Source organism: Hevea brasiliensis, chromosome 7, assembly GCF_030052815.1.
Source record: "Hevea brasiliensis isolate MT/VB/25A 57/8 chromosome 7, ASM3005281v1, whole genome shotgun sequence".
Classification (NCBI taxonomy): domain Eukaryota; kingdom Viridiplantae; phylum Streptophyta; class Magnoliopsida; order Malpighiales; family Euphorbiaceae; genus Hevea; species Hevea brasiliensis.
In genome coordinates, this window is record NC_079499.1 from 55,771,270 (window position 1) to 55,843,358 (window position 72,089).

At 33.3% G+C, this 72,089-nt stretch overlaps 1 long non-coding RNA gene across 1 annotated transcript in view; it reads right to left on the reverse strand.

Annotated features, from left to right (window-relative positions):
- Nucleotides 1-71,121: 71,121 nt before the first annotated feature.
- LOC131181678 (uncharacterized) overlaps nucleotides 71,122-72,089 on the reverse strand; it is an 8,740-nt gene continuing 7,772 nt past the window's right edge. Inside the window, exons 2-3 of the long non-coding RNA XR_009150176.1 lie at nucleotides 71,937-72,000; nucleotides 71,122-71,327 (exon numbers count right to left, since the gene is read on the reverse strand). This is a non-coding gene — a long non-coding RNA (uncharacterized LOC131181678). The remainder of the gene's footprint in view (nucleotides 71,328-71,936; nucleotides 72,001-72,089) is intronic.

The following is a 72,089-nucleotide window of genomic DNA, read 5'->3' on the forward strand; positions in this document are numbered from 1 at the left end:
TGTAAAAGAAGTAAGAAAAGTTTTTAAAATCCCTTGTAGTGTATTTAATGGGTTATCAGTAGACGGAGTTGGTAATTCATTAGGTATACTACGGGATCATGTTATGCCTTACAGAGGGGTAGGGTGTGACAATCTCTCTGTTACAAAATCCCAACTCAAGCTGGAGTCATGGTTTATGTCAAACTCCATTTGCTATGAATATTATGTTCTCTTTTAATTCCAGTTCTTGATAAAGAAGATTTTCTCATCAGAAACTCTTTTCTGATTAAATCTATCTGTCCTGGCTAGGAACTTGAAACATCAAGAACAATTAAATGAACATAGGATTTCATCTCTATTTGCTTAGAAAAACAGATTCCATCTTAATCAACACCTACCTTCATATATAACTAATAGGAGCCAACACATGCCTATATACCCATACACAGTACAAGTATGAAAGCAGTATCAAACTCAAACTACCTATATACAAGATAACTGTGCTATCTCATGTCTAAAGATTATATGCACTGATATGATTTATGACAAAATATTGACAAGAGTAAACTCCATGTGCTTGTCATAAGTGTCACTGGTTCGGCCTACTTATCATTTATAAGTGCCTATCATGTTTATCATATGGCATGAGACTTACCATTCCATCTTATTTATATCTCATATAAATAACTTGGGAACAAACATGAATACAATCTTTTATAATAAGTCATGTCCTTATTATGAAGTATCCTCGATTGTGAACCTATTTATGATACTTTGTATTAGAAATACTGTCACTCATATTCTTAACAACTTAAGAATAGAATTTCTAACAAAATATTAATGGACCTTTTCTATTACACATAAATATCTTATGCAAACAGAAAAGTGGAAATGCCTTTTATTAATAAAAACATGTACAAGATACATAATAAATAATATGCTCTAGGGCATACTACTAACAATCTCCCACTAGCACTAGAGCCATTCATTACATTATCTTTGACCCATCTTCTCAAGATGTCGGTCTAGCCGAGTCTGTGACATAGGCTTAGTGAATGGATCAGCTGGATTTTCAGCTGATGCTATTTTCTTCATGGCTACATCTCCTCGTCCAACTATTTCTCTGATAATGTGGTAGTGCCTTTCTATGTGTTTGGATTTTTGGTGAGACCTTAGTTTCTTAACTCAGATGATCGCTCTCCATTGTTTTCACAAAGGTAGTGGAACCGCCGACTCAATGGAAGGAACTCTGTAAGTTCTGTCACGATCTTCTTTATCCAAACGACTTCCTTTGCAAAGATTCGATGCAAAGAATATACTCAAATTTCGGTAGTGGAATCTGCAGTCGTGCTCTATTTGGAACTCTTCCAACTGACTGCACCTCCATTATAAATGAACACTTATCCAGAGGTAGACTTTTTATCATCGATATCTGATTGGAAATCAGAATCAGTATAACCATCCAATTGCAAGTCTCCACCTCCATAGATCAAGAATAAATCCTTAGTTCTTCTCAAGTACTTAAGGATATTCTTGACAGCTATCCAGTGTTCCAAACCTAGATTGGATTGATACCTGCTAGTTAAACTAACAACATATGTGATATCCGGCCTAGTACACAACATTGCATACATTAAGCTTCCAATAGCCGAAGCATATGAAATTCTGGCCATCTTATCTCTTTCTTCAGGTGTCTTTGGAGACATCTCTTTAGAAAGGTGGATACCATGTCTCACTGGTAATAATCCTCTCTTGGAATCAAGCATGTTAAACCTCTTTAACACCTTTTCTAAGTATAGACTTTGGGATAAACCAATTATTCTTTTCGCTCTATCTCTATAGATGCGAATCCCAAGAATATAGGTTGCCTCCCCTAAGTCTTTCATGGAGAATGTATTTGACAACCATACCTTTACAGTTGTCAACATACCTGTGTCATTACCCATCAACAGTATGTCATCCACATATAAGACAAGAAAAGTGATAGCACTGTCACTAACCTTCTTATTTACACATGGCTCATCCTCATTTTTGATAAAACCAAAGGATTTAATGGCTTCATCAAAATGGATGTTCCAACTCCTCGAAGCTTGCTTCAACCCATAAATGGATCGCTTTAGCTTGCATACCTTGGAACCATCTTGGGATTCAAAACCCCTAGGTTGTTCCATAAAAATGTTTTCTTCAATGTATCCATTGAGAAAAGCTATTTTGACATCCATCTACCAAATCTCATAATCATAGTATACAGCTATTGCTAATAGAATCCTAATTGATTTAAGTATGGCAACAGGAGGGAAAGTCTCTTCATAGTCGATTCCTTGCCTTTGGCGAAACCCTTTCACTACTAGCCTTGCCTTATAGGTCTTTACCTTTCCATCAGAACCAATGTTCTTCTTGAAAACCCATTTGTTCCCTATAGGTACAATACCTTTAGGTGGGTCAACAAGATCCCAAACTTGATTCTTATACATGGAATCAATTTCAAATTTCATAGCATCAATTCATTTTGAAGAGTCTATATCTGATATAGCTTCTTTATAGGTAAGTGGATCATCTCTATGATCTACTTCTTCGTGAGTAGACAACTCTTGTTCTTCTTTATGAAGGAAACCATATCTCACTGGTGGGTGAGATACCTTGGTTGTTCTACGAGGAACAGCTGTAGATGTTTCATCAACGGGTGTAGGTTGATTAGATGGATCTATATCCATCTGATCTGTTGGTTGGTCAGAATTCTCCAATTCTAACTCTATTTGCCTTCCTTTGCCTCCTTCTTGAACAAACTGTTGTTCAAGAAATGTAGCATCTCTACTCATCACAACCTTTTGTGAAGTAGGAAAATAAAAATAATATCCAAAACTATCTTTTGGATATCCAACAAATCGACCTTTTTCTGATCTGGTTTCCAATTTATCAGTGTTCAGCTTTTTGATATAAGCTGGACAACCCCAAATCTTAACATGCTTAAGACTTGGTTTTCTTCCATGCCATATCTCATAAGGTGTGGAAGAAACTGATTTTGATGGAATCCTATTCAGAATATACAAAGCTGATTCTAATGCAAATCCCTAAAAGGAGATTGGCATATCTGTATAGCTCATCATAATACGTACCATATCCAATAGGGTAGGATTTCTCCTTTCAGATACACCATTCAGCTGTGGCATTCCTGGAGGAGTCAGCTAGGAGACAATGCCATGCTCTCTCAAGTATTCATCAAACTCAGTACTCAAATATTCACCTCCACAATCTGATCGAAGAGCTTTAATACTCTTTCCTGTTTGATTTTCTACTTCAGATTTAAATTCTTTGAACTTTTCAAAAGATTCATGTTTATATTTCATCAAATACAAATACCCAAACCTTGATTTATCATCAGTGAAGGTAATAAAGTAATGAAAACTGCTTCTAGCCATTTCCTTAAATGGACCACATACATCACTATGTATTAGCTCCAAAATATTTTCATCCCTTAGCCCTTGTCCAACAAAGGGTGATCTAGTCATTGTGCCCTGAAGGCAAGATTCACAAGTTGGAGTAGACTCAGAGCCCAATGAGGATAGAATCCCCATTTTCTCCAATTCTGCAATCTTATCTTTAGCAATATGACATAGCCTTAAGTGCCAAATATGTTTTGAACTTGAGTTGGTTTTCACCATGGCATTGCATTCATTTAGATTACTTGCGTTTATTTTGTGTTTGTCATTATTATCTAAATAATAAATACCTTTATTCATATAACCTGAACCAACATATTTGTTTCCAAAATAAATATTGCAAACATCATCTGTGAATTGAAATTCATAGTTATTTCTAGTCAAACTAGATATAGAAATGATGTTCTTAAAAGCATCAGGTACATATAAAATATTATCCAAACACAAAACATGTCCAAACATGTAAAAAGATTTAGATCCTATGGCTAAAGCTTCAATAGTTGAACCATTGCCAATCCGGACTCTAACATCTTGAGAATGCAAGCTGCTACTATTTGCTAGTTCCTGCATATCATTAGAAATGTGAGAAATGGCACCAGTATCTAAAATCCAAGCTGTAGATGAGCTATGAGTATCATCAGAATCTAAATAACAAGATATGGACATACCTTTCGAAGGTTTATCCTTCTTGTCCTTCAGAGAAGCAAGATACTCTGGGCAGTTCCTTTTCCAGTGCCCATCCTTCTGTTAGTGGAAACACTTTCCTTTGCCTATATCAGTTTTAGTCTTCCCTTTCTATTTAGCTTTTTTCTTAGAAGGACCAGGAATCTGAGGTTTCTTTTTCTTATTACCCTTCTTCTTGTTGGACTTTCCAGCAGAAGAAAATGCAATCAAAGCTACCTCTTTTCCTTTATTGCCCGGCATATTCTTTTGGGCAATAACCAACATATTGAGTAAACCAACTAAGGTGCATTCCTGTTTAGTCATATGGAAATTTGTCAAAAAATTCCCAAAAGACTCAGGAAGGGACTGAAGGATCAAATCCATCTATAGTTGGAAATCCATGTTGAAGTCAAGATGTTCCAGCTGCTCAATCAGTTTAATCATTTTGTGGACATGATCCCCAACATTCTGTCCCTCAGACATCCTCATGCGGAACAACTGCCTAGATATCTCATACCTAGCATTCCTATTGTGCTCACCATATAACTCTTGTAGGTGAAGGAGGATCTCACTCGCACTTTGCATGTTCTCATGCTGCTTCTGTAACTCATTACTCATGGAAGCAAGCATGTAACACTTAGCTCTCATATCATGCTCCTTCCACTTGTCCAAAGTTTCATGTTCCTCTTGCGTGGCCTCTGGAGGTAAGGGACCAGGAACATTTGAATCTAGAACATATCCTATATGTTCAAGGTTCAGGACAAGTTTCAAATTTCTTAGCCAATCAGAGATATTAGGTCCTGTTAACCTATTGCGATCAAGTATGCTTGCAAGGATATTGGATGGTGGTGGTTGTTCTGTGCTCATTATTATCAGAAAATGAATTGCAAAAAATAATTAGATTAATTAGTAAATGTATCAAGTAATTAACCAAAATGATTATGGTCTTTTAATCAAATTGGTCCTCCCACTAACTTAGCGAATCCTAAACTTCTAAAGTAGAAAACGGAAATCCTAGTTGGATGGATTTCTAGTGGGTGATTGAATTCTTATAATTCTATTGATCATCCTCAGGTACATCCATTATTGGAATTACAATAAACTATAAGTGAGCAACTCCTTGCCCATCACATCTCATGTGAGGTTCAATCCTTTACCTAGCTCCTAATGCTCAAAATCTCAGGTACATCCATTATTGACTTATCTTGCATTAGTTAAGTTGATCCCATTGAGCCAGTAATTATGCAAATAATTTTAATGTCCTCAGGTACATCCAATATTGGCCACTAAACCATTTACATATTTACAACATCTCATGTTTAACAATTATTCTTAAGAAAATCTCTTAAATTAATTGCATCTTATGCAACTATTTAAAATTTCTTAAAATAATTGCCCCAATGGAGGGCCCATGTTATAATTACTTTAATTATAGCATTTTCAACTTAATCATTTGTTTGGAAGATTTTATGGTCATCCTAATTACTATTAAGGTATTACTTTGCACATTATCCATTTAGCATGCATATATCATATAATTGCATACATTCCCATACATCTCATGCATTCATGGATAAGAAGTAAATATGGTATGATCATGGACTTTCTAAGGGATTCAATCCTGAGCCACCAAGAATTGAATCAGGGCATTCCTAGGTGCATTTCATTCATTCATTTTACAAGAGTTGCTGAAGGAGTACATAATCAACACTTGATCTTGAATTCCTCCCACTGGTCCCATCAATGCTCTTGACCTCCTTGAACTTCTTGCAATCCAATATTACATAGTAATCCTTGGCATACCGAGGCGAATTTACAAGAACTTAAATAAATGAAATTACAACCCAAAAATTATTATAAACTTAATAATACATGCCTAAAATAAATTAGTTAATTTACAATCCCAAAGAAACATAAAAGAAATAAATCCAATCATATTGGTCTTTTATAGTCCATGATCATCCATCATGCATATCACAATTTAACAATTAAATAAAACATACATACTTAAATTAAATTGAATATCTCATATTCAACTTAAAAATCCAGATTTGAATATGATTCAAATAAATTTGAAAATTCAGATTTGAGTCTCATTCAAACAAATTTAAAAATTCAGATTTGAATCACATTCAAACAATTTTTAAAAAATCAAATTTGAATCACATTCAAACAATTTTTAAAAATTCAGATCTGAATATTATTCAAACAACTTTAAAAAATAAACAACTTTAAAAATTTAGATTTGAATCACATTCAAATAACTTTTAAAATTCAGATTTGAATCACATTCAAACAATTTTTAAAATTCTGATTTGAATCAAAATTTAATTGTGTGATTAAAATTCTAATTAAAAATTTTAATTAGACATAAGATGAGCTTTTAGATCATACAACAATTGCAAATTAAAAAGCCAAACATTTGCACCACCCATGAAGCCAAACCATGGGCACCATTGATGGTGTTCTTCAAGCATGCCGCCACATCCATTGTAACCAGCAATAGATAAATCATCTCATGATCAAAACACACAATTAAATCATATAATCAATAATCTAAATGGCAAATATAGTGGCTCTGATACCAATTGAAGGAGCGGAAGCGTGAAAAACCATAAGTTTATACCATTGAATTCAAAAATTTTCACCTAGGGTCACATGCATCATGCAAGATTTATTTTTATCTATTTGATTTCAATGATAAACAACATATTAAAACTCTTTTAATATGTTTTTGGATCTGTATTTGCCATTTAAGATTTTAGAATTAATCAGATTAATTTTAGAACCCTAGATTAAATTAAGAACAAACACACCAACCTCTTGATGCACTGCAGTATATTTGCGCCTTTGAGATTCGTCTTCAGGACACCAGATGTTATCCCTCTAGCTTGTCCACACCAAGAACACCTATGCCAGCCCTTGAACAGCTTCTAAAGCTTTTTCTATTATTTAGAAAATCAAGTTCTGCCTTTTAAGAGATTAAAGATGTAAATAGGACACTAGAAACGATTTATAGTATTTTTAATTCAAGAGATTGTTTGCTAATCTCTTGGAATAGATGAGAGATGAAGAGGAAGAGAGAATATGAGTCTCAAGGGTGGCGGCACATAATGGGAGGCAGCAGCTTGTATTTTTATTTTTTCAAAACAACACTTATATAGCTAGGTCACCACTTAAACCATTGCCACATGTCACCCTTTGATTGGTTCTAGGTTTAATTGACCCAATCACATTGTGCCAAGTATCAAACCTATATTTAATCTTAATTTTAATCATCTTACATTATTAAAAGACATTTGGCAAGCTTATGTGTAATTCCATGTGTCACCATCTCATGGTGCCACATGTCACCCTGTGAAATGACCAAAATGCCCCTGTGTCTTAATTTTGAGTTCTTAACTCAAAATAATTATTTCTCTTCTTCTAATCAATTTATATCAAATATAAATTAATTAATTAATCTCTATTAATTAATTTCTCATTAATTAAATTTATATTTAAACACTTTAAATTTAAATTTAACTTATACTTTACATCCAATAATCTAAATTTGGTTTCAAGTCATGCTAGGGACTTTGCAATCTAATTGCAAACCAAACCTATTTAATTAATCAATTAAACTCTTTAATCAATTAATTAAATCATATTTAATTAGGTGATAACTTGTGTATGTGTGTGACTTACTAGGCTCATCACTAATTGGCAATGAGATGTGATATTAACTCTTAATATCATCATAACTCTTTCTTACCATAAATGATTTCTCTAAATCATTTTATGCACCTCATGGACCATGGTTAACACCTAACATAGCATGCCATGGCCACCCAATTAATAATAAAGTTTACCTTAAATGAACCTATAATAATATGTTACTATGCACTGGAATCTCTCTGTTACAAAATCCCAACTCAAGCTGGAGTCATGGTTTATGTCAAACTCCATTTGCAATGAATATTATGTTCTCTTTTAATTCTAGTTCTTGATTAAAAAGATTTTCTCATCAGAAATTCTTTTCTGATTAAATCTATCTGTCCTGGCCAGGAACTTGAAACATCAAGAGCAATTAAATAAACATAGGATTTTATCTCTATTTACTTAGAGGAATAGATTCCATCTTAATCAACACCTACCTCCATATATAACTAGTAGGAGCTAACACATGCCCATATACCCATACACAATACAAGTATGAAAGCAGTATCAAACTCAAACTACCTATATACAAGATGACTATGCTATCTCAGGTCTAAGATTATATACACTGATATGATTTATGACAAAATATTGACAAGAGTAAACTCCATGTGCTTGTCATAAGTGTCACTGGTTCGGCCTACTTATCATTTATAAGTGCCTATCATGTTTTGTCATATGGCATGAGACTCACCATTCCATCTTATTTATATCTCATATAAATAACTTGGGAACAAACATGAATACAATTTTTCTGGATAAGTCATGTCCTTATTATGAAGTATCCTCGATTGTGAACCTATTTATGATACTTTATACTAGAAATACTATCACTCATATTCTTAACAACTTAAAAATAGAATTTCTAACAAAATATCAATGGACCTTTTCTATTACACATAAATATCTTATGTAAACGGAAAAGTGGAAATGCCTTTTATTAATAAAAACATGTATAAGATACATACTAAATGATATGCTCTAGGGCATACTACTAACAAGAAATGCCTCTAACCAAATGAAATTGCTAGCCCAAGTGAGGTCACCAAACTAACCAGAACCATTCTGCCCAGAATTTCTTGGACTAAAGCTCATCCGACCAGTTTTGGCAAAATGGCCATAACTTGGTCTATAAAAATCCAAATGCAATGAAACAAATGGAAAAAGTTTTATAAGACATAGGCCTACAATATTGGTCTTTTAACCAAAACCCAGAACCCAAAAGAATTAGGTCAAATGCTTAAAAGAACTTAATACATCCAAACTTGGAAATTTACCCAATTTCATCTGACCCCGGATTAGTGTTTATAACATATCTTTCACTAGAAAACTCCATTTAGGATGAGCCATACCTTTTCAGAAACCTAAGACACAGGGATCTTACTTTTTTTTAGAAACCTTCCTCAAATTATGAATGTAAGAATCCTAAAAATCCACTTGCAGTCACTGACCCGAACCTAGACCCTGAAGACATAGGATACTGGAGTTTAGGCTAATTAAATTGATATAATAAATTCTACAAAACTTGAAAAATTGTGATTCAAAATTTTGAGTGGCCATAAGACATAAGGAAACAAACTCTATGAAGAGCACTAGACCTAAATGTCACACCCTACCCCTCCGTAAGGCATAATATGATCCCGTAGTATACCTAATGAATTACCAACTTTGTCTACTGATAACCTATTAAATACACAACAAGGGATTTTAAACTCTTCTTACTTCTTTTTATAGTGGTGAGCACTATTGACAGGTGTTAAAATTTTTTTTTTTAACTGAAGTGAAACCAAATAACACATCTAAAGTATTAATAATTTATGTAAAATTTTTTGCAAAGTATCATCTATATTTTGAATAAAACAGTTCTTCAAAAACCTGTAAAAAGCACTTCTAATAAGTTTGTTCAATCCCCAAACTTTAATAAATTTGTTCAAAACAATAAATTTGTCAACATTATCAACCCAGTTCAACAATCAATTTTTCAGTGTTTCCAAAAGCTAAGATAAGATAAATATATCACAATATTTTTACAAGCTAAAATAATTTACAATTTTAGTTTACAACTGCTCAAGACCAAGTACAATATATATATACAGTGCACATACATTACAACAAAAACTAAACAATATGGTATACTCGATATACCCGACGAAATCTCAAAATGTGGTACAAGCAGCCTACTCTACTGCTTTGTCCGTCTGTCTACCTGCGACAACAATGAAAAAGCTATCGCTGAGTAAAATTTACTCAGTGGTGCACAATAACAATTTAAAATGCTGTATATAAAACTTTTATTGATAATTTATAATTCAAACAATTCACAATTTTTCAAAGCTCATATAACACAAATTTGATCAAACAATTGAATAACACAGTGTTGCCAATCAATAACACAATTTGATCAAATAACTGAGTAACACAATTTTGCCAATCACTAACACAATTTGATCAAATAACTGAGTAACACAGTTTTGCCAATCAATAACACAATTTAGGCCATGACACAAATTTTTCTGAAAATACCGTGTGTACATCACACTCACCCCACTAATCAAAATCAATGAGGGAGGAAGCTAGCTAGATAATGAGTACTCATCCACACTCACCTCAGACTGGCAAGTCAAAGAGGGAGGAATATAATTACACTCACCCGATAAATGGAGGAGGAACATAGTAATATTGTCATGCCAAGTGTGAATAAAAACAATTCCAAATCATAATATTTAAATATTTCATACAAATCACAAATTATATTTTATCTCAAAATTTCCATTTGCAAAGTAGGCAAAATTTCCATTTGCAAAGTAGGCAACACAATAATTTTCAAATAATATTCCCAAAGCCAAAACAATAAAAAACTATTCATAACTCATTTCTCCAAACAAATTTTCTAATAAAAGCAGTGAATATAAAAAGTATTGTGCACAGACCTCTGATATATGCCTCTTGGCCTTGACTCAGTGTTCCTTATGCTTCTCGATATCCTTTCCAACTGAAACACACAATTTAAAGTGTTTCAGTACGCAATGAATTTGTTTCTGACAATAAAACCCAATATTTAAATTTTCTTGGTATTATTCCCTTCAATTCATTTCATTAGTCAACCTATAATGTTGACCCTTGATGCACTCTAAGTGAGTCAATTCTAATGTTACCAATATGTCACATTTTATAGCCCCTTTAGTGTTGGTATATGTTACAAATTTTGTTTGCAAGTGTATTGCATTTTATTGCAATTTATTGGATTTCGGTGTACTATTTTGACCTAGCCGGACGACCTAGTTCCCTCTGTTTTCGGGTTTCGGTCCAAACTAAAAACTTGTAGGTCTATGTCTTATTGCACGCGAGGAAAATTTCAGATCATTCTGAGTTGTATAGACCAAGATATGGTCAATTTACCAATGCTGGATAGAATGCACTAAAATGATAAGCTTAGGTCATTTTTAGGTCACTTTTGGTTCGGCCAGTTTTGGTACTTGAACTTGTGCAAGCTATTTGGCTTGGTTCTAGCCATTTCTAGGCTTTGGTGTCTTCATAAGAATTGTAGATATATGTATAAACTATTCATAGTAAAAATTTTAGGTCGTTTGGACCTGTTTTGAGTGAGTTATGGTCAAAACACTAACTACTGCCCAAATGGTCAATTTTCAGGCTTTCAAGTCACTAATCTGGATTTGGTCATTTTTCAAGTTACCTTCTAGGCAGAATTTAGGTAACATTTCTACATGAAAGTTGGCCTATTTGGTGTCTAGTTTCACCTTCCATTGGCTTCATACCAATTGGGTTCACAGTTTGGCACTTATGACCTAATTTAGGTACTGCCATCAATACACAACCTGCACAAAACACTTACACTTCTAATTTTATATTCCTTATTCTCCTCATTACTTCAATATTTAATCAATGGCACTTCCATATATATATATTGTACACAATTTCAGCAAGCATATTGGGTAGAAAACTCAAGTGCTCAATGCACACAATTCACCATTCAAGCTCAACATTCACTTCTACCAAAATTCAACATATCTCAATATCAATATTACACATGCACTTCAATATACTCATACTTCAATATCACTTACACATGCTACCCATAATTTAACACTATCATATTTCATTAATAAACTTCATATTCACACACAAATTCATGATATTATAGGCTGCCAAACATGGCAGTTTAACAAAGCATCAAGGTCCCATTTCAAACCCTTAATTCAAGCACTAACATGCACATAGTTGGACATTAACCTACTACAACTTTTATTTGAGTTAATCAACCTTAATTTCCATCTAATACATACAAGAATAAGTCACTAACCCTGCATTTCCATGGCTGCCAAAATTAAGGTTCACCAATACTCATCATTTCCTCAATTTTTCTTAGCAATTAAACTTACCCAAAGCTCAACATAAGGATTATTGAAGGAAAATGGAAAGATTAAGCACTAACTGAAGGAACGGAAGTGTGAAAAACACAAGTTTATACCATTGAATTCAAAAATTTTCACCTAGGGTCACATGCATCATGCGAGATTTATTTTTATCTATTTGATTTCAATGATAAACAACATATTAAAACTCTTTTAATATGTTTTTGGATCTATATTTGCCATTTAAGATTTTAAAATTAATCAGATTAATTTTAGAACCCTAGATTAAATCAAGAACGATTACACTAACCTCTTGATGCAATCGCAATGTTCGCGCTTTGAGATTCGTCTTCGTGACACGGATATTGTCCCTCTACCTTGTCCACACCAAGAACACCTATGGCAGCCCTTGAACAGCTTCTAAAGCCTTTTCTATTAATTAGAAATTCAAGTTCTGCCTTTTAAAAGATTAGAGATGTAAACAGGACACTAGAAACAATTCATAGTGTTCTTAATTCAAGAGATTGATGGCTAATCTCTTTGAATTGATAAGAGATGAAGAAGAAGAGATAAAAACCCTCAAAGTGGCATGACAAAGGAGTGTGGCTGCTGGTTATATTTTATTTTCTCATAACAACACTTAAATAGCTAGGTTAACACATTAAACCCTTACCACATGTCACCCTTTGATTAGCTCTAGGTTTAAGTGACCCAATCACATTGTGCCAAGTGTCAAACCTATATTTAATCTTGATTTTAATCATCTTACATGATTAAAAAACATTTGGCAAGATTATGTGTTATGCCATGTGTCACCATCTCATGGTGCCACGTGTCACACTGTGAAATGACCAAAATGCCCTTGTGTCTTAATTTTGAGTTCTTAACCCAAAATAATTATTTTCTTCTTCTAATTAATTTATATCAAATATAAATTAATTAATTAATCTCTATTAATTAATTTCTCATTAATTAAATTCATATTTAAACACTTTAAATATAAATTTAACTTATATTATACATCCAATAATCTAGATTTGGTTTCAAGTCATGCTAGGGACTTTGCAATCTAATTGCAAATCAAACCTATTTAATTAATCAATTTAAACTCTTTAATTAATTAATTAAATCATATTTAATTAGGTGATAACTTGTGTATGTGTGTGACTTACTAAGCTCATCACTAATTGGCAATGAGACATGATATCAACTCTTAATATCATCAGAACTCTTTCTTACCATAAATGATTTCTCTAAATCATTTTATGAACCTCATAGACCATGGTTAACCTAGCATAGCATGCCATGGCCACCCAATTAGTAATAAGGTTTACCTTAAATGAACCTATAATCATATGCTACCATGCACTAGAATCTCTCTGTTACAAAATCCCAACTCAAGCTGGAGTCATGGTTTATGTCAAACTCCATTTGCTATGAATATTATGTTCTCTTTTAATTCCAGTTATTGATTAAAAGATTTTTCTCATCAGAAACTCTTTTCTGAATAAATCTATCTGTCCTGGCCAGGAACTTGAAACATCAAGAACAATTAAATGAACATAGGATTTTATCTCTATTTACTTAGAGGAACAGATTCCATCTTGATCAACACCTACCTCCATATATAACTAGTAGGAGCCAACAGATGCCCATATACCCATACACAGTACAAGTATGAAAGCAGTATCAAACTCAAACTACCTATATACAAGATAACTGTGCTATCTCAGGTCTAAAGATTATATGCACTGATATGATTTATGACAAAACATTGACAAGAGTAAACTCCATGTGCTTGTCATAAGTGTCACTGGTTCGGCCTACTTATCAATTATAAGTGCCTATCATGTTTATTATATGGCATGAGACTCACCATTCCATCTTATTTATATCTCATATAAATAACTTGGGAACAAATATGAATACAATCTTTCTGGATAAGTCATGTCCTTATTATGAAGTATACTCGATTGTGAACCTATTTATGATACTTCGTGCTAGAAATATTTTCACTCATATTCTTAACAACTTAAGAATAATATTTCTAACAAAATATCAATGGACCTTTTCTATTACACATAAATATATTATGTAAACGGAAAAGTGGAAATGCCTTTTATTAATAAAAATATGTACAAGATACATACTAAATGATATGCTCTAGGGCATACTACTAACAATCTCCCACTAGCACTAGAGCCATTCATTACAATATCTTAGACCTATCTTCTCAAGATGTCGGTCTAACTGAGTCTGTGATATAGGCTTAGTGAATGGATCAGCTGGATTTTCAGCTGATGCTATTTTCTGCATGGCTACATCGCCTCGCCCAACTATTTCTCTGATAATGTGGTAGCGCCTTTCTATGTGTTTGGATTTTTGTGAGACCTTTGTTCCTTAGCTCAGATGATCGCTCCATTATTGTCACGATGTAATGGAACTGGCGACTCAATGGAAGGAACTACTGTAAGTTCTCACACGAACTTCTTTATCCAAACAGCTTTCTTTTGCAAGATTCGATGCAAAGAATATACTCGACCTCGTAGTGGAATCTGCAATGCGTGCTCGCTTGGAACTCTTCCAACCGATCGCACCTCCATTACAAATGAACACATATCCAGAGGTAGACTTTCTATCATCGATATCCGATTGGAAATCGTAATCGTGATAACCATCCAATTGCAAGTCTCCACCTCCATAAATCAAGAATAAATCCTTAGTTCTTCTTAAGTACTTAAGGATATTCTTGATACCTATCGATGTTCCAAACTGGATTGGATTGATACCGCTAGTCAAACTAACAAAGATATGCGATATCCGCCTAGTACATAACATTGCATACATTAAACTTCCAATAGCAAGCATATGGAATCCTGGCCATCTTATCTCTTTCTTCGTGTGTCTTTGGAGACATCTCTTTAGAAAGGTGGATACCATGTCTCACTGGTAACAATCCTCTCTTGGAATCAAGCATGTTAAACCTCTTTAACACCTTTTCCAAGTATAGACTTTGGGATAAACCAATTATTCTTTTCGCTCTATCTCTATAGATGCGAATCCCAAGAATATAGGTTGCCTCCCCTAAGTCTTTCATGGAGAATGTATTTGACAACCATACCTTTATAGTCGTCAACATACCTGTGTCATTACCCATCAACAATATTTCATCCACATATAAGACAAGGAAAGTGATAGCACTGTCACTAACCTTCTTATATACACATGGCTCATCCTCATTTTTGATAAAACCAAAAGATTTAATGGCTTCATCAAAACGGATGTTCCAACTCCTCGAAGCTTGTTTCAACCCATAAATGGATCGCTTTAGCTTGCATACCTTGGAACCATCTTGGGATTCAAATCCCTTAGGTTGTTCCATGAAAATGTTTTCTTCAATGTATCCATTGAGAAAAGTCGCTTTTGACATCCATCTGCCAAATCTCATAATCATAGTACGCAGCTATTGCTAATAAAATCCTAATTGATTTAAGCATGGCAACAGGCGAGAAAGTCTCCTCATAGTCTATTCCTTGCCTTTGGCGAAACCCTTTCGCTACTAGCCTTGCCTTATAGGTCTCTACCTTTCCATCAGAACCAATTTTCTTCTTGAAAACCCATTTGTTCCCTATAGGTATAATACCTTCAGGTGGGTCAACAAGATCCCAAACTTGATTCTTATACATGGAATCAATCTTGGATTTCATAACATCAATCCATTTTGAAGAGTCTATATCTGATATAGCTTCTTCATAGGCAAGTGGATCATTGCCATGATCTACTTCTTCATGAGTAGACAACTCTTGTTCTTCTTCATGAAGAAAACCATATCTCACTGGTGGGTGAGATACCCTGGTTGTTCTACGAGGAACAGTTGTAGATGTTTCATCAACGGGTATTGGTTGACTAGATGGATCTATATCCATCTGATCTGTTGGTTGGTCAGAATTCTCCAATTCTAACTCTATTTGCCTTCCTTTGCCTCCTTCTTGAACAAACTGTTGTTCAAGAAATGTGGCATCTCTACTTATCACAACCTTTTGTGAAGTAGGCAAATAAAAATAATATCCAAAACTATCTTTTGGATATCCAACAAATCGACCTTTTTCTGATCTGGTCTCCAATTTATCAGTGTTCAGCTTTTTGATATAAGCTGGACAACCCCAAATCTTAACATGCTTAAGACTTGGTTTTCTTCCATGCCATATCTCATAAGGTGTGGAAGAAACTGATTTTGATGGAATCCTATTCAGAATATACAAAGCTGATTCTAATGAAAATCCCCAAAAGGAGATTGGCATATCAGTATAGCTCATCATACTACGTACCATATCCAATAGGGTACGATTTCTCCTTTCAGATACACCATTCAGCTGTGGCGTTCCAGGAGGAGTCAGCTGAGAAACAATGCCATGCTCTCTCAAGTATTCATCAAATTCAATACTCAAATATTCACCTCCACGATCTGATCGAAGAGCTTTAATATTCTTTCCTGTTTGATTTTCTACTTCAGATTTAAATTCTTTGAACTTTTCAAAAGATTCATGTTTGTATTTCATCAAATACAAATACCCAAACCTTGATTTATCATCAGTAAAGGTAATAAAATAATGAAAGCCCCCTCTAGCCATTTCTTTAAACGGACCACATACATCACTATGTATTAGTTCCAAAATATTTTCAGCTCTTAGCTCTTGTCCAACAAAGGGTGATCTAGTCATTTTGCCTTGAAGGCAAGATTCACAAGTTGGAGTAGGCTCAGAGCCCAATGAGGATAGAATCCCCATTTTCTCCAATTTTGCAATCCTATCTTCTCAACATGACATAACCTTAAGTGCCAAATATATTTTGAACTTGAGTTGGTTTTCACCATGGCATTGTATTCTTTTAGATCACTTGCATTCAATTTGTGTTTGTCATTATTATCCAAATAATAAAGACCATCATTCATAAAACCCGAACCAACATATTTATTTCCAAAATAAATATTGCAAACATCATCTGTGAACTGAAATTCATAGCCATTTCTAGTCAAACTAGATATAGAAATGATGTTCTTAAAAGCATCAGGTACATATAAAATATTATCCAAACACAAAACATGTCCAAACATGTAAAAAGATTTAGATCCTATGGCTAAAGCTTCAACAGTTGAGCCATTGCCAATCCGACTCTAATATCTTGAGAACGCAAGTCGCCATCGCTTGCTAGTTCCCGCATATCATTAGAAATGTGAGAACTGCACCAAGATCTAAAACCCAAGTCAGATGAACTATAAGTATCATCGAATCTAAATAACAAGATATGGACATACCTTCCGAAGGTGTATCCTTCTTGTCCTTCAGAGAAGCAAGATACTCAGGCGGTTCCTTTTCCAAAGGCCCATCCTTTGGTAGTGGAAACACTTTCCTTTGCCTCCATCGCCTTTAGTCTTCCTTTTCTGCTTAGCTATTTTCTTGAAGGACCAGAATCGAGGTTTCTTTTTCTTATTGCCCTTCTTCTTGTTGGACTTTCCAGCAGAAGAAGATGCAACCAAAGCTACCTCTTTTCCTTTATTGCCTGGCATATTCTTTTGGGCAATAACCAGCATGTTGAGTAATTCAGCTAAGGTGCATTCCTGTTTAGTCATATGGAAATTTGTCACAAAATTCCCAAAAGACTCAGGAAGGGACTGAAGGATCAAATCCGTCTGTAGTTGGAAATCCATGTTGAAGTCAAGATGTTCCAACTGCTCAATCAGCCGAATCATCTTGTGGACGTGATTCCCAACATTCTGTCCCTCAGACATCCTCATACGGAATAACTGTCTAGATATCTCATACCTAGCATTCCTGCTATGCTCACCATACAACCCTTGTAGGTGAAGGAGGATCTCACTCGCACTCTGCATGTTCTCATGTTGCTTCTGTAACTCATTACTCATGGAAGCAAGCATGTAGCACTTAGCTCTCATATCATGCTCCTTCCACTTGTCCAAAGTTTCATGTTCCTCTTGTGTGGTCTCTGGAGGTAAGGGACCAGGAACATTTGAATCTAGAACATATCCTATATGTTCAAGGTTCAGGACAAGTTTCAAATTTCTTAGCCAATCAGACATATTAGGTCCTGTCAACCTGTTGTGATCAAGTATGCTTGCAAGGATATTGGATGGTGGTGGTTGTTTTGTGCTCATTTTTATCAGAAAATTAACTGCAGAAAATAACCAGATTAATTAGTAAATGTATCATGTAATTAACCAAAATGATTATGGTCTTTTAATTAAATTGGTCCTCCCACTAACTTAGCGAATCCTACACTTCCAAAGTAGAAAACGGAAATCCTAGTTGGATGGATTTCTAGTGGGTGATTGAATTCTTATAATTCTATTGATCATCCTCAGGTACATCCATTATTGGAATTACAATAAACTATAAGTGAGCAACTCCTTGCCCATCACATCTCATGTGAGGTTCAATCCTTTACCTAGCCCCTAATGCTCAAAATCTCAGGTACATCCATTATTGACTTATCTTGCATTAGTTAAGTTGATCCCATTGAGCCAGTAATTATGCAAATAATTTTAATGTCCTTAGGTACATCCAATATTGGCCACCAAACTATTTACATATTTACAACATCTCATGCTTAACAATTATTCTTAAGAAAATCTCTTAAATTAATTGCATCTCATGCAACTATTTAAAATTTCTTAAAATAATTGCCCCAATGGAGGGCTTATGTTATAATTACTTTAATTATAGCATTTCCAACTTAATCATTTGTTTGGAAGATTTTATAGCCATCCTAATTACTATTAAGGTCTCACTTTGCATATTATCCATTTAGCATGCATATATCATATAATTGCATACATTCCCATACATCTCATGCATTAATGGATAAGCAGTAAATATCTTATGATCATGGACTTTTTAAGGGATTCAATTCTGAGCGACCAAGAATTGAATCAGGGCATTCCTAGGTGCATTTCATTCATTCATTTTACAAGAGTTGCTGAAGGAGTACATAATCAACACTTGATATTGAATTCCTCCCACTGGTCCCACCAATGCTCTTGACCTCCTTGAACTTCTTGCAATCCAATATTACATAGTAATTCTTGGCATACCAAGGCGAATTTACAAGAACTTAAATAAATGAAATTACAACCCAAAAATTATTACAAACTTAATAATACATGCCTAAAATAAATTAAAATAAATTAATTAATTTACAATCCCAAAGAAACATAAAAGAAATAAATCCAATCACATTGGTCTTTTATAGTCCATGATCATCCATTATGCATATCACTATTTAACAATTAAATAAAACATACATACTTAAATTAAATTGAATATCTCATATTCAACTTAAAAATCCAGATTTGAATATGATTCAAATAAATTTAAAAATTCAGATTTAAATCTCATTCAAACAAATTTAAAAATTCAGATTTGAATCACATTCAAACAACTTTAAAAATTCAGATTTGAATCACATTCAAACATTTTTTAAAAAATCAGATTTGAATCACATTCAAACATTTTTTAAAAAATCAGATCTGAATTTTATTCAATCAATTTTAAAAAATCAGATTTAAATATGATTTAAACAACTTTAAAAATTCAGATTTGAATCACATTCAAACAACTTTTAAAATTCAGATTTGAATCACATTCAAAAAATTTTTAAAATTCTGATTTGAATCATAATTTAATTGTGTGATAAAAACTACTAATTAAACACTTTATTTAGTCAAAGAATAGGCCTTAGATCATACAACAATTGCAGAATTAAAAGCCAAACCTTAAACCACCCATGGAAGCCAAACCATGCGCACCATTGATGGTGTTTTTTCAAGTATGCCACCAACTTGCTTTGCAACCAGCAATGAACTTTTGATCTCATGATCAAACACACAATTAGATCATATAATCAACAATCTAAATGGCAAATATAGTGGCTCTGATACCAATTGAAGGAACGGAAGCGTGAAAAACACAAGTTTATACCATTGAATTCAAAAATTTTCACCTAGGGTCACATGCATCATGCAAGATTTATTTTTATCTATTTGATTTCAATGATAAACAACATATTAAAACTCTTTTAATATGTTTTTGGATCTGTATTTGCCATTTAAGATTTTAAAATTAATCAGATTAATTTTAGAACCCTAGATTAAATCAAGAACGATTACACTAACCTCTTGATGCAATCGCAAATGTTCTGCGCCTTTGATATTCGTCTTCAGGACACCAGATGTTGTCCCTCTAGCTTGTCCACACCAAGAACACCTATGGCAGCCCTTGGACAGCTTCTAAAGCCTTTTCTATTAATTAGAAATTCAAGTTCTGCCTTTTAAAAGATTAGAGATGTAAACAAGACACTAGAAACAATTCCTAGTGTTCTTAATTCAAGAGATTGATGGCTAATCTCTTTGAATTGATAAGAGATGAAGAAGAAGAGATAAAAACCCTCAAAGTGGCATGACAAAGGAGTGTGGCTGCTGGTTGTATTTTATTTTCTCATAACAACACTTAAATAGCTAGGTTAACACATTAAACCCTTACCACATGTCACCCTTTGATTAGCTCTAGGTTTAAGTGACCCAATCACATTGTGCCAAGTGTCAAACCTATATTTAATCTTGATTTTAATCATCTTACATGATTAAAAAACATTTGGCAAGATTATGTGTTATGCCATGTGTCACCATCTCATGGTGCCACGTGTCACACTGTGAAATGACCAAAATGCCCCTGTGTCTTAATTTTGAGTTCTTAACCCAAAATAATTATTTTCTTCTTCTAATTAATTTATATCAAATATAAATTAATTAATTAATCTCTATTAATTAATTTCTCATTAATTAAATTCATATTTAAACACTTTAAATATAAATTTAACTTATATTATACATCCAATAATCTAGATTTGGTTTCAAGTCATGTTAGGGACTTTGCAATCTAATTGCAAACCAAACCTATTTAATTAATCAATTTAAACTCTTTAATTAATTAATTAAATCATATTTAATTAGGTGATAACTTGTGTATGTGTGTGACTTACTAGGCTCATCACTAATTGGCAATGAGACATGATATCAACTCTTAATATCATCAGAACTCTTTCTTACCATAAATGATTTCTCTAAATCATTTTATGAACCTCATAGACCATGGTTAACACCTAGCATAGCATGCCATGGCCACCCAATTAGTAATAAGGTTTACCTTAAATGAACCTATAATCATATGCTACCATGCACTAGAATCTCTCTGTTACAAAATCCCAACTCAAGCTGGAGTCATGGTTTATGTCAAACTCCATTTGCTATGAATATTATGTTCTCTTTTAATTCCAGTTCTTGATTAAAAGATTTTTCTCATCAGAAACTCTTTTCTGAATAAATCTATCTGTCCTGGCCAGGAACTTGAAACATCAAGAACAATTAAATGAACATAGGATTTTATCTCTATTTACTTAGAGGAACAGATTCCATCTTGATCAACACCTACCTCCATATATAACTAGTAGGAGCCAACAGATGCCCATATACCCATACACAGTATAAGTATGAAAGCAGTATCAAACTCAAACTACCTATATACAAGATAACTGTGCTATCTCAGGTCTAAAGATTATATGCACTGATATGATTTATGACAAAACATTGACAAGAGTAAACTCCATGTGCTTGTCATAAGTGTCACTGGTTCGGCCTACTTATCAATTATAAGTGCCTATCATGTTTATTATATGGCATGAGACTCACCATTCCATCTTATTTATATCTCATATAAATAACTTGGGAACAAACATGAATACAATCTTTCTGGATAAGTCATGTCCTTATTATGAAGTATCCTCGATTGTGAACCTATTTATGATACTTCGTGCTAGAAATATTTTCACTCATATTCTTAACAACTTAAGAATAATATTTCTAACAAAATATCAATGGACATTTTCTATTACACATAAATATATTATGTAAACGGAAAAGTGGAAATGCCTTTTATTAATAAAAATATGTACAAGATACATACTAAATGATATGCTCTAGGGCATACTACTAACACTAACCTCAACTTGAGCTTGACAAATCCTTGAAATTTCCTCTCCTTTTTGCTGCCTATAGGTTGCCCATGGTGTAATGATCATTTTTCATGAAGGAAGCTTGAAGAAATAATGGCTTGATCATGGAGAACTTGAGCTCATTCATGAAACGGCCATGGTGAATTTGGGAGGATTTCATTTCGGCCATGGATGAAAGCTTGAAGAAAATGAGATGGTTTAGTGGAACAATCTGTCCCAATTACTTATATAGGTGGCTCAAGATGAGAGTTAGTGGAGCACTTAGGAATAATTTAATGGTTATTTATTTAAAGTTTCTAATTTTTGTAATTTGGCCACCACACTTTCACTATTTACATAATGTATCTCCTTTTAATTTTTCATGACATTTTCAAAGTGTAATATCATTTATTTTTAATGGACATTTAGGTCAAAAGGCAACTCCGGATGTCAAATGACCACAATGCCCCTATTCGGGTTGCATTCTCGATTTTTCGGTAATACCGAGTTTTGTCGTTTTTTTGATTTCTCGTTTTTCTTTGTACTAATTAATTAATTTTTCTTTGATATTTCTAATGAAATTTATACTTTAATAGATGTTCATTTAAGTCTTAAAAATATTTTCCAGGGTTTTCCACGGTCCAAGGCTAGTCAACGGTCCACGCCACAACTATAACACCCCTATTTGTATAGCCTGGCATATTTCACTATTTCGGTGACCGGTGTCAGTCCGGACAATTAAGGGGATTAGAACCACACTTAAGACAACTAGATAACCTATAAACACAAATAATTAGTAATTGCCAATTAGTTAAGTATAAATAAGAAAAACAGAACATAAGAAGTTAAACGAGCCGAGAGTCACAGCGATGGGTGACCTTCTTGGGAACGACTGCGAAGTCGATTTAAACTCAAATTTTGAATCGTAAAATGTGACGCCATGGTCCTTAGGACCATTACGAACACAGTGGAAAAGAGAAAATCATGAAAAGGAACTATTAAGCCATTCAAATAATTAGGTCAGGGAGCCAGAAGAAATATTGAATTATTTGCAAACCGGGTTGAACCGGCGAGGGGCAATTTGGTCAATTGACCCCGAGAGCTGACTCCTGACCTAACTGTCAAATAAAATCAAAGAAAAGAAAATTTCAGAGTCAGGAACTAAATTAAAGAACTAATAAAAAAATAAAAAAAAGAGAAAAAAATGAAAAGGTGTAGGGAGATGACATCATGCATGACATCATGCATGATGCCATAAATCCTATAATTAAAAATTTATCTAAATTAAATTATGGTCTTCCTAAGACATAAAAGAAAAGAAAAGAAAAGAAAAGAAAAAAAAAATAAAAGTCATCTTCTTTCCCTAAGTGCCGCCCTCACTCTCTCTCCCTCTCCCTCTCCCTCACCCAAAACCTCCATTAAAGCTCATTTTGAGCTTGATCAAATCTCCAATTCCACCATAGAAAGTTAAACCTTCAACACTAAACCTTGATTTCAAGCTTTGATAGAGGACTTGACAACAAAAAAAAAAGAAGAGAGGAAGAAGTTTGAAGGAAAGAAATTCTGCACTAAGGTTAGTAAATTAAATTTGATTTTTTAGTTGAATTAGTTGTGTTTATAGCTTAGTTAACTTAGAAATATGCCTAAAATGAAATAAAAACATTATTGAGGGACCAAGCTAAATTTCGGCCAGCTAGGGTTACTATGCATATGTTTGAGTTTTGATTGAATTTAATATGGTAGGCAAGCTTGTATGGATGTGCTAATGAGATTGGTATGCTTAGATGTGGTTAAATGCAATAATTTAATAAGTTAGGGTTTTATGACACTTAGGGTTAGAGATAAAAATGTGAAAAAATTGGTAAAATATGTCTTGGACCTAGTTTGAAGTGAGAAATGGTCAATGGTGACCAGATGAAGTGTGTTGGAAGTGTTGGAGTTGAACCTAAATTCGGACTCAATGTGGTCATGCTGCTGGCAGCATGACCAAGTTCCCTTTGAGGGACCAAAAATAAAAATTTACAAGTTCAATTGGTATGAGACCAATTGGGAATGAAAATAGACACTAAATGAAACAATTTTCACTTAGGAAGCATGCCCAAAAAGTGACCAAAACCTAGTGAACAAATTGACCAAACTTGGAAAATCTCAGTCTACCCTGTACAAACTGACCAAATGAATAGTGTTTATTCATTTGGCCATAACTTGAGCTAGGCAGGTCTAAATGACCTGAAATTTTACCAGTGGACAGTTAAGGTATAGACGTAAAACTTTCATGAAGAAAATAAACACAAATTAGGCCATTAACCAAGTCATTGGGCCACCCAAAGTTAGTGACCTAAAACTGCCAGAACAAAAATTTGCCCAGAAAACTGGGTTGAATCCAATCCGGTAGCCATGGTTCAAATGGCTATAACTTGAGCTACAAAACTCCAATTGGAGTGATTCAAAAAGGAGAATAAACTTAAGACAATAGGGAACATTTTCTATGAAGAAAGTTTTTCCAAATTCCAACAGTAAGATGACCAATGGAATAGTGCAACCTTAGACACCAAAACTGAAAATTGTCAAAATTTGCCTAAAAGACTTAGAATTTGAATAAACAACCAAAACCAACAAATTTAGTGACCAAAATGTGGTATGTGGGTGAAGTTGGAATTCCCATACCTATTAAGCCTTAGAAAGTCAACAATTTGACTTGAATAGTGTACTGAATAGTAACCCGAAACACAAAAATTTAAAGAACGTCGAGTTTAGCACATTAGAGCTAGGTAAAAGTGAAGTTAAATTTATTTTTGGATTTATGTTAAGTTATGGTACTGAAACACTGTAAAATTGTGTGTTTCAGTTGAAAAGAACACCGGGAAAGAACCCGAGAAATTAAGTCAAGGCCAAGAGGCGACTTGCTTGAGGTTTGTGCACAATGTATAATTTCTGTAAATTATTTTCTGCATATTGTTTTGAATAATTTTAAATGGTGAATTGTGACATTATTTATGATGCTTTGATTTAAATTGTTGAAAGTTAATTGTGTATATTTGAAATGGCAATGTTTAGCAAATTGTTAAGATAAGTTTTGAAACCACAGTGTCATGACCATATATTTGAACACCTCACTAGCATGACTAGTGGGGGTAATCAGTTTCGAATTTTGATTCCTTCTCTGGATGAAGTGTTGAGGTGTGCTAGTAGAAGAGGAATTTGAATGGATATCCATATATTTGAGCTAGCTAGCCTTGTGATGTGATTTCTCCTTAGCCTCTGGCTATTGAGATTATATTTGTTTCGAATGGCATGATATGACTGTGGGTTTTATGAAATGTGTTTTGATATTTGAAATGAAATTGTTTGGAATAAAATCTCATAATTCATGATTTGTGTTTAACTCTCATGTTCAGTTCAATTTTTGAATAAATGTGATTTAAATTATGCATAAAGATTATTTTAGTATGTTGTGCACCACTGAGTCCTAGTACTCAGCGATAGCTATTATTGCTGTTGCAGATATAGAGACTAGAGGAGCAGCAAATTGAGCTGCTGAGGATAGGTGAGCTACTTACCTTGAAGCTAACGGGTATAATTTATACTCTGACTGTAAATATTCATTTTCATGAATGTATTGCATGTAATTGTATGGACATGTAAATTCAGTCTTGAGCAGCTTGTACAAAGCTTATATTAAGTTTGTAATAAATTTTAGTTTGAATTTCTCTCAATGTAAATTTTTGCAGTGATGTATATAAATTATTTTGTCATTAATGAAACTTGAATGGTAGTATTTTATTTTGAATTGAATGAAATTCATTAATGGAAATTTGATGATTGTTGTATATTGAAAATGGTGGATTTAAATTTTTGGAGTTGTTAAATGTGTTGAAATTGATTGAGATGATTGTGAAATTGAAGCAGTGGTTGAGAAAAATTATTGGAAGTATTTTTTTTTAGGTATTTGAAAAACTGTTTTCTCAAAATATAAATGGAACTCTATTAAAATTTTTATAAAATTTACGAAAAAATAAAATGGGCCAAAAATTTTAGCTGATTTTCAACTTTAATTAAATGTTTTAATATCTATTTAGAAACGCTTACCACTTAACAAAAGTAAGAAAATTGTTTTAAAATCCCTTGTAGGGTACTTAATGAGTTATCGGTAGGTGAAGTTCGGTAGTTCATTAGGTATTCTACGGGATCATGTTATGCCTTACAAAGGGGTAAGGTGTGACAGCAACTTCCAGGTGTGGTTACACATCGCTATGGTTTTCGGCTCGTTTAACTTGATTTCATTTCATTGTTATTATTTTTCCTTTGTTTTTCTTGTATTTTTCTTTCTTGTATTTCATTATTTTATGTCTCCTCACTAACATTTAAATGTAGTTCTGGGCATCCTAGCTATCCGGACAGACACTGGTCACCGAAACAGTAGAACGCACTACCGAACATAGGGGTGTTACACTAAATGTGACTGCAACTTGGTTAATAAAATTTGCAAAGTGTAACTACAAAATCTGCCTAGCTAAGGAACCAAAACTAGGAAATGAACCAGTTATGGTTATTTGACCATAACTTGAGCCACAAAACTCCAAATGGAGTGATTCAAAAAAAAGAAATTAAACTAGATACATAAAAGAAACAACTTTTATGAAGAAAGATTAGCCAAATTCTCACTTTAGCATAGACTAATGAAGCAGTAAATATAGGACATAAAAACTGAAAATTTGGAAATACTTTTAAAAGGCTTTGAATTGCAATTGGCAATCAATGCCAACAAATTTAGAACCCAAAATGTGGGATCTTAGTGCAATTGGAATTTACACACCTATTATATATTAAAAGTCAACAATTTGATTGAATAGTAATGTGTGAATAGTAACCTTAAAGACATAAGAAATAATAAAAGAAATTAAAGAAGTCATATGAGTAATGTATAAATATATATTGTAATTGGTGAATTTGAATGACTTAATGAACACCAAAAAAAACCTTGTGAATAGGTAATTGGGACTTATACTCCCAACACCAATGGAATTCATAATATATTAGCAATACAACTTGAAGTATGAAAATGTAATTTACATGAATAGATTGTTGAGTGTATAAATGAGATAAAAGTGTCATTTGGGATTTAGGTTCGCATCAAGAGAGAAAGGAAAGATGTTTTGAATGTGAATGGTACATGAGATCAAATGAATGTGAATTGTAATTAGTATGAATATTATGATGAATACATAAATTACCTAGAAATGTGAATTTGGAAATTATGCTTCCACTATAAACAAAATTAAAATGCTTAAAAAATATAAATGAAAAATATAATGAAATGATGAAACATTTAAACTCTTAATGGAACTAATGTGCCCATGTATTACCTAGACATGTGTGTCCGATTGGATAGATTGGCATGCCAATAGGGTATTGTTTTAGTAGTACTGCGAAAGGCTTTATGCCTGTATCCATGGCTTTATGCTCGCACTCATGGCTTTTATGCTCGATTATGTGTTATCATGGCTTTTTAGCCATTTTGATTGCATACGTGGTTGACGTTTCGCGTCCCATGGTATGACGGCCCAAGGCACCACAGTGTCCAGAGCCAATAACCCGTTATCCAGTTTAGTCAGCCTGTTATAGGTTACTTGGGCAGTGAAATTTGTTAAGAATAATGTGAATTAAATGAATGAATAAGAAAGAAACTAGAATTAGTTTTAAAATTTTATTTACTATGAAATGATCCAAACACCTAGGAAATGTTGAGTGAAAGGATAAAAAGATTAGCAAAATAGATATCATTTAAATAAATAATTACAACTGCATCTTCTAAAATAATATGAATAGAAATGTAATATACTAATATATTTCGTATTTTGTATATCATTACAGTAAATTTAGGAAACAAGCGATTCCAAAGAACAATATAATATGATAAAAGATAATTAATATTAGGAATTCCACATGAAATGAAAATAATTCTTGTTTATGCAAATTAGGTTTTTATTTCCATTTGTATTTTGTATATATTATTTTCTTGTTATATTATTGCACCACTAAGCAGAAATGCTTAGCGCGATGGATTTATTTCCTTCGCGTAGGTACTGAAGGCAAAACTCAGTGGATATTAGACTGGAATTTTTGTAACACTCCTATGTTCGGTAGTTCGTTTTACTGTTCCGGTGACCAATGTCTGTCCAAACAGCTAGGATGCCTGGAATTATACTTAAATATTAGTGAGGAGATATAAAATAATGAAATATAATAGAGGAAAATACAAAAAAATTAAGGAAAAATAAAAGAGAGAAAATGAAACTAAGTTAAATGAGCCGAAAACCGTAGTGATGGGTGACTGCATAAAAATTAATGTCAAAGAAAAATTAATTAATTAGTACAAGGAAAAAGAGAAATCGAGAAACCGACAAAAATCGGTGTTACCGAAAAATCGAGAATGTAACCCGAATAGGGGCATTGTGGTCAATTGACACCCCAAGTTGGCTTTTGACCTAAATGTCCATGAAAATAAAGTGATATTAAATAGTGAAAATCCCATGAAAAATGAAATTGAAAATGGGAAGTATAAATAAGGAAAATTATGGGTAAGATTTGGAATAATTAAAAGTTGGATTAAACTAATATTAATTTTCATTAGTGCTCCACTAACCTCAATCTTTGGACACCTAAAAGGGCACTTGGAACTTCAAAAACTCATCTTTAACCTCACATTGAAAACCAGCCAAACCAAGCTTCTCCCAAACTCTCCCATGGCCGTCCACCATGTAAAGGCTAATCCACCATCTTCAAGCCACCAATTCTTCTAAGTTTCTTCACTAAAGTTGTTCTATACAACTTGGGCAGCACTTAGGGAACAAGAAAGAAGGGTTTTAGTGAAGTTTGGTCAAGCTTCAAAAGAGGTAAGTGGTTGTTTTTATTACTTGTTTCATTAAAATTATAACTAAGGTTGTGGTGAGTTGATTTATGGAAGAAAAGTTGAAGTTTGGTAAGTTAGGGTGCTGCTCCATTTCGACATCCATGGAAGTTCAACATGTTAACTTGTTTTCTTCATGTATTTGGTGATTTGGGGTATTGATTTAAGTGCTTATATGTATAGGAGTGATTTACCATGTATAAAGTTTGATTTGTGAGCTTGAAAAGTTAAAATGGAAAGCTTGATGTATGTGTAATACTTTGGCAGCCTCATGGTGAAGATTGATAATATTTAAGTTCATGAAAAGTTGTTGAGTTATGGTACAAAAAGTGGCAGCACATGTATATGAAATAGTAGTGATAATGTATGTAATTTGGTAGTGTAAATTGTATGTATTGGTTAGGAGTAATATATGGAAAATTGTTTAGAATTGGATATTGTAAATTAGGAGTTATATTTGGTGTATGTAAGCTCATTGTATTCTGCCCAAAGTTGCTATAATGTAAACTATTGAATGAGTATGGTATGGTACAAGTGCAGAATAGTTTGGGAAGTAAAGATATAATTGGTTGAATGTGTATTTGGATTGATGCTTTTAAAATGTGTTAAGGGCAGTATATGTTTTAGGCTATAAATGGAATTGTATAACTCCAATTGGTATGAGGCTAATTGGAGGTGAAACTAGGCATAAAATGTGCCAACTTTCATGAAGAAAGCCTACCTAAATTCTATCCAAAAAGTGATATGAGAATTGACCAAATTCGGATTAGTGACTTTGCAAACCTGAAAATTGACCATTTGGACAGTAGTCAGTGTTTTAGCCATAACTCACTCAAAACAGGTCCAAATGACCTGAAATTTATACCATGGATAGCTTAGACATAGAGATACAACTCTTATTAAGACACCAAAACCCAAAAATGACCATAAGCAAGTCAAAATACTTGCACAAGTTCGGGTATAAAAACTGCTAGAATCGGAAATGACCTAAAAATGACATAAGTTTGCCATTTTAGTGCAATCTATCCAGTAATAGTAAAATGACCATAACTTGGTCTAGTAAACTCCAAATGACCTAAATTTTGCGGCAAAAGTTCACTAAGACATAGACCTACAAGTTTGTAATTCGGACCAGAACCCGGAAATAGAGGGAACTAAGTCATCCGGTTAGGTCAAAACAACATACCGAAATTTGATAGATTGCAATAAAATGCAATACACTTGAAAATGAATTTGGTAACATGTATCAACACTAAAGGACTATAAAATGTGACATATTGATAACATTAAAATTTATTCCCCTAGAGTGCATCAAAGGTCAACATTATAGATTGACTAAGGAAAGCAATAGTATTAAATAAATTAATTATTGAACCTTATTGTTAGAGACAATTTAAATGAGTACTGAAACACTTTAAATTGTGTGTTTCAGTTAGCAAAGACTCAGGGAAGGGGAAGAAAACACTGAGTCAGGGCCAAGAGGTTACTCTTTAGAGGTTTGTGCATAACAGTTATTTCTTTTGATTTTCAATTGAAATAAATTATGACAAATTGTATGGTTATTGCTTAAATTGTGGAAAATTTATTTGAATGATATTTGATGGATACTTATTGCTTGAAAAATATTGAAAATGGTTTGAAATCACAGCTATCATGTATATTTGATTGAATTCCTCGCTAGATTGTCTAGTGGGACGAATTGGCTTTGAATTCCTTCTCTGACTGAAGTGTTGAGGTGTGTGTCAGTTGAGGACGAATAGGATGAGTACTCATATAATTGCTAGCTAGCTATGTTATTCCTCACTAGCCATCAGCTTTTGGGACGAATTGGACTATGGAATCATGATTAAGCTGTGTGTGTGATTTATTGATATTTATTGTGATATTATGAAATGGAGTTTAATTCTTTATGACATTCACTGTCTTTTGAATTTAACTATGATTTTAAGTATCCATAGTTTATATGATTTATGGTTTATGGTTTTAAATTACATTTTCTTAATGTTGTGCACCACTGAGACATTGGCTCAGCGATAGCTTTTTCATTGCTGTCACAGGTACACAGACAGATAAGTAGCAAAGTAGGCTGCTTGTGCTATATTTTGGGATTCTGCCGGGTATATTGAGTATACCACATTTTTGTAATTTTTGTTATAATGTATGTGCACTGTACGTATATATTGTACTTAGTCTTGAGCAGTTGTAAACTAAAGTTGTAATATATTTATTTCTTATCTCAGCTTTTAAACTACTCAGTCCTTTTGTAGTCTATCTTTGGAAATACTGGAAATTGATGTTGAATTGAGTTTAAAAAATGTTGAGAAATTGATTTGTGTTGAACCATACTGGAGTTGGGATTGAATAAATATATTGGAAGTGCTTTTTATAGGTTTTTAAAGAACTGTTTTATTTAAAATACAGATGGCATTCTGCTAAAATTTTTATAGAAATTATGATACTGAGATTTGTTATTTGGTTTCACTTAAGTTAAAAAAAAAAATTTTAACACCTGTCAAAAGTGCTCACCACTGTAAAAAGAAATAAGAAAAGGTTTAAAATCCTTTATAGTGTATTTAATGGGTTATCAGTAGACGAAGTTTGGTAATTCATTAGGTATACTACGGGATCATGTTATGCTTTACAGAGGGGTAGGGTGTGATAATTTTGAAGTCCAGATCTGCAGAAGTGTCAGAAGTGCTTAAGGTAATCATCTCCTCAGCAATGCATGTAGATAGGGCTCACATTAGTCATTTTATGTATTTTGTATAGTAAAAATATTTCTTATGTTGAAATGTAAACTAAGAATTGTAAACTAGAAAATTGTAATTAATATTTACGTGTTGTAAATTAATGGAGATAGAAAATTTTCACATATGAGTTGAGCATGAACAGGAATGTATGGAAACAGACATGAATGAAATTGTATGGATTTGAATACAGAATTGAAATATATAGATGATGCATAAAATAATGAGATTTTTACTTTGAAAAATGTTATTGAAATTTCAAACAGGTGAATAGTTAAACACTTCAAATGATAATAAAATAAGGAAAACTCCATTGATTTCTCATTAGAAAAATAATTGATATTAAAATATAATGAGAATAAAATTATTAAAGGAACAAAGTAAGACAAGATAAGATAAGGTGCTCCGTCACTGAGTGTGACATGCCTTGCTTGGCTACACTGTAGACGGATAAGGGGTGTTATATTTGTTATCTCATCAACTTATAACACTCATAGCATGCCAAATAAACTAAATTTAGGCATACATGCATCATCTAGAGCATAGAAATTTAAACTCTCAATTTCAGAAACTCTAACCCCAAGTTGCTGAAATTTCAAATTCACTTGAATTTACTAGCACTAACCTTAGTTTCTTGCTTTCTTTAACCTCAAATCATCTTTTCCATCAACCAAAACTTGAAGCTCCTTCTTGGTCCCTTCCAGTAGAATTTTTCTGCCTTCCCAAACCTCTAAATTCTTTTGATTTCTTGGTTGGTTTCTTCAAATTAGGGCTCAAGGTCAGTTTTTATTTCAATTTGCTATAAGTATGGTGGTGAAAATTAAGGTTTCAAAGCTTGTATGAAGCTTTAATGGTAAAAGAAAATGAAAGAGAGAGTGATGGTGAAGAGTGCCAACTGGATGGGCAGTAAAGAAGATGAATTTTCTGATTTTTCTTCCTTTTTAATGATATTTATAATATTTAAATATAAAATGGCAAATTGTAAATTATGGGTAATGGCAAACTTGTAATTTAGTTAAACTTTGCAATCATTTCATTTGACTAACTAAATAATCATATTTAATTTTTATAATCTCCATTAATTAAATTAATTTGGCTTTATTAACTTAATAAATTTTATTTTTTTGTCAATGTGGAACCTTTAAATTTTATTTACCAAATTTTGCTCTTACCAAGTTTTTTATTTATCTTTTTTCTTAATACCCAAGAAGTCCTTCATTTCATTTTTCCCTTAACTTTTCATTTACTTATTTGAAGTTATTTCCTTGCATTTTCTTGACTTATTGATGCACAAGTTCCTACAGAAATGGAATAACTACCAGACCCATAGTCACTCATCGCTGTAGGTTTGTACTCATTTAACCAATTTGCACTTCACTTCTTTTATTTTTCTTTAATTTTACTTGATCTTTATTAATCTAATTTATGACTTATCATTCTAGTTTAAGTGTGGTTCCAAATATTCTGGCTGTCTGCACAGACGTTAGTCATCGGAACAGTCGAATGTATGGAACTACCTAAAATGAGGATGTCACAATTCTTCCTATTTTATGAGGATGTCACAATTCTAGGTAGAATTTGGGCAACAATTCTACATAAAAGTTAGCCTATTTTATGTCTAGTTTCACCTCTAATTTGCCTCATACCAATTGAAGTCATAACTTTACACTTATAACCTAATTTATACACTGCCAACAATCACAACCTGCATAAGAGAATTTACACTCCCAATTTGGCAATCCTCCTCCTCCCAATACTTCAATATTCATTCTTGGCACTTCTATATTTATTCAACACAATTCCAGCAAAGTAAATTGGGCAGAATACTTAAATAATATAGGCTCTCATGGCTGCCTAAAATTGGGCAGTCCAATAACTCAACAATTCCATCAATTTTCATCACCAATCAACTCATCTCAAGCTAAATATAAACTTTACTTAAGAAAGGAAGTGAATTGGACCCTTACCTCTTTTTGGAGCTTGCTCAAACCTTAACAATACTCCTTCTTTTTGCTCCCAATATGCTGCCCAAGGTATGAGGATAAAGTTTGATGAAAGAACCTTGAAGATTTCATGGCTTGATCTTGGTGGATGAGAGCTTGAAGCTTTGGCCATCCATGGAGTTTCCCTTTGGAATTGAATTCGGCTTGAAGATGAAATGAAGAAGAAGTGGCTGAAGTGGGATATGCTATTCACTTAATGAATATACAAATCCATAGTGCTCCACTAAGGTGGATTAAATGTTTAATAATCAAAATTTTCCCTTAATTGTAATTATGACCCAAATTCCTCACTATTTACATTTTATGTCAAATTTTTTTATTTTTATGACATTTTCTGTAACATCCTCCCGGTAGCAACTCCGTACATTCTACTGTTCCGGTGACCGGTGTCGGTCCGGATAGCTAGAACGTCCGGAAAAATATTTAAACTAAAGTCAGGAACCATAATTAACTCAAATATTAGTAAGAAAAATTTAGCAAAACTTTTAGAAATAAAATACAACCAAGTCAAATGAGCCGGTGCCCAAGCGATGGGTAACCGGAGGGAAGTTGCGGTTCTCGCAACGAGGAGCCCTAGACCCGGGGGAAAAATTATAAAATAATTTTTGGGACTCCAGAGAAGGGTCATTGAGATTCCTATGGCATTAGAATGCCAAGAAAATATTTAGAAAAATTTTTCAATCGGTACAGACAATTTTAACCCGTTAAGCCAAACGGAGGGCATTTTGGTCATTTCGCCTTCAGAGGTGATTTTTGGCCGACTTGTCCAGTTGAGTAAATAATTATTATGACATAAAATATGAATAAATATTACTAAAAATTAAAGTGAAAATGAGTAGAGAAAAGAAGAAAAGAAAATGAAAGAAAAACCTAAATATGACATCACATGATGTCATTTGGAAGGCTTCCACCAATCACAACCCAACAAGCCAAATTAAAAGAGATAAAAACTAATTAAAAAGAGACAAAATGAAAGACCAAATCTGCACTCCCATCTTCATCCTTGGGCAGCCAAAACGTAGTGAAATAGAGGATAGGGTTTCCACCATAGTTCAAGCTTCCAAGCTTGGAAACCTTGCTTATCTTGCACCAAAAACCCTAGATCCCTTCAATAAAAATTACCCCCACACCTTGTAGGAGTGTTTGGCAGCCAAGAAAAGCCAAGAAAGTGAAGGAATTGCTTGGGAAAATTCTGCTAAAAAAAAAAAGGTTAGTGCTAACTCTTACATTTTTCTTTTTATTCCATGTTAGGAAGTTCAAGTGAATAAGAAATTGTTAAGAAATTGAATAAAACACTTATGTAGGAGTATGTATGAATGGTGGCAGCCAAGAGAGGGTTAGGGTATTGATGGTTTAATTGCAATTAAGTTGGTATATTAATGTCAATTAATGCATATATATGAATTGGAGTTTAATGGAGTTGAATTTTTTGAGTTTGTATGAGAATGAGATTTGATCAATTAGGGTTAGTATGAAAATTGGAGATATTGTGTTTAAATGATTAATGGACATTCTAGTGGTCAATTAGTGACCATTTAAGGCAAGTTAATCATAATTTGAAGTGAGTTAATTCATGGCAAAACTGAAATGGAAGGCTGCCCAATGAGTGCAGCAGGGTGACTGAAATTTCAGTCCACTTGGACTGCCATATCTTTGGCTGTGTTGGTCCAATTGGTGTTTGGCCAATTGGACATGAAACTAGGCTTATAATGGCACATTTTTGCTGAAGAAACCATGCCCAAAAGACCAAAGCAAGAGGACCAAAAGTTGGCCCCAATCCGGACACCCTGCAACAGCACCTGCAGAAATGACCAAATGAACAGTAACTGTTCATTTGGCCATAACTCACTGTAGATATGGTCAATTGACCTGAAATTTTTACAGCAACAAGTTAAGACATAGACAAACAACTTTCATGAAGAAACCTACCCCAAATTATGACCAGAACCAAATCAAATCATTGAGCAAAGTGAAGTTTACTGTACTGAGATTTCCAGAATTTTTATTTGAGCAGTAATGTTTGGATGGCTATAACTCTCTCTAGAAAACTCGGATTTAGGCGATTCTTGAACCGATGGAAACCTAAGGCATGGTAGAACATTTCATATGAAGAAAGTTAGACCAAATTATGAACTTAACTTGGTCAAATTACTGACCAAAGTTGGACCAAAATCTGCCAAAACCCAAAATCTCAGCAGGAACAGTACACGTGAACAGTAAACTTATTTTGGCCATAACTTGAGCTACAAAACTCCAAATGGAGTGATTCAAAAAAAGAAATTCAACTAGACAAAATAAGGAACATTTTCTATGAAGGAAGTTTTGTCAAATTCCAACAGTAAATCGACCAATGAAACAGTGCAACTTCGGAGCACCAAAACCGAAAATTGGCAATTTTGCCAAAATGACCTAAGCTTTGAGAAAGTGACCAAAACCAACAAGTTTTAAATGAAAAATGTAGTATGTTTGAAGTGCCAAAGTCAATGTACATATTTTCTATGCAAAAGTCAACATTTTAGTTGACTAATAAAGTGAATAGTGACATGAAAACTTGAAATAAGCTTGGAAATGGATTTGGTAATTGATTCCAACAAGTTTTAAATGCAAAATGTGGTACATCGGGAGTGTTAAAACCAATGTACCTATTGTCTATGCAAAAGTCAACATTTTTGTTGACCAATGAGGTGAATAGTGACACCAAAACTTGAAATTCAAAATTTGAAATTAGAAATGCATCTAGGGGACTATAAAAAGCAATTGGGAATAAATACTAGTAAATGTAAAACTCAAAATGTGGGATCTTGGTGTAATGAGAATTAATATATCCATTAAGTATAAAAGGTCAACATTTTGGTTGACTAGTATGGTGAATAGTAATCAAAATGATTAGTGAATTAAGATGAAGACCTAGAACCAATTCTAAGCTTAAATGCTTAGAATTGTATGACAAATATGGACTATGAATCCTAGTCAAAATTGTTAAAAAGAAATTTAGGCCATAAATTTGAAATCCATGAAATATTCATGGATTACTTGAAACATGAAAAATAAGTCACCTAATTGATGTGAATAGATAGTTAGGGCATATATGCCCATCACAAATGGAATTCATAAAATATTAGTAACTCAACTTGAAATATAAAATTTGTAATTACATAAGTAGACTCTTGAATGTATAAATGAGAAAGGAAAAATGTTTTGAATACAATGGTACATGTGAACCATTGTTTAGAATTGGGATCAATATGAATAACATAATGAATGGATAAATAAACCATATTAATGTATGAATGAGACATTAGTTCTCATTATTGTAAAGAGGAGAAGTATTTTGAGTACAATGGTATAAAAGGATAATTGATGTGAATTGTGATCATATAAATGATCAAATGAATGTATGAATTATGATTGAAATTTATCATGAAATAATGAAGTCATAAAGCACAATATATTAATATTTTAATGTATCAAATGCCCTAGTATACCTAACAAGATTGGTTTGGATAGTTTGGCATGCCAATAGGGTATTGTTTTAGCAGTACTGCGAAAGGCTTTATGCCTGTATTCATGGCTTTATGCCCGTATTCATGGCTTTTATGCCCGTATGCATGGCTTTTATGCCCGATTATGTGATATCATGGCTTTTTAGCCATACTGACTGCATACATGGTTGACGTTCTGCGTCCCATGGTATGACGGCCCGAGGCACCGCGGTGTCCAGTGCCAATGACCCGTTATCCAGTCCAGTCGTCTAGTATAGGTTACTTGGGCAGTCAATTAAAGTATTATTCAATTCAGGCAGCTAAGTTAAGTTAAGTATAATGAAAATCCAGTACAATTAAATTAAGTATTGAATGAATAGGCAAAAGAGATTAGCAAAAGAAACATAACAAAAATATAAATTGCAGAACCGTACAGACTTGAAATACAATACAGATAGAATAAATTATATACCTGCTAGTATTACTGAAAAGTTATAAACTAAGCACTTCCAAAGAGGAACAAACTAGTATATAAGATCGTTGATAATAGAAATACCATACCAAATTAAATTGACTCACAGTATCTGAATTATCATTTATTTCTTTCTTTACTTGTATATATTATTTCTGGTTATATTATTGCACCACTAAGCAGAAATGCTTAGCGCGATGGAATTGCTTCCTCGCGCAGTCTTGAAAGGTAAAACTAGTAGACTGTCATCGAGATTTTTGGAGTCGGATCTGCAGAAGTGTCAGAAGAGTTCAAGATTGTCACCTCCTCAGCAATGCATGTAGATAGGGCTCATTTTATACATGTTATGTATATTGTTCATTCCTAGCACATTGTAAATTATTTGTATATCTTGTACAAAATAAACTCATGTAATTAACCTATGAATTATGGAAGCTATTCAAAGTAAGTATTTTAGTATGTGAATTGAATTTGAGTATATATTGAAATTGTCTTTGGCAGGTTCAGAAGAACTGTTAGTCCAAATTACAGCCGACACTTTGTCGGATTATCGTTAAAATTTTTGAAATTTCCAATTTAGTTAGATTTTGATAAAAGTAAAAATAGCCTAAATCTTCAATAAAGTTTTTGAATAAATAAATCAAGGACTGTAATGAAATCAGATAAAATAGAGTGCTCCGGCACACTGAATGGCATAACTTGCTCGGCTACACTGTAGTCGGGTAAGGGGTGTTACATTTATTGGTATCAGAGCGCGGTTTAGGCGTTTCTGGACCTAGATAGACTGCATATCATGCATTGCATTCATAAGAGTCGAGGTGACACTATTGCAGATCTGTATTTCTTGTTTATTTTAGGCTAGGGTATGGAATAAGATAGTGAAGAGACAATGAGATAGCGAATGGAAATAAGAAGGAGACTATATTTAAGATGAAAAAGGATGAGTACATAACTGTTTGAGGATAGGATTGAGACTAGGAGAAAGTGAAGTATGATAACATGGAAAGGTGAAGAAATAAGGAGGTAATAGCTCCTTGACTATTTACACCGGATAAATTTCGAGGACGAAATTTAAATAAGAGGGGAAGAGTTGTAACATCCTCCCTGTAGCAACTCCGTACATTCTACTGTTTCGGTGACCGGTGTCGGTCCGGATAGCTAGAACGTCCGGAAAAATATTTAAACTAAAGTCAGGAACCATAATTAACTCAAATATTAGTAAGAAAAATTTAGCAAAAATTTTAGAAATAAAATACAACCAAGTCAAATGAGCCGGTGCCCAAGCGATGGGTAACTGGAGGGAAGTTGCGGTTCTCGCAACGAGGAGCCCTAGACCCGGGGGAAAAATTATAAAATAATTTTTGGGACTCCAGAGAAGGGTCATTGAGATTCCTATGGCATTAGAATGCCAAGAAAATATTTAGAAAAATTTTTCAATCGGTACAGACAATTTTAACCCGTTAAGCCAAACGGAGGGCATTTTGGTCATTTCGCCTTCAGAGGTGATTTTTGGCCGACTTGTCCAGTTGAGTAAATAATTATTATGACATAAAATATGAATAAATATTACTAAAAATTAAAGTGAAAATGAGTAGAGAAAAGAAGAAAAGAAAATGAAAGAAAAACCTAAATATGACATCACATGATGTCATTTGGAAGGCTTCCACCAATCACAACCCAACAAGCCAAATTAAAAGAGATAAAAACTAATTAAAAAGAGACAAAATGAAAGACCAAATCTGCACTCCCATCTTCATCCTTGGGCAGCCAAAACGTAGAGAAAGAGAGGAGAGGGTTTCCACCATAGTTCAAGCTTCCAAGCTTGGAAACCTTGCTTATCTTGCACCAAAAACCCTAGATCCCTTCAATAAAAATTACCCCCACACCTTGTAGGAGTGTTTGGCAGCCAAGAAAAGCCAAGAAAGTGAAGGAATTGCTTGGGAAAATTCTGCTAAAAAAAAAAAGGTTAGTGCTAACTCTTACATTTTTCTTTTTATTCCATGTTAGGAAGTTCAAGTGAATAAGAAATTGTTAAGAAATTGAATAAAACACTTATGTAGGAGTATGTATGAATGGTGGCAGCCAAGAGAGGGTTAGGGTATTGATGGTTTAATTGCAATTAAGTTGGTATATTAATGTCAATTAATGCATATATATGAATTGGAGTTTAATGGAGTTGAATTTTTTGAGTTTGTATGAGAATGAGATTTGATCAATTAGGGTTAGTATGAAAATTGGAGATATTGTGTTTAAATGATTAATGGACATTCTAGTGGTCAATTAGTGACCATTTAAGGCAAGTTAATCATAATTTGAAGTGAGTTAATTCATGGCAAAACTGAAATGGAAGGCTGCCCAATGAGTGCAGCAGGGTGACTGAAATTTCAGTCCACTTGGACTGCCATATCTTTGGCTGTGTTGGTCCAATTGGTGTTTGGCCAATTGGACATGAAACTAGGCTTATAATGGCACATTTTTGCTGAAGAAACCATGCCCAAAAGACCAAAGCAAGAGGACCAAAAGTTGGCCCCAATCCGGACACCCTGCAACAGCACCTGCAGAAATGACCAAATGAACAGTAACTGTTCATTTGGCCATAACTCACTGTAGATATGGTCAATTGACCTGAAATTTTTACAGCAATAAGTTAAGACATAGAAAAACAACTTTCATGAAGAAACCTACCCCAAATTATGACCAGAACCAAATCAAATCATTGAGCAAAGTGAAGTTTACTGTACTGAGATTTCCAGAATTTTTATTTGAGCAGTAATGTTTGGATGGCTATAACTCTCTCTAGAAAACTCGGATTTAGGCGATTCTTGAACCGATGGAAACCTAAGGCATGGTAGAACATTTCATATGAAGAAAGTTAGACCAAATTATGAACTTAACTTGGTCAAATTACTGACCAAAGTTGGACCAAAATCTGCCAAAACCCAAAATCTCAGCAGGAACAGTACACGTGAACAGTAAACTTATTTTGGCCATAACTTGAGCTACAAAACTCCAAATGGAGTGATTCAAAAAAAGAAATTCAACTAGACAAAATAAGGAACATTTTCTATGAAGGAAGTTTTGTCAAATTCCAACAGTAAATCGACCAATGAAACAGTGCAACTTCTGAGCTCCAATACCGAAACTTGGCAATTTTGCCAAAATGACCTAAGCTTTGAGAAAGTGACCAAAACCAACAAGTTTTAAATGAAAAATGTAGTATGTTTGAAGTGCCAAAGTCAATGTACATATTTTCTATGCAAAAGTCAACATTTTAGTTGACTAATGAAGTGAATAGTGACATGAAAACTTGAAATAAGCTTGGAAATGGATTTGGTAATTGATTCCAACAAGTTTTAAATGCAAAATGTGGTACATCGGGAGTGTTAAAACCAATGTACCTATTGTCTATGCAAAAGTCAACATTTTTGTTGACCAATGAGGTGAATAGTGACACCAAAACTTGAAATTCAAAATTTGAAATTAGAAATGCATCTAGGGGACTTTAAATTGCAATTGGGAATTAATACTAGTAAATGTAAAACTCAAAATGTGGGATCTTGGTGTAATTAGAATTAATATATCCATTAAGTATAAAAAGGTCAACATTTTGGTTGACTAGTATGGTGAATAGTAATCAAAATAATTAGTGAATTAAGATGAAGACCTAGAACCAATTCTAAGCTTAAATGCTTAGAATTGTATGACAAATATGGACTATGAATCCTAGTCAAAATTGTTAAAAAGAAATTTAGGCCATAAATTTGAAATCCATGAAATATTCATGGATTACTTGAAACATGAAAAATAAGTCACCTAATTGATGTAAATAGATAGTTAGGGCATATATGCCCATCACAAATGGAATTCATAAAATATTAGTAACTCAACTTGAAATATAAAATTTGTAATTACATAAGTAGACTCTTGAATGTATAAATGAGAAAGGAAAAATGTTTTGAATACAATGGTACATGTGAACCATTGTTTAGAATTGGGATCAATATGAATAACATAATGAATGGATAAATAAACCATATTAATGTATGAATGAGACATTAGTTCTCATTATTGTAAAGAGGAGAAGTATTTTGAGTACAATGGTATAAAAGGATATTTGATGTGAATTGTGATCATATAAATGATCAAATGAATGTATGAATTATGATTGAAATTTATCATGAAATAATGAAGTCATAAAGCACAATATATTAATATTTTAAAGTATCAAATGCCCTAGTACACCTAACAAGATTGGTTTGGATAGTTTGGCATGCCAATAGGGTATTGTTTTAGCAGTACTGCGAAACGCTTTATGCCTGTATTCATAGCTTTATGCCCGTATTCATGGCTTTTATGCCCGTATGCATGGCTTTTATGCCCGATTATGTGATATCATGGCTTTTTAGCCATCTTGATCGCATACATGGTTGGCGTTTGCGTCCCATGGTATGACGGCCGAGGCACCGCGGTGTCCAGTGCCAACGACCCGTTATCCAGTCCAGTCGTCTAGTATAGGTTACTTGGGCAGTCAATTAAAGTATTATTCAATTCAGGCAGCTAAGTTAAGTTAAGTATAATGAAAATCCAGTACAATTAAATTAAGTATTGAATGAATAGGCAAAAGAGATTAGCAAAAGAAACATAACAAAAATATAAATTGCGTAACTGCATGACTTGAAATACAATACAGATAGAATAAATTATATACCTGCTAGTATTACTGAAAAGTTATAAACTAAGCACTTCCAAAGAGGAACAAACTAGTATATAAGATCGTTGATACTAGAAATACCATACCAAATTAAATTGACTCTGAGTATCTGAATTATCATTTATTTCTTTCTTTACTTGTATATATTATTTCTGGTTATATTGTTGCACCACTAAGCAGAAATGCTTAGCGCGATGGAATTGCTTCCTCGCGCAGGTACTGAAGGTAAAACCAGTAGACTGTCGACTGAGATTTTTGGAGTCCAGATCTGCAGAAGTGTCAGAAGAGTTCAAGATTGTCACCTCCTCAGCAATGCATGTAGATAGGGCTCATTTTATACATGTTATGTATATTGTTCATTCCTAGCACATTGTAAATTATTTGTATATCTTGTACAAAATAAACTCATGTAATTAACCTATGAATTATGGAAGCTATTCAAAGTAAGTATTTTAGTATGTGAATTGAATTTGAGTATATATTGAAATTGTCTTTGGCAGGTTCAGAAGAACTGTTAGTCCAAATTACAGCCGACACTTTGTCGGATTATCATTAAAATTTTTGAAATTTCCAATTTAGTTAGATTTTGATAAAAGTAAAAATAGCCTAAATCTTCAATAAAGTTTTTGAATAAATAAATCAAGGACTGTAATGAAATCAGATAAAATAGAGTGCTCCGGCACACTGAATGGCATAACTTGCTCGGCTACACTGTAGTCGGGTAAGGGGTGTTACATTTTCAAAATTTAATACTACTAATTTTTCATGGAAATTTAGGTCAAAAGTCAATTCTAGGTATTAATTGATTAAAATGCCCCTCTTCGGGTTATATTTTGGATTTTTCGATACGACCGATTAATTCCTTGAGCCGCTGATTTCTTTAATTTTTGTTTTCTTTTATATTGACTTACTAATTTTTTTCTTGACATTTTCACTATCAATTTTACCTCCGTAGACCTTTAATTAGGTCCCAAAAATATTTCCTGGGGTTCCCCGTGATCCAGGGCTAGTGAACTGTCTTTGACGTAACTTCCCAGTGTGGTCACCCAGGGCTAGTCAACGATCTTCGACATAACTTTTCGGTGCGGTCACCCATCGCTACAGTTTCGGTTCGTTTAACTTACTTTCATTTCGTCTCTTTTATTTTTTTCTTAATTTTTCTTTTATTTTCTTTTTATTTATTTCATCATTTTATGCCTGTTTATTATAACTGAAGTGTAGTTCCAGACATCCTGACTTGTCCGGATCGACATTAGGTCATCATAGCAGCAGAATATATGGACTACGTAAAATGAGGGCGTTACATTTAGACATGGTGATCTTCATAGAAATTGTTATCCTATGTCTTATGATCATTGAGAAATTTGAATCACAATTTTCAAGTTTTTTAGAATTATTTAGAGCTAATTAACTGACCTGGACTCATGTACCCTGTGCTAATAAGATTTCAGTTCAGATCAGTGACTGCAGGTCAATTTTTAAGGTTCTCACAAGCATAATTTGAAGGAGGTTTCTAAAATAAAGTTGTAGCCCTGTTTCTTAGGTTTTTGGAAAGGTATGGCTCATCCCAATTGGATTTTTCTAGTGGGAGATATGACTAAAATACTGTTATGAGGTCAAATAAAGTTTGGTCAGATTCTAGGTTTTGATATATTGAATTTTTCTAACAATTTGACCTAGTTCTCTTAATTTCTGGGTTTTGGTCAAAAAGCCAATTTTTTAGGTCTATGTCTTATGGACATTTTGCCACTAGTTTTATTATATTTGAGTTCTTGTAGCCCAAGTTATAGCCATTTTGCCAAAATTGGTCTGGTAAGTTTATGTCTAATAGTTTCTGGACAGTCTAATTCTGGACAGTTTTGTGACCCAATTTGGGCCAGCAATTTGGTTTGGTTTTTGGCATTTTTGGATTCAGTGGTCCGCATGAAAATTGTAGCCCTATATCTAAGCTTTCCAATGGTATCAATTCAGGTCATTTGGACCAGTATAGAGGGAGTTATGACCAAATGAATACTTATTATTCATTTGGTCATTTTCTGGGTTTTATGCAGGGTTATCCGAATTTGGGCAGAAATTTGGTCAGGATTTTGATGAAATTTGGGCATGGTGTCTTCATGAAAAATGGGCTATTTTGGGTCTAGTTTCACCTCCAATTGGCCTCATACCATTTGAAGTTACACAATTTCAGTTATGGTTCACTAAACACACTGGACTCATTGAGTCCCAAACCTGCAGAAAATGGCACTCCCAATATTCAATCTCCTCCAACTTCCTTACTTTAATTTGATATTCAAGGCACTTCTAAATATCATTAACACATCTCAACAATCCTACTTGCAAGGTATAATACAAAAGTACCAAAGTTAGGTCAAACCCTAACTCATAATTTCAACCTCATGAAATCTCAATGTAAATCAACTTCTAATGCTTACAAATGCATCAACCAACATTATTAAATCACTTTATATACATTAAAGTCATCAAAGTCCATCACTTACCATGGGAACCAAAAATTCACTCCCCTCACAACTTACCAATTTCTTTTAATTTCTTACAAATTTCACTTCATCTTAACCTTAACTCAAGGATTAATAAAGTGAGAAAGGAAGATTAGGCACTAACCTCTTGGGTGACTTGTTAACTTCCCTTCTACCTCTTCTTATTACTATAAATGGCTTCCTTTTGGAGTGGGGATGATTTTTAGTGAAGGGGACTATGGGTTTTGGTGAGTGAATGAGGAGGAAATTAAGCTTTAAGCTTGAATAAAAATGGTGAGAGAGGACCATGGTTGCCGGCTCAAAGGAGAGAGAAGAAGTGGAGGAAGAAGATGAAGACTTGGGTTGGTGGCTTTTGTCTTCTTATATATATATTTGTGTATTTAAATTTTTTTTAAATTGTCATAAGCATTTTTTTCTTTTCTTTTCTTCTTCTTTTCTCTTCTTCTTCTTTCTTTTCTCATTTTCCACTAATAAATTTATAAATTTTAATTTATGTTAATTATTTTATTCTCTCAAATTTTAATTTGACATTTAGGTCAAAATTCGCCTTTGGGGTGAAATGACCAAAATGCCCTTCGTGGTGCTCATCGAGTTATTATTATTATTATTATTATTATTATTATTATTGTACCAATTAATAAATTCTCTAAATTTGATTGTATTTTCTCTAAATTTTCTTTAACATCTTTAATGTCATTTTTACCTAAATAAACCTTAAATTTGGTCCCAAAATTATTTCCTGTATTTTATTAAATTTTCTTTACATTTATTCCATCAATTTAGGTCTCTTCACTATAGTTTAAATGTAGTTCCAGACATTCTGACTATCCGAATAGATATTAATCGCCAGAACAGTAGAATGTACAGACTACCTACGGCGAGGGCGTTACATATTCCATATCAATATATATACTCATCAACATTCCCAATTTTAATTCCTAATCTCAATCCACAATTCTCAATTTCAAGTCATCAAATTCATTCAAATTTTCATCCATTCATGCTTAATTTATACATAAAATTTTCAACTTTATTAATTACATCATATAAAAATTTAATTACATGGACTAACTTATGCTTATATACAAGACACAAATTAACTAAAATAGCCTAGCAGGTCCTACCAAAATGCACTGCTGGATGAGGAAGTGACACAATGACACACAAGTGCAGATCTGATCTCAACACTCCCAGTCTGCTGACTACTGGGTTTTCTCCTTATCTCCTGTACCTACGCACAGCAAAAAGCAACACGCTAAGCATAATGCTTAGTGGTGCAATAATAATATAAAAATTAGCTAGGTAATAAAAATAATGAATTCATGTCTATATTATCATGAAAAATGCATTTTAATAACTATTTGGATTATACTTATTTTATTAATCCTTTGATTTATTTATTTATTATTTAATTGTCACATCTCATTTAAGTGCCCAAATAACCTATAACAAATTGACTGGACTGGATAAACAGGTAATTTAGCACTGGGTATCAAGTACCTCGTGCCGTCACACAATCAATCATGTAGTGTCTGCCAAGTGTGCAATAGAATGGCTAAAGAGCCATAACATCAATCGGGCATAAAGCCATGTGTATCAGAAAACAACAGAATGGCTAGAAGCCATAAATCATAAAATGACATTAGAAGCCATAAATCATAGAATGGCATAGAGCCATAAGCAGTACTGCAAATCAGAACCCTATTGGCATGCCAACCTATCTAAACCAATCATAAAACTAGGCATACATAGGCACCTTAGTACCTTAAGCATTGTTCTTTACATTATGTTATTACATTTACTATTCATTACACTATTCATGCTAAATCTTGATCATGCCATTCATAATGGGAATACAAGCCCCAAATTCATATTCATCCCACATTTTAGTTCATTAAGCTATTGACATTAATTGCCAACCATAATTTAAGTCATTTTTAAGAGAAGCCATAAATCACAAAATGACATTAGAAGCCATAAATCACAGAATGACATAAAACCATAAGCAGTACTGCAAATCAGAACCCTATTGGTATGCCAACCTATCTAAACCAATCATAAAACTAGGCATACATGGGCACCTTAGTACCTTAAGCATTGTTCTTTACATTATGTTATTACATTTACTATTCATTGCACTATTCATGCTAAATCTTGATCATGCCATTCATAATGGGAATACAAGCCTTAAATTCATATTCATCCCACATTTTAGTTCATTAAGCTATTGACATTAATTGCCAACCATAATTTAAGTCAATTTTAAGAGTATTTCAAAAATTTCAGAATTTGTAACTTAAGTTCACTATTACATTTGGCCAATCTACTGGGGAAATTTGACCTCACTTCTTCATTAAAGTTATTCCTTAATGTGTGAACTTTAATTCCATTTTTGAATCACTTAATTTCAAGTTTTGTAGATATGGTCAATTTACCAATTCTGGTTCACTGACCCTTTTGCTATTCCAGAACCTGACAGATTCTGGAACCTCATTTTGTCCAGTCTCTTGAGCAAGCTACAATCATAATTTGGCCTAATGTTCTTCATATGAGTTGTTCACCTATGTGTCTTGGTCACATAGGTCTAAGAATCATAATTTTTCAAGTTAAGTAGGGTGAGTTATAGCAATTTAACTGACCTAAACTCATAAACCCTACACCTGCAGGATCTCAGATTTAGATCAGTGTTTTACATTTAATATTTAGGTTTCCACCTAAATTTTCTATTCCATATTTGGGTATCTTACACCCAGAATTTGTGTAAGGTCTCTGAATCAAAGTTATAGGCCTAGGTTTTAGGTTTCCAGAATAGTTTGGATCATCTCAATTGGAGTTATATATTGTAAGTTATGCCATTTTTAGTACACAGATATCACAGGGTATTTTTGCTGGAATTGCAGGAATTCCAGATTCAGCTACTCTACTTTGATGTAGCAATTTAATCAAGTTGCTTAAGGATTTTGGTAAGGGTCAAAACATCAAAGTTTCAGATATGGATTTCATCTTTAATTTGGCACTGATTTCACAATAATTGGAGTTATAGAACTCAAGTTATGGTCAATTGAACACTCTGGCTACAAACTATCTATAATCTATCTAATTGTACATCCTTCCATCCAATCGATGGTTTTGTTATCTCATCAGCTTATAACACTCATAGCATGCCAAATAAACTAAGTCAACTTATAACACTCATAACATGCCAAATAAACTAAATTTAGGCATACATGCATCATCTAGAGCATAGAAATTTAAACCCCTAATTTCAGAAACCCTAACCCCAAGTTGCTGAAATTTCAAATTCACTTGGATTTACTAGCACTAACCTTAGTTTATTGCTTCCCTTAACCTCAAATCACCTTTTTTATCAACCAAAACTTGAATCTCCTTCTTGGTCCCTTTTAGCAGAATTTTTCTACCTTCCCAAACCTCTAAATTCTTTTGATTTCTTGGTTGGTTTCTTCAAATTAAGGCTCAAGGTCAGTTTTTATTTCAATTTGCTATAAGTATGGTGGTGGAAATTAGGGTTTCAAAGCTTGTATAAAGCTTTAATGGTGAAAGAAAATGAAAGAGAGAGTGATGGTGAAGAGTGCAGGCTAGATGGGTTGTAAAGAAAATGATTTTTCTGATTTTTCTTCCTTTTTAATGATATTTATAATATTTATAAAATGGCAAAGTTGTAAATTATGGGTAATGGCAAAATTGTAATTTAGTTAAACTTTATAATCATTTAATTTGACTAACTAAATAATCATATTTAATTGTTATAATCTCCATTAATTAAATTAATTTAGCTTTATTAACTTAATAAATTTCATTTTTTTTTGTCAATGTGGAACCTTTAAATTTCATTTACCAAATTTTGCTCTTATCGGATTTTTGGTTTATCTTTTTCCTTAATACCCGAGAAATCCTTCATTTCATTTTTCCCTTAGCTTTTCATTTACTTATTTGAACTTATTTCTTTGCACTTTCTTGACTTATTTATGCAGAAGTTCCTACAGGAATGGAATAACTACCAGACCCTTATAGGTTTCTACTCATTTAACCCATTTGCACTTCACTTCTTTTATTTTTCTTTAATTTTACTTTATCTTTATTAATCCAATTTATGATTCCTCATTCTAGTTTAAGTGTGGTTCTAGATATTCTAACTGTTCGAATAGACGTTAGTCATTAGAATAGTCGAATGTACGAAACTACCTAAAATAAGGATGTCACACTAATTCTGACTCTAAATCAATCAAATTGCTAAGCAAAGTTAGTCCAACAAATCTGCCAGAACCAAACCTGATCTGGAAATCCTGGACAAATGGCCGTCCGACCAGTTTTGGCAAAAATATTATAACTTGGGCTACAAAACTGTAAATACAGTGATTCAAAAATCAAAATTTTCATAAGACCTAGAACTATAACTTTGATGTTCTGGCTAGAACCTAGATCCTAAAAGAACTTAATGAAATTGTTAGGATAAGTCAGGACTTTCCAATCTAAAATTCATGCACTGGAATCACTTTAGCCAATTGACCCCTGGATAGTAATTAGACCATAACTTTCACTAGAAAATTCCAAATGGGATGACCCAAAATGATTTGAAAACCTAAGACTTAGGGCTACAACTTTGGTTTAGAAACCTTACTCAAATTCTGAGATTAAGGATCTCAAATCTGAATTGTAATGCCTGATCTAGAACCTGAAATTATGGAGTTATAGGGTTTATGAGTCTAGGTTCGTTAATTAGCCATAACTCACCCTATACAATCTCAAATTTAGTGATTCTTGAACCTGTGTAACTATGAGACACAAGGGAACAACGCATATGAAGAACCCTAAGCCAAATTATGACTATAATAAGTCTAATCAGCTTGACAAAGTTGAGTTTCAAAATCTGCCTTGTTCTAGAATAGTATTGATCACTGGACCAGTACTTGGTTAATTGACTATAACTAGAGCTACGAAACTCCAAATGGAGTGATTCAAATTGAAAAATAAAACTAACACATAGAGGGACAATTTTCATGAAGAAAACCTCACTAGATTTGTTACACCTTCTTTCTTGTAAGGCATGACATATTCCCGTAGCATATCTAATGAATTACCGAACTACACCTATCAATAATCTATTAAATATACTACAAGGGATTTTAAATAAAACATAACATTTTATTTTACTCTTATATTACAGAAAACTGCATTGTGGTAGTTAAAACTTTAGCAAAACCTAAAATTTATAACCTGTTGAAATCATAAAATAAATTAAGTAAAAGATTTCCTTCAACCCATTTCACAAGCATAATAAATTCAATTATATTTCAAGTAGACATTCATTAGAGGAAATAAACTTATTCTTTCAAAAGGTACATTTTCCATAAGTCTCAAAATAAAGTTTCAATATGTACAACTCAAAATGCTAGAGCAATATAATAATTTTTAATACAAACTACTCAATGTTCGTGGATATACATATAGGTATAAAATACATCAAAAGGAATTATAAGGGTTGTAATGCTCTCACTTTAGATAGTCCGTATATTCTACTGTTCTAGTGACTAATGTCTGTCTGGACAGCTAGAATATCTGGAATCATATTTAAACTAGAGTGAGGAGTCATAAATAAACCAAAAAATGATAAGAAAAATTAAGAAAAAAATTAAGTAATGAAATACACTAAGGTTAAATGAGCCGGTGCTCCGGTGATCGGTGACCTAACGGGAAGCTACTGTGAAGATAGTTAGCGATCCTAAACCCATAGGAAAACCCTGTGAAATAATTTTTGGGACTCCAGTGGAGAGTTATTGAGTGTTTGATGATAAAAGAATGCTAAGAAAATGCTAAGAAAATTTTATCAACCAGTACAGACGATTTTAGCTCAATAAGCAAAACGAAGGGCATTTTGGTCATTTCACTTTTAAAGATTATTTTTAACCAACTTTTCCATTTAAGTAAGTGAGACATATGACATAAAATATGAATAAATATTGATGAAAATTTAATTAAAAATGATTAGAGAAGAGAGAAAAAGAAAATGATTAGCAAATTGATTTAGGGTTTCTGAATTTGGGGATCTGAATTCTTATGATTTAATTGATGTATTTAAGCCTAAATTAACACTATTTGGCATGTTTTTGTTAATATATATTGATGAGATAACAAAACAATTAAAGGTATGTAAGATTGTGCAGTGAGACTGATTCTGGATAGCTTGTGTCCAAAGTGTTCAATTGCCCATAACTTAAACTATGTTGCTCCAATTGGTATAAAGCTAATTGGAGATGAAATTAGACACATAATGCCACATTTTTTATGAAGAAACCCTACCCAAAAAACAAACCTAGAGTGACCTAAAAATTGCCTAAATCTGGGTAACCAACATACTGGACCTGGAAATTGACTATATGAACAGTGTTTGTTCAAATAGTCATAACTTGGCCTATAAAGGTTCAAATGACCTGATTTTTATGGAAATGGAAAGCTTAGACAATTTAGAACAACTTTCATGAAGAACAAAAACCCAAATTCTGACCATAACTAATTCAAATTGCTAGCTAAAATTAGGACACCAAAATTGCCAGAACCCATTTTGCCCAGAAAATCTGGGAATGGATCAGTCCAGCCAGTTATGGTAAAAATATCATAACTTGAGCTAAAAAACTCCAAATAGAGTGATTCAAAAAGGGAATTAAACTAGACACAATAAGGAACATCTTTGATGAAGGAAGTTTAGCCAAATTTTCAATGTAGATTAGTCCAATGAAACAATAAACATTGGCCATGAAATATGAAAATTTAAAATAACTTTCAATGAACTTTGAATTGAGATTGGCAATTAATGCCAATAAGTATAAAATCCAAAATGTGAGATTTTAGTGTAATTAGAACTAACATAACTATTATGTATGAAAAAGTCAATATTTATATATGAATAGTAGGGTGAATAGTAACTATCAAACTTTAAATACAAAGAATTAAACAATTAACCTTGTAACATGCCCTAGTATGTAACACCCCTATATTCGGTAGTGCGTTCTACTACTCCGGTGACCAGTGTCTGTCCGGACATCTATAATGCCTAGAACTATATTTAAATATTAGTAAGGAGACATAGAATAATGAAATACATGAAAAGAAAAGACAAGAAAAACAAAGAAAAAATAATAGCAATGAAATGTAACCAAGTTAAACGAGCAAAAAACCGTAGCGATGGGTGACCGCACCGGAAAGTTGCGGCGAGGATCGTTGACTAGCCCTGGACTGCGGGGAACCCTGGAAAATATTTTTTAGACTTAAATAAACATCTATTGAAGTATAAATGTTATTAGAAATATCAAAGAAAAATTAATTAATTAGTACAAAGAAAAATGAGAAATCGAGAAAATGATAAAACTCGGTGTTACCGAAAAATTGGAAATGCAACCTGAATAGGGACATTGTGGTCAATTGACACCCCGAGTTTCCTTTTGACCTAAATGTCCATTAAAAATAAATGATATTGCACTTAGGAAATGCCATAAAAATTAGAAGTCAATTACATAGAATAAATGAAGGAAATCTAAGGGATGTAATTGAAATTAACTAAAGTTGATTATTATAATGCTTAGGATGATTAGTGGAGCACTATGGGATAAAATAAACCTTTAAGTGGACAGATGTAAAAGCCATTTGGGACAGAAGATGAATTCATCTTCAACCTCTCAAAACAATGGCCGAATGGAACTCCATGGCAACTCCATGGCCGAAACATGAACAACCACCATGCACCTCCATTCAAGCCCTCATTTCACCTCAACTTCTTCATTAAAGCTTGCCTACACAACTTGGTAAAGAGATTGGCAGCAAGAAGGAAGGGTTTTGATGAGTTTTTAACAAGCTTCAAATTAAGTAAGTGCTCATTTCCTCTCCCTTTCTTCATTAGACTTTGAGTGGATGTTGTGGGTAGTTGATTTGTGGAAGAATTTTTGAAGTTTGATGAATTAGTGGAAATGTACATCTTGGCAGCCATGGAACCTCAATAAGAACAGCTTATTCTTGCATGTAAATAGTGGTTTGAATGATGATTTAAATGTTTAATTCTATTGAAGTTGAATTCCATGTGTAAGGTTTGAATTGTAAGCTTGAAAAGTGAAAGTGGAAATTGATGGGTATGTGTAAACTTGTGGTAGCCTTATGAAGAAGATCAAAATGTGTTGTTTCATGATTTGGTTTATGGAATTATATATATTGAATTATGTTGTTATGGATGGTAGCATGTATGTGTGTATAAAGGTTTGAAATTGGACATGTAAATGAGGTGCATTCATATGTTTAATTATTGTAATTGGACTTGGAAAATTCTGGGTTATAGCGTGCATATTGAGAATGGTTATAAGCTATCAAAATGACCAAAAATGTGTTGTTAAATGTGTTAATGGTAAGGTACAAAACATAAATGACATGAAAGAGTTAACTTGGTAAGCATAGGATGTGTAATTGATGAGTGATGAACAATGTGTAATAGGGCAGTGTATGTTTTGGCTTAGAACCTTAAGTGTGTGGCTCCAATTGGTATGAGACCAATTGGAGGTGAAACTTGGCACAAAATGTGCCAACTTTCATGAAGGAAGCTTACCAAAATTCTGCCTAGAAGATGACTTGAAAAATGACCAAATCCGGATTAGGGCTTTAAAAGCCTGAAAATTGACCATTTGGGTAGTAGTTGGTATTTTGGCCATAAATCACTCAAAATAGGTTCAATTGATCTGAAATTTTTACCATGAATATTTAGACATATATCTACAATTCTTATGAAGACACTAACACGCAGAAATGATCATAAGCAAGTCAAATAGCTTGCACAAGTTCGGGTACCAAAACTGGCTGAACCAAAAGTGACCTAAAAATGACCTAAAGTTACCATTTTGGTGTATTTTGTCCAGCATTGGTAAATAGACCATAAATTGGTCTACATAACTCAGAATGACCTGAAATTTTGTCCCGCGTGCAATAAGACATAGACCTACAAGTTTTTAGTTTGGACCAAAACGTGAAAACCGAGGGAACTAGGTCATCCAGCTAGGTCAAATTAGTATACCGAAATCCGGCAAATTACAATAAAATGCAATATACTTGAAAATGAATTTAGTAACATGTTCCAACACTAAAAGGCTATTAAATGTGACATATTGGTAACATTAGAATTGACTCACTTAGAGTGCATTAAGGGTCAATATTATAGGTTGACTAATGAAATGAATTGAAGGGAATAGTACCAAGAAAATTTAAATATTGGATTTCATTGTTAGAAACAAACTCATTGAGTACTGAAACACTTTAAATTGTGTGTTTCAGTTGAAAAGGATATTGAAAAGCATAAAGAACACTGAGTCAGGGCCAAGAGACATATATCAGAGGTTTGTACACAATAGTTATTTCTTTTGAATTTTTCAATTGAAATAAACTATGATTATTTGTATGTTATTGTTTTAAATTGTGTTTTTGCACAATAATTTTGATTTTTTATTTTCTACTTAAAAATTTATTTGAACATTATAGTTTTAAATTGTGTCTGTGCATAATACTTTTTATATTCATTACTTTTACCAGAAAATTTATTTGGAGAATTGAGTTATGAATAATTTTTTATTGTTTTGACTTGGGAATTTTATTTGGAAATTATTGTGTTGCCTACTTTGCAAATGGAAATTTTGAGATAAAATATGATTTGTGGTTTGTATGAAATATTTAAATATTGTGATTTGGAATTGTTTTGATTCACACTTGGCATGATAATATTACTATGTTCCTCCTCCATTTATGGGGTGAGTGTGATTATATTCCTCCCTCTTTGACTTGTCAGTCTGAGGTGAGTGTGGATGATTACTCATTATTTAGCTAGCTTCCTCCCTCATTGATTTCGATTATTGGGGTGAGTGTGTCTTGTCGTGGTGTACAACACGGCATGTGCGGAAAAAATTGTGTCATGGCTTAAATTGTGCTATCAATTGGCAACACTGTGTTATTCAGTTATTTGATCAAATTGTGTTTTTGATTGGCAAAACCGTGTTATTCAGTTATTTGATCAAATTGTGTTATTAATGGGTAAAACTTTGTTATTCAGTTATTTGATCAAATTGTATTATTGATTGGCAAAACTATATTATTCAGTTATTTGATCAAATTTGTGTTATATAAACTTTGTAAATTGTGAAATGGAATTGTGAATTATTTGATTTGTGAATTATCAATAAAAGATTTATATATCCCATTTCAAATTGTTATTGTGAACCACTGAGTAAATTTTACTCAGCGATAGCTTTTTATTGCTGTCGCAGGTAGACAGACTGACAGGGCATCAGACTAGGCTGCTAATGCTATATTGAGAGTTCATCAGGTATATTGAGTATACCATATTTTTGCATTTTGTATTATAATGTATGTTCACTGTATGTATATATTGTTCTTGGTTTTAAGCAGTTGTAAATTAAAATTGTACATTAAAATTGTAAACTAAATTTGTAAATTATTTTGGCTTGTAAATATTGTAATGTATTTCTTTTATCTCGATTTTTGGAAACACTGGGAAATTGGTTGTTGAACTGTGTTGATAATGTTTGAGAAATTTATTGTGTTGAACAAATTGTTGGAGTTTAGGATTGAGGAATTATATATTTGAAGTGATTTTTACAGGTTTTTGAAGAACTGTTTTATTCAAAATATAGATGGCACTCTGCTAAAATTTTTACAGAAATTATTAATAATTTAAATGTGTTATTTGGTTCACTTCAGTTAAAAAGTTTTTAACACCTGTCAATAGTGCTCGCCACTGTAAAAAGAAGTAAGAAAAGTTTTAAAATCCCTTGTAGTGTATTTAATGGGTTATCAGTAGACGAAGTTGGTAATTCATTAGGTATACTACGGGATCATGTTATGCCTTACGGAGGGATAGGATGTGACATGTTTTAGTGGTATCAGAGCTAGTTTTTAAATTATGTTTTCACCTATAATTTGAATATTCTTTCTTCATAGTACAACTGCTTAATGTTATTGTTTGATACACACAGTACATTACATTATAAATTTGCACTAACGGGAGGAAATCTCCTTGTTTTATTTGTTCAGGAGGTCTAAGATCCTCGAATTGAATATGGAAGAGGGTGATCGTTCAGTCGATCAATCGATAGAGGCTGAGGTACAAGGGGATGCCCCAACCCTAGATAATGTCAGTGGATCAGCCGCACCAGCCCCTTCAGTACCGTAGTTCCCTACTCAGTTTATTTAGTAGATGGCTACAATGTTCCAACAGATGGCTGGTAACGTGCCTACTCAAGTCCCACTACAGACACCAGCGATACAACGATAGTCTTCTGCTAGGCAGTATGACAAATTGATGAAATATGGGGCTATTGAGTTCAAGGGGGCAGTATATCCTCTAGAGGAAGAACAGTGGTTAGAGAGAATGGATAGGGTGTTCAAGAAACTGCACTGCACAAAGGAGCTCAGATTTGAATATTCAGTGTCTTTGCTACAGGGGGATGCATATGATTGGTGGAAAACCATGCCCCATAGTCTGGTAGAACCTTCAGTGCTAACATGGAATGATTTTCTATGGGAGTTCAGACAAAAATATGTCCCAGATGCTTATGTAGACCAGAAGCTGCAAGAGTTCCTAAGTCTGAAATAGGGGAGTAGATCGATGGCTGAATATGAAAGGGAATTTTCCCGCCTAAGCCATTATGCAATAAGTCTACTTTCTACCAGTAGGGAGAGATGTAAAAGGTTTGAAACTGGCTTGAAGCCTAGTATTAGATTACAAGTGGTTGGATTCAAACATAACAACTTCTCTGAGCTTATTTCTCAAGCACTAGAATTAGAAAGAATTGAATCTGAAGCGGCCCCTGAGAAAAAGAAATCAGAGAAGACAGAAAAAGAGGGAAAGTCAATAGAACAGAGTTCCAGTGGTCCTACTGGAAAGAGGAAAAACTTTAGGGGACACAACAGAGGTAGTAAGAAGTCCGATAGAGATAGATCTTCTGGATAGAAACCACCTCGATCCAATCAGCAAACTCAACAGAAACCCAAAAATGTGCTGTCATATCGACTTTGTGAAACTTGTGGTAAACCACATAGTGGGTTATGTTATAGAGCCATAAGAGCATGATTTAATTGTGGAAAGATTGGTTATTTTGCTAGGGATTGTATAAATCTACGCCGTTCTGAATCATTTACTACACCAGAGGGATCAACCCAAGTTTTTACCCCAAAGAGTTCACCATCAGTTAATAGAGGCAGAGGTAGAGGTAGGGGTAGTATACCTAGAAGTCAGAGTATTGTGAATCAGCCAGAATAGGGTGGTGCCTCAGCTAGAGTATACGCTATACAATAGAGAGAAGAGGCTGAGACTTTTAACATCGCTGCTGGTACTCTCTAAACTAGTAACTAATATATATATATATATATATATATATATATATATATATATATATATATATATATATATATATATGTATTATTTGACCTGGGGTCTGCATACTTTTATGTTAGTGCCAGTATTGTTTGCCTTCCTACTGTCCCTCGTATAAAAAAAAAATTTGTTATTTACCTAAAAGTAAGTTATAGTAATGGAATTGCTCTAGATGAGGGCAAAGATGTTACAGTTAGTAATTGTCAATGGATATTGTAATCAGAATAAGTTTCGGATATTAGTGAATTTGAAAAGGATAAAATATAGGAAAGTTTGATCCATTAGAATGTATCGTAGTAACTATGCAATGTTCTTAATGTTTGTACTGTAAGCTGCAGATTATAGTACTGACTTGAGATTATTGTATAGAGCTACGTACTACTTGATAGTACACTAAGATGAGAATAGTTGCCAACAGTATCTGTTTTGGTATAGTTATGCCAGGACAGAATTTTATTGTTGGAAATAAGTTTAAAAATCCTACTTAGGGAGTTAAAACTCAAAAATTAGATTATCAAAAGGTTATAGTTTAGTACAAAAGGAAGTAAGTTATAGAATATTAATAGATAAAAAGAGTTGTGAAAGTAGAAATTTGAATAGTTGGTTCAGATGTAACAAAGAAATGTTACGAATGTGAGGAAGACTATTGAGTAGAATGGTCAGAGGACCAATGAGTAGATAAATCATTCTAACATGACCTCAAGGGTCATTCAAGAAGGAGCATGAACCAAAATATTAGACAGCATAATAGTGTAACACTCCTAAGTTCGGTAGTGCGTTCTACTTTCTTATGACCAATGTTGTCTGGACAGCTAAGATGCCTAGAACTACACTTAGATATGAATGAGGAGACATAAAATAATGAAATACAAGAAAAGAAAATACAAGAAAAACAAAGAAAAAATAATAGCAATGAAATGTAACCAAGTTAAACGAGCCGAGAACCCTAGCGATAGGTGATCGCACCGGGAAGTCGCGGCGTGGACCGTTGACTAGCCCTGGACCATGGGGAACCCTGGAAAATATTTTTAGGACTTAAATAAATGTCTATTGAAGTATAAATACCATTAGAAATATCAAAGAAAAATTAATTAATTAGTACAAAGAAAAGTGAGAAATCGAGAAAACGATAAAACCCGGTGTTACAAAAAAATCAGAAATGCAACCCGAACAGGGGCATTGTGATCATTTGACACCTCTAGTTATCTTTTGACCTAAATTTCCATTAAAAATACATGATATTACACTTGGAAAATGTCATGAAAAATTAAATTGGTGGTACTTAATGTAAATAGCAAAAATTGAGAGTTAAATGAGGGAAAATGAAACTTTATAATAAATAAATAATTAACCTTCACATAGTGCTCCAATAACTCACTTAAGTGGACCACTAAAGCTTCATTTGGGCAGAATATACTTCATCTTCCTCACCTCTTAAAGACCAGCTGAAAATGGTGAAGAGGAAAACCTCTATGGCCGCATGGTTTTGAAGCTTCATGCAAGCATGATCCAAGCCTCTTTTCTTGCACTTTCCTTCATTAAAAGTTGTCCATACACCTTGGGCAGTAGATAGGCAGTAAGAAGATCAAGTTTAGTCAAGGTTTTGAAGAGTTTCCAAAGTGGTAAGTAGGTATTTTTGATGCTTGCTTCATTAAAGTTTGTGTGGATGTTATGGATAGTTGGATTGTGGAAAGATTTTTGGAGTTTGATGTTTTAAGGGAGATGTATATTTTTGGCAGCCATGGAAACTCCATAAGAACAGTTTATCCTTGTATGTAAATGATAGATTAAAGTGTTGATGAAGTGTTTATATGTGTAGGAATAAATTGGGTGATGTATACTAAGTATATATGAATGTACACTTGATTTTGGAAGCTTGGAAATTTATTGAGAGAGATGTATGAATCGGCAGCTTGAATTGTGAACCAAAAAATGTTATTTCATGGTTTGGTTTGTGAAATATTATTGTTGAATTATGGTACTTGTTATGGCAGCTTGTGTATGTGTATAAGGGTTTGAGTTTAGACATGTAAATGAGCTAGGTTATGTGATTAAATTGTTGTAATTTGAACTTGGTAAATTTTTTACTATAAGGTGCAAATTGAGTGTGATTATAAGCTGCCAAAATGACCAACAATGTGAACAAAAATATGTTTAGGTTATGGTAAAACCAGAATTGGCTTGAATGTGTAATTTGGTAAGTGTTAAATGTATTCTTTAATGAGTGATGGACAATGTGCAATAGGGCAGTGTGTATTTTGGCTTAGAACCTTAAGAGTGTGGCTCTAATTGGTATGAGACCAATTGAAGGTAAAACTAGGCACAAAAAGTGCCAACTTTCATGAAGGAAGCTTACCAAAATTCTGCTTGGAAGGTAACTTAAAAAATGACCAAATCCGGATTAGTGCATTGAAGGCCTAAAAATTGACCATTTGGGCAGCAGTTAGTATTTTGGCCATAACTTGCTCAAAACAGGTCCAATTGACCTGAAATTTTTACCATGAATAGTTTAGACATATATATACAAGTCTTATGAAGACACCAAAGCCCAAAAATGACCTTAAGCAAGTCAAATAGCTTGCACAAGTTCAGGTCCAAAAACTGGCCGAACTAAAATTGACCTAAAAGTGACCATTTTGATACATTTTGACCAGCAATAGTAAAATGACCATAACTTGGTCTACATAACTCAGAATGACATGAAATTTTGCCCTGCATGCAATAAGACATAGATCTATAAGTTTGTAGTTTTGACTGAAACCTGAAAATCGAGGGAACTAGGTCATTCGGCTAGGTCAAATTAGTATACCGAAATCTGGCAAATTGCAATAAAATGCAATATACATGGAAATGAATTGGTTAACATGTACCAACCCTAAAAGGCTACAAATGTGACATATTGGTAACATTAAAACCTAATTCACCTAGACTGCACCGAGGGTCAACATCTTAGGTTAACTAAGGAAATAATAGAATTCAATAAGTTAATTATTAAGCATTATCGTTAGAGACAGTTTAAATGAGTACTGAAACACTTCAAATTATGTGTTTCAGTTAGCAAAGACTCAGGGAAGGGGAAGGAAACACAGAGTCAGAGCCAAGAGACAGTTATCAGAGGTTTGTGCACAACTAGTTTTTAACTGATTTTGTTCTAAATATTTCATATGATTAAATGACATATTTTTCTTATGTATTATGTTTAACAAGCATTGGATTTAATTCAATGATTTTTGAAATTGTTATAGTATGTATGAATTTAGCTTTGTGAAATAGTATTTTCACAAGTATTAAGCATTACTGTGGATTGAATAAATTATGTTTTGGAAAATTGTGATAGAACATGTTTTGAATTGTGATGGGCAATTTGCATGGAAAAATACAAATTTATGATTTGAATTGTGATGAGCATAAAAATTATTAGATATTGGAATTGACTTTGAATCGAATTGTATTGTGATTAATGCTCACTAAAAGGATTGTGATATTGTTTTATATCTCACTATAGATGCTTGACTAGATTATTACCCGTCTCTCTCATTTGTTGAGAAGACAATGGAGTTAGTTGTTTTTTGATTACCATGGTACGTGCACAGGCTTAGATTCTCCTCTTATTAGAGGTTAGATCTAAGTTTTATGTTATGGCCCTTGCAAAAGATTCATTATTGTGATGTGTACTGTGTACGATGATTCGACCTCCTCAACCATAGGGAGTTAGGATCCGATTCGACCTCCCCGACCATAAGGAGTTAGAATCACCCCGAAGATGGCCCTTGCTGATTAGTCTTGCATAGTTAGTGAGATACAGAATGGTTTTTGAGATACATAATGGTTTTTGAGATACGGAATGGTTTTTGAGATACAGAATGTTTTTGAATAGTAAAGAATTGTGATTTCAATTATGATTTATGTATAATTGATTTTGTTGGAATTACCTTAAATGGTTAGTTATGATTTGATAAATTGAACTTCGTGATCAAAGTCATTTTATACAAATGATTCATATTATTGGCAATGAATATTTTGAGTTTTGGAATTTGATGAATATCCAGATTTCTAAATTATTTGCTGTAATTTTTGTTAAGGTATATTGTACTATGTTTTAAATTATAGTTGTGCACCACTGAGTTCACCACTCAGCGATAGCTCTGTATGCTGTCGTAGGTGAAAAGAGCATAGAGAAATTGAGTAAGCTTCTTTGAAGAGACATTCAGATCAGCTCCAGGTATACCCATATACACGGGTTTTGATGTATGCATTTAATAATATGTATGTAAATTATTTGACCAATTGTATAAAAACTCTTGTAAAATATTTTGGTATGTAATTAAATGTAAATTATTGTAAATGTAAATTTGAGATTTCATTTACTTAAATAGTTTTGTAATATAAATTTTGAGTCTTGCAATCAATGAAATGTTTTTTTATGATGAGATTAGTTTGAAAATGAATTGATTGTTTATTGAGAATTGAATTGTGAATTGAAATGAAGTTATTGGAGTTGTATTTGAGAAAACATATTGGGAGCATTTTCTTTTGCAGGATTGAAGAACTGTTTTCTCAAAATACAGCCGGCGCTTTGTCGAAATTTTGAAAAAAATTTTATAACACCAGATTTTAATCGATGATTTAAATTTTACAAAAATTGTTTTAAAATCCCTTGTAGTATATCTAATGGGTTATTAGTAGGCGAAGTACGGTAATTCATTAGGTGTACTACGGGATCATGTTACATCTTACAGGGGAGTAGGGTGTGACATGTTTTGTGGTATCAGAGCAATGGTTTTAAAGTAAATTTTGAACTATGAATTTCAAATCTTTTTGTCGGTAACTACAACTGCTCAAATGTTTGATACATATAGTACATTTACATCATAAATATGAACTAATGGAGAGGAATCTCCTTGTGTTGGTTGTACAGGAATAGAAAATCCTATGTAAAGATATGGAAGAGAAGAATGAGATAATAGAACAGTCCGTGATGGCAGAAGTACAAGTTGAGGCCCTTGCCCCATAAAGTGTCAAAGGCCCGACTATACCAGTTTTACCGGTACAAATTACTGCACAAATGGCCTAGCAAATGGCCACTTTCTTTCAACAAATGGCTGATACTCTGTCAGCTCAAGCTCAAGCACAAACCCAACCCCCACAAGAAAATTCTAGTAAGAAATTTAAAACTTCAGAACTAGCCTATCGAACGACTACACTTGTAAGGTAACTAGAGTTAGTAACTCGGTTACAATAATGTGAACTACCTGTACCATAGTAATTGCTATAAGCTTAGAGATATCAGTACGACTTATCATCCTTAGACGGATGGACAGTCAAAACAAGTAATTCAGGTAAATTCTGAAACTCATTGAGTTACTATAAATAATGAAATGAAATGATAATAATAACCTGTAAAATGTAATAAGCCCTCGAGAATATACTGAGAACTTGTATCCTTCAATCTGAGGGGAGATGGGACAAATACATCCTATTAACAGAATTTGTAGACAATAATAAGTGTCAAGCTAGCATACAAACGGCACCCTATGAAACACTATAAGGGAACGGATAACTATGGATTTTGTGATGAGACTTCCGAAGACACAGAATGGTCATGATGTAGTATGGGTTATAGTTGATAGACTAACCAAGTTTGCTCACTTTTTGCCAGTCCGGATGGACTATAGCCTGGAGAATTAGCCAGATTGTACATAAATGAGATTATAAGACTGCATGGAGTGCCAGTATCAATTGTATCTGACAGAGATCCTAGGTTCACTTCTAGATTCTGGGGTAGTCTTCAGAGAGCCCTAGGAACTAGATTGAACTTTAGCATGGCATTCCACCCACAGATAGATGGTCAGTCTGAGAGGGTAATTCAGATATTGGAGGATATGCTACGGGCTTGTGTGATTGAGTTTGAAGGTAGTTGGGATACACACTTGCCTTTGATTGAGTTTGCTTATAACAATAGCTACCAATCAAGCATTGGGATGCCTCCATATGAAGCTTTGTATGGCAGGAAGTGCAAAACTCCCCTATGTTGGGATGAAGTAGGTGAAAGAAAGATGATTGGGCCTGAAATTGTTCAGCAGACAAAGGAAAAGATCAGATTGATCAGAGATAGACTCAAGGCTGCATCAGACCGTCAGAAGTCCTATGTTGATCTGAAGAGAAGAGATATTGAGTATGTAATGGGTGATAAGGTATTCCTCAAAGTTTCTCCTTGGAAGAGGATTATGAGATTTGGCAGAAAGGGGAAACTGAGTCCTCGTTTCATCAGACCATATGAAGTTTAGGAGAGAGTGGGTCTTTTGGCATATCGGTTGGCATTACCTCCAGAGTTAGAAAGGATAAATAGTGTCTTTCATGTATCCATGTTAAGGAGGTACAGATCTGACCCATCTCATATGCTATCAATTGAAGAGATTGAGGTAAATCCAGACCTCTCATATGAGGAAGAACCTATAGAAATTCTGGCTTATGAGGTGAAGCAGCTGAGGAATAAACAGATACACTTGGTTAAAGTGCTGTGGAACCATCATTCAGGCCAGGAAGCTACTTGGGAACGTGAAGAGGATATGAGGAGACAGTACCCACGGCTGTTCAGAGACTAAAGCCAGGTAAAATTTTGAGATGAAATTTATTTTAAGGGGGAGAGAATTGTAACACCCCTAAGTTCGGTAGTGCGTTCTACTGTTCCGGTGACCAGTGTTGTTTGGACAGTAGGATGCCTAGAACTACACTTAGATATGAATGAGGAGACATCAAATAATGAAATACAAGAAAAGAAAATACAAGAAAAACAAAGGAAAAATAATAGCAATGAAATGTAACCAAGTTAAACGAGCCGAGAACCCTAGCGATGGGTGACCGCACCGAGAAGTCGTGGCATAGACCGTTGACTAGCCCTGGACCACGGGAACCCTGGAAAATATTTTTAGGACTTAAATAAATGTCTATTAAAGTATAAATACCATTAGAAATATCAAAGAAAAATTAATTAATTAATTAGTATAAAGAAAAGTGAGAAATCGAGAAAACGACAAAATTTGGTGTTACCGAAAAATCGGGAATGCAACCCGAATAAGGGCATTGTGGTCATTTGACACCCCGAGTTGTCTTTTGACCAAAATGTCCATTAAAAATACATGATATTACACTTGGAAAATGTCATAAAAAATTAAATTGGTGGTACCTAATGTAAATAGCAAAAATTGAGTTAAATGAGGGAAAATGAAACTTTATAATAAATAAATAATTAACCTTCACATAGTACTCCACTAACTCACTTAAGTGGACCACTAAAGCTTCATTTGGGCAGAATATACTTCATCTTCCTCACCTCTCAAAGACCAGCCGAAAATGGTGAAGAGGAAAACCTCCATGTCCGCATGGTTTTGAAGTTTCATGCAAGCATGATCCAAGCCTCTTTTCTTGCACTTTCCTTCATTAAAAGTTGTCCATACACCTTGGGCAGCAGATAGGCAGCAAGAAGATCCAGTTTAGTTAAGGTTTTGAAGAGTTTCCAAAGTGGTAAGCAGGTATTTTTTATGCTTGCTTCATTAAAGTTTGTGTGGTTGTTATGGGTAGTTGGATTGTAGAAAGATTTTTGGAGTTTGATGTTTTAAGGGAGATGTATATTTTTGGCAGCCATGGAAACTCCATAAAAACAGTTTATCCTTGTATGTAAATGGTAGATTAAAGTGTTGATGAAGTGTTTATATGTGTAGGAATAAATTGGGTGATGTATACTAAGTATATATGAATGTACACTTGATTTAGGAAGCTTGGAAATTTATGGAGAGCGATGTATGAATGTAACACCCCTAAGTTTGGTAGTGCGTTCTACTATTCCAATGACTAATGTTGTCCGGACAGCTAGGATGCCTAGAACTACACTTAGATATGAGTGAGGAGACATAAAATAATGAAATACAAGAAAAGAAAATACAAGAAAAACGAAGGAAAAATAATAGCAAAGAAATGTAACCAAGTTAAGCGAGCCGAGAACCCTAGCGATGGGTGACCGCACCGGGAAGTCACGGCGTGGACCGTTTACTAGCCCTGGACCGCGGGGAACCCTGGACAATATTTTTAGGATTTAAATAAATGTCTATTGAAGTATAAATACCATTAAAATTATCAAAGAAAAATTAATTAATTAGTACAATGAAAAGTGAGAAATCGAAAAACAGACAAAACCCGGTGTTACCGAATAATCAGGAATGCAACCCGAACAGGGGCATTGTGGTCATTTGACACCCCGAGTTGTCTTTTGACCTAAATTTCCATTAAAAATACATGATATTACACTTGGAAAATATAATGAAAAATTAAATTAGTGGTACCTAATGTAAATAGCAAAAATAGGGAGTTAAATGTGGGAATAAGGAAAGTTAAGGTTAAACTAATATTAAATTAAGCTTAGTGCTCCACTCACCCATCAAAGTGGACCACTAACTCACCATTTGGACAGATCTCATTTTCTTCCTCACCTTGCCAAAGAACCAGCCGAAATGCTCTCAAGGGAAACCACCATTGCCGTCCACCTTGGAGCTCCATGCATGTGACATTCAAGCTCCTTTCTTGGCACTTTCCTTCATTAAAGATTGTCCATACATCTTGGGCAGTAGATAGGCAACAAGAAGACCAAGTTTTGGAGAGATTTTGAAGAGTTTCCAAAGTGGTAAGTTTGTGTTTTTGGGTTATGGCTTCATTAAAGTTAGTAAGAATGTTATGGATACTTGAATTATGGAGAGATTTTTGAGGTTTGATGTTTAAAGGGAGAGGTGTATTTTTGGCAGCCATGGAAACTCCTTAAGGACAGTTTATTCTTGCTTTTAAATGGTAGATTAAAGGGTTGATTATGTGTTTATATGTGTAGGAATAAATTGGGTGATGTATACTAAGTATATTGTGAATGTATACTTGAATTTGGAAGCTTGGACATTAATGGAGTGTGATATATGAATCGGCAGCTTGAATGGTGAACCATAAAAATGTTATTTCATGTTTGGTTTATGGAATATTAATGTTGAATTGTGGTACTTGTTATGGCAGCTTGTGTATATGTATGATGGTGTGAAGTTGGACATGTAAATGAGCTAGGTTAGGTGATTGAATTGTTGTAATTTGAGCTTGAAAAATTCTGTACTATATGGTGCATATTGAGTGTGATTGTAAGATGCCAAAATGACCAACAATATGTTGTGAAATGTATTTAGGTTATGGTACAAACTAGAATTGGCATGAATATGTCATTTGGTAAGTGTTAAAAGTGTTCTTTGATGAGTAATGAATAAAATGCAATAGGGCAGTTTGTGTTATGGGCCTAGAACCTCAAGTGTGTGGCTCCAATTGGTATGAGACCAATTGGAGGTGAAACTAGGCACAAAAAGTGCCAACTTTCATGAAGGAAGCTTACCAAAATTCTGCTTGTAAGGTAACTTGAAAAATGACCAAATCCGGATTAGTGCAATTAAGGCCTGAAAATTGACCATTTGGGCAGCAGTTAGTATTTTGGCCATAACTCACTCAAAACAGGTCCAATTGACCTGAAATTTTAACCATGAATAGCTAAGACATATATCTACAAGTCTTATGAAGACACCAAAGCCCAGAAATGACCATAAGCAAGTCAAAAAGCTTGCACAAGTTCGGGTCCAAAAACTGGCTGAACCTAAAATGACCTAAAATGACCTAAAGTGACCAATTTTGATGCATTTTGACCAGCAATAGTAAAATGACCATAACTTGATCTAGTAAACTCAGAATGATCTGAAATTTTTCCCCGCGTGCAATAAGACATAGATCTACAAGTTTGTAGTTTTCATCGAAACCCGAAAACTGAGGGAACTAGGTCGTCCGGCTAGATCAAACTAGTATCCCGGAATCCATCAGATTATAATAAAATGCAATATACATGGAAATGAATTGGGTAACATGTACCAACCCTAAAAGGCTACAAATGTGACACATTAGTAACATTAAAACCTAATTTACCTAGAATGCATCGAAGGTCAACATATTAGGTTGACGAAGCAAATAATAGAATTCAGTGAATTAATTATCTAGCATTATTGTTAGAGACAGTTTAAATGAGTACTGAAACACTTCAAATTGTGTTTCTCAGTTAGCAAAGACTCAGGGAAAGGGAAGGAAGCACTGAGTCAAGGCCAGGAGACAGTTATCAGAGGTTTGTGCACAATAAACCTTATTTGAGCCTTTTGTCATTAAAAAATTGATTTAGTGTGATTTATGGAAATTTGAAGTTAATTATGAATTGTGTTGCCATCTTATGAATGAAATTATGACTTTGAAAATTTATTGGATTTCTCACGAATCATTTGAATAAAATGTTTGGAATTGATTTTGTGTTCACACTTAGCATGACAGTATCACATTATTCCTCCTCCATTTATGGGGTTGAGATCATTTATTTTCCTCCCTCTCTGGTTTACCAGTTGAGGTTGTAGATCGGATGAGTACTCATTAGCTAGCTAGCCACCTCCCTCATTGATTTTGATTAGTGGGGTTGTAGATTGCTTTGTCGTGGTGTACAACGCGGCATTGATCAAAAATTTGTGTCATGGCTTAAGTTGTGTATGAATTGGCAATACTGTGTTCTTAAATTATTTGACTAAATTGTGTTATTATGAGCTTTGATAATTTATAAAATGGAGTTTAAATTCTTATTGACATTCACTGTCTTTTGAATTTAACCATATTTTGACTATTGAGATTTATTGTGATATTGTGAAATGGAGTTCAAATTCTTTATGACATTCATTGTCTTGAATTTAACTATGGTTTAAGTATCCACTATTTATATGACTTATGATTTGTGATTTAAAGTTGTATTTGGTTAATGTTGTGCACCACTGAGACATTGTCTCAGCGATAGCTTTTCATTGCTGTTGCAGGTAGACAGACGGACAGAGCAGCAGACTAGGCTACTAGGGCAACACTGAGAGATCATCGGGTATATTAAGTATACCACATTTTGCATTTTGTATTGTAATGTATGTTCACTGTATGTATATAGTGTTCTTGGTTTTGAGCAGTTATAATTTAAAATTTTACATTGAAGTTGTAAAAATAAATTATGAGTTATTTTGATTTGTAAAATTTGTACTGTATTTCTTTTATCTCAGTCTTTGAAAAATTATTATGGATTTGAGTTGAGAAACATATTGTGTTGAATTATGTTGGAGTTTGAGATTGAGAAATATATTTGAAATGCTTTTTACAGGTTTTTTTGAAGAACTGTTTTATTCAAAATATAGAGGGCACTCTGCCAAAATTTTTATAGAAATTACTAATAATGCAAATGTGTTAGCTCTTTCACTTAAGTTCAAAAAAGTCTTTAACACCTATAAATAGTGCTCACCACTGTAAAAAGAAGTAAGAAAAGATTTAAAATCCCTTATAGTGTATTTAATAGGTTATCAGTAGACGAAGTTGGTAATTCATTAGGTATACTACGGGATCATGTTATGCCTTACAGAGGGGTAGGGTGTGACAATGAATTGGCAGCTTGAATTGTGAACCAAAATATATTATTTCATGGTTTGGTTTATGGAATATTATTGTTGAATTATGGTACTTGTTATGGCAGCTTGTGTATGTGTATAAGGGTTTGAGTTTGGACATGTAAATGAGCTAGGTTATGTGATTAAATTGTTGTAATTTAAACTTGGTAAATTCTGTACTATAAGGTGCATATTGAGTGTCATTATAAGCTGCCAAAATGACCAACAATGTGAAGTAAAATATGTTTAGGTTATGGTACAAACCAGAATTGGCATGAATGTGTAATTTGGTAAGTGTTAAATGTATCATTTGATGAGTGATGGACAATGTGCAGTAGGGCAGTGTGTATTTTGGCTTAGAACCTTAAGAGTATGGCTAAAATTGGTATGAGGTGAAACTAGGCATAAAAAGTGCCAACTTTCATGAAGGAAGCTTACCAAAATTCTGCTTGGAAGGTAACTTGAAAAATGACCAAATCCGGATTAGTGCATTTAAGGCCTGAAAATTGACCATTTGGGCAGTAGTTAGTGTTTTGGCCATAACTTGCTCAAAACAAGTCCAATTGACCTGAAATTTTTACCATGAATAGCTTAGACATATATCTACAAGTCTTATGAAGACACCAAAGCCCAGAAATGACCTTAATCAAGTCAAATAGCTTGCACAATTTCAGGTCCAAAAACTGGCCGAATCAAAATTGACCTAAAAGTGACCTAAATTGACCATTTTGATACATTTTGACCAGCAATAGTAAAATGACCATAACTTGGTCTACATAACTTAGAATGACCTGAAATTTTGCCCCGCATGCAATAAGACATAGATCTACAAGTTTGTAGTTTTGACCGAAACCCAAAAATCAAGGGAACTAGGTCATCCGGCTAGGTCAAATTAGTATACCGAAATCCGACAAATTGCAATAAAATGCAATATACATGGAAATGAATTGGGTAAATTGTACCAACCCTAAAAGGCTACAAATGTGACATATTGATAACATTAAAACCTAATTCACCTAGACTGCATCGAGGGTCAACATCTTAGGTTGACTAAGAAAATAATAGAATTTAATAAGTTAATTATTAAGCATTATCGTTAGAGACAGTTTAAATGAGTACTGAAACACTTCAAATTGTATGTTTCAGTTAGAAAAGACTTAGGGAAAGGGAAGAAAACACTGAGTCAGAGCCAAGAGACAGTTATCAGAGGTTTGTGCACAACTAGTTTTTAACTGATTTTGTTCTGAATATTTCATATGACTAAATGACATATTTTTCTTATGTATTATGTTTAACAAACATTGGATTTAATTCTATAATTTTTGAAATTGTTATAGTATGTATGAATTTAGCTTTGTGAAAAGCATTGTTGTGGATTGAATAAATTATGTTTTGAAAAATTGTGATAGAACATGTTTTGAATTGTGATGAGCAATTTGCATGGAAAAATACAAATTTATGATTTGAATTGTGATGAGCATAAAAATTATTGGATATTGGAATTGACTTTGAATCGAATTGTATTGTGATTTATGCTCACTAAAAGGATTGTGATATTGTTTTATATCTCACTATAGATGTCACACCTTACCCCTCTATAAGGCATAACATGATCCCGTAGAATACCTAATGAACTACCAAACTTCACCTACTAATAACTCATTAAGTACTCTACAAGGGATTTTAAAACAATTTTCTTACTTTTGTTAAGTGGTGAGCGTTTCCTAATAGGTGTTTAAAACATTTAATTGAAATTAAAAACTAGTTAAAACTTTTGGCCCATTTTATTTTTCCACAAATTTTATAAAAATTTTGACAGAGTTCCGTTTATATTTTGAGAAAATAGTTCTTCAAATATTTGTAAAAAGCGCTTCCAAAAATTTTCTCAACCACTACTTCAATTTCACAATCAATCTCAACAATTTCTCAAATCTCAAATTCATCAGTCAACATTTCTCAATTTCCAAAGTTCAATCATCAGTAAAATGATATCTATCAATCTCATTCAAATTAAAATAAAACATTTCCATTCATTAAAGATAACAAACTATATATATATATATATATATATATATATATATATATATATATATATATATATATACATCATACCAAATTCTACAGTATGAAAATTCCACTAAATTTTATTACAACTTTATACAAATTTTGTACAAACTGCTCAAGACCGATTTACATGTCCGTACATTTATGCGCAATACATACATCAAAATAAATATTTACAGGCAGGGTATAAATTATACCCGATAACTTCAAGCTGATAAATCCTCAATCCTCAGCAGCTTAATCTGCTGCTCCTCTAGTCTCTATATCTGCAACAGCAAAAAAGCTATCGCTGAGTACTAGGACTCAGTGGTGTACAACATACTAAAATAATCTTTATGCAGAACTTAAATCACATTTATTCGAAAATTTGACTGAAAATGAAAAGTAAATACAAATCATGCATTATGAGATTTTAATCCCAAACAATTTCGTTTTAAAGTATCAAATCACATTTCATAAAACCCACAGTTAGATCATGCCATTCGAAACAAATAGAATCTCAATAGCCAGAGGCTAAAGAGAAATCACATCACAAGGCTAGCTAGCTCAAATATATGGATATCCATTCACATCCTCTTCTACTGGAAAACCTCAACACTTCTCCAGAGAAGGAATCAAAATTCGAAACTAATTACCCCCACTAGTCATGCTAGTGAGGTGTTCAAATATATGGTCATGACACTGTAGTTTTAAAACTTATCTTAACAATTTGCTAAACATTGTCATTTCAAATATACACAATAACTTTCACAATTTAAATCAAAACATCATAAATAAGGTCACAATAAACTTTCAACAATTCAAAGCAAAAGTAAAATGCATATTTCATTCACTTTATCAATGAATTTTAAAGCATAGTGATGTTGTGCGCAAACCTCAAGCGAGTCGCCTCTTGGCCTTGACTCGGTTCCTCGGGTTCTTTCCCGGTATTCTTTTCAACTGAAACACACAATTTTACAGTGTTTCAGTACCATAAGTTAGCATAAATCCAAAAATAAATTTAACTTCACTTTTACCTAGCTTATATC